This window comes from Miscanthus floridulus, chromosome 14 (genome assembly GCF_019320115.1).
Source record: "Miscanthus floridulus cultivar M001 chromosome 14, ASM1932011v1, whole genome shotgun sequence".
Taxonomy (NCBI): domain Eukaryota; kingdom Viridiplantae; phylum Streptophyta; class Magnoliopsida; order Poales; family Poaceae; genus Miscanthus; species Miscanthus floridulus.
In genome coordinates, this window is record NC_089593.1 from 66,206,997 (window position 1) to 66,270,250 (window position 63,254).

Sequence of the window (63,254 nt, forward strand, 5' to 3'; positions counted from 1 at the left end):
GCAGCAAGGGGACCCTGTTGATTGTCGATGCTCGAGCGGGCTCGGGATGAACCGAGGCCTCCCTGTCCTGCTAATGCGGTGCTGAGGGGAGGTCCGAGGCAGCTCCGTGCCGTCGGGAGGCGGAACTCTCGGCGTGCTACACCACGGCGGTCTCGAGGAGATCCCAGAGCTCGCCGTGAACCCGCCGCCCCTCCGTGGTAGAGGGCTCGGGCATCGCGCGTACTAGCATCGCCGCAACCACGACATTCTGGCTAGCACGATTGAAGATTAGGGGATGCCCGCCCCCTTTGTCGTCGTTGATGCGGTGGTGGACATCACGGGCCCACCGTCGGGCTCCTCCGTCATCACCGCGACCCTACTGCTCCTGCTCGAGAGTGTCTCAAAGCTGTTGCAGAAGGAGTCAATCTTGCTCGACCTTGGCCTAAAGCTCATGGAGCTGCTCCAGGTTCGGGCGTCGAAGTTGTCCGAGGGCAAGAGTCTCGTTCTGCGCTGCTGGTGGGACATTGCGTGAGGGCATGGCATCGCCCGTTCCCTGGCAAAGCGGGGTACGGTTGCCTACCCCCTCATCCTCATCGCCCATGCTTGGCATCCCGAGTCCGACGTGGAAGCACTCACGAGCAGGATCATAAGTGCCTTCGTCGTCAGAGTCGGAGTAGCCAAAGTAGTAGTCGCTCACGGCCAAGAAGCGGTGCATGGCTTCAGGGTCATGGATTCTAGAGAAATCTGCTTTGGCCCATGCCTCGTCCTCCTCCGAGGAGTCAGTGTGGGTGTGGGTCGAAGCTGTGGCGTCGAGGTCAAGGGCGAAACATTGGTGGCGCCCTGAGGGCTCCGCGTGAGTAGAAGTGTAGGCATGAGCATAGGAGGCGGCGACATTTCTCAACCCGAAGGGGTACCAAGATGGTGCCGTCGCCAGGCTCTGCTTCACCGGAGCTGGCTCCTTAGGTGGTGGCGGGGCAGAGCTTGATGATGGGGCATTACCACATGCCCCCGGCGTCTTTCCCTTATCTAGGCTCAGGCTAGACAGGTCCCCAACCAGGGACCTTGTGCCAACATGTGGGCGTGGGATACCGACAGAGTGCGGCTTATCGCCTTGGGTTCGCGTGGTGTCGGCGTGGCCCCGCTCACGTTGTGCCTGGCGAGCGTGATGAGAGCGGCCGCCCAGGCGCCGCCTATGCCTGGGTTGTGGGTGCATGACGTCGTCATCGGTCGACGGGGCTTGGGGTGTGAGAAGTACCATGTCGTACTCACATCCTAGAGACATGAACTCTAGGCTCCCGAACCAGATCACCGTGCCGAGACGTAGCGGTCGTATGGGGTTTGCCATCTAGAACTTGTTGGGACGACGAAGCTGACACGCAGAGGCCCCTATCTGGCGCGCCAACTATCGGTGTTTCAGACCGGTGGGCCCTCAACCAACTAGTAAATTTGTACTGCATGTTCCCAATCCCGGATGGTGATGCAAAGAGACATAAGGTTTATACTGGTTCGGGTAATGAGCACCCTACATCCAGTTTGAGAGATTGATCTTGTATTCCTTGCACCGAAGTGCTCGTAGTAGGGGGTTACAAGCAGGGCGAGAGAGGGAGCTAGTCCTAGGTCTCTACGTGGAGCGGTGTGGATTGCTTGAGATGTTGATCTCAGGCAATGGGGGAGCTCGAGTGTTCATTGATGCATGAGTTCATTGCATAGGCATAGGCCTAATCGTCTGCCTCTGATCCTAGAAATGGCCCTGGTCCCTCCCTTTTATAGTTTGAAGGGGGGACAAGGGTGATACATGCGCTAGCTACACGGCGTCGTGCGAATGGAGGTGGCATGCCCGAGCCCTGTAGCCTATTACTGTGGCGGCGTGGGCGATGGAGTGGTCTCATCCTTGAAGTACTGGGGCGACGCGCCGGTCACATCCGATCCTGTGCGTCGTGGGAGCTCCAGTGTTATCTAGAAGCGGGTGTGGTGGTCGGCATGCTGGTCACTGTGTGTTGACTGCGTAGGAAGCCAAGGCTTAGTTGGTGCCGAGGTCGAGCCATCGTGGGAGGCTCGGCAGACATGAATCCCGGGGTTGCCGAGACCCTAAAGTGGATTGCTGAGGCTTGGAGGGAGTAGTTGGTCTCATACGCTGATTCCGAGGCTATGGTAACCCGGACTTGACTCCCCATGTCGTGTTGTCTCTGGGGCGGGGGTTAGGTGGCACAATGTAGTGCAGGCGCTGATCATGGGCATAGCACCAGAGCACAGTGGCCGGTAATCCCCGCCGCGCCCTGTCTAGGATGGTATGGCGTTGACGTGACTTCCTGTCTCGTCGACCGCTCCACAGTGTCGAGCCATCGTCTAGCTAATATTGCGGGAGTGGTTGGCGCATTAATGGGATGTGACGCTCTGTCGGGGAGCCCGGTCGAGGCAGACGCGACGGATTATTGCCGAGCCGGCTTCGAGCGAGACGGGGAATCGACATCTCGTCCGAGGCTTTACGCACGGGGCCTCGGGCGAGACGGAAAATCGGTTCCCCGTCGAGGCCCTCTGTGCAAGGCCTCGCGCTAGGCGGAGATTTGGCAGGCCACCGAGGCCTCCCGTGCGAGGCCAGGAGCGAGGCGAAGAGCCGGTGGGCTCGGACGAGGCCGGGGTTTAATAAATGGCTTACCCTTTGGCTTTGTTTTTGATGGGGTTTAAGTGATTCTTTTTGATATACGCTCGGGGTACCCCATTTTACGGTACCCGACACAAATTTTTGATGATTTTTGTCTAGTTTAAATCCCTGTCAAAATTTGAACCAACGGGATAATTTTTTCAGAGAGTAGATGAGAAAAGTCAAATGCTTTTGAAAAACAGATAATGAATTTTTTGTCATGTTTTCGGTGCAATGTTAAAGTTTATTATCTTCTAATTAAATTCGAACCAACAGGAGAATTTAATTTGAAGACCAGTTATTTAGTCAGAAAATTATAATATTGTTATTTTTTTGACCAACGTTGATAATAACAATATTATAATGTTTATTCGTAAGTTTTTCCATGCATTAATTCCATTTCTGCTCAACGGTGATGTAGAATTAGTGTATAAGAAAGTTGTATGTTTTAATTTTGACCAACGTTAAATTAAAGCATGCAATTATTATGTCAATTTTCTCACTTTCTCTAACGGTGTTTTTCAGGACTCAACCCAATGGCATTTATCTCGCACATACCACCTCTTGAAGGGGACAACTGTAGGGTATGGCGAGAGAAGTATGAACTAGCACTTGAGCTGTTTGAAAATGACCTAGCGCTTACCTCCCCGTGTCCTACTAAGCCAGTTGTGGGGGTATGGCCCCTAAGAGATGGGCCACACCATCAGAGGTGGCCCAGCCCATAAGATCAAGGCGTGCACGATGTTGCTCGGCGTGCACCGCAAGATATTGTATAGTACCAAATATGATACTTTACTTGTAATCCTACCCCTCCTGAGTATATAAGGAGAGGCAGGGGTCCTCTACTCGACATCATGTATTCAATACAATACACCAAAGACACAGGACGTAGGGTATTACGTCGATCAGATGGCTCGAACCTGTCTAAATCGTTGTCTCTGTGCCTTGTGTCACCATTCGGTTCCTGATTACGCGCACCCCCACTGACAAATCTACCATCGTGGGATACCCCTCGGTGGACTGCCGACGATATTCTATCGACAGTTGTCGCGCTAGGTAGGGGTGTGCACTTGATCCATGGCGAGCCAGATAGACCTCAAACCAACAGCGTGTTCTCGTCATCAATCTCGTGGAGATCCATGCCGGTCCACGACGACGATTCATCACTGGCTACACCAGCCTCTGCAACAGCAGATCCGATCTCGGAACCACCTTTGAGGTCGTCTTCACCAACAACTCACCACCCGCCAGCTGCTCGCCATCAACGCCAACCAGATAACACCATACGTCGCCGACCAGACGCTTTTTTTCTAAAGCTAAGTCACGCTTTAATATTCTTCTAAATATTCCGATCTTTGTATATCACCATAATGTTTCTTCGAACTGTTTTCTCCATATTTGCTCTCCAAACAATTTTCTGAACCCTCGAACAGTCATGTTGATGCTCGGATGCCTCCAGAGATGGCCCTATCTCTGACTCCTCCCTACACGTGCTACGGGCTCCGCGCTCTGTGTTATGGGTGGTCGGCAGCGGCTCCTTGGTCACACCTGTTCCTCCTACACGTGCACGGGCTCCGCGCTCGATGTTATGGACTATGGGCTAGCTAGGGCTAGAGACTCAGCTACACACTAACTGTTCGGGCGGTTTATATTAAACATAAATATATTTTCACGCCAACTGATCGCTGAACTATTTATGTCGTTTCATCACCATTGCTGATTTTTCTCCGGAGTTCATATATTTTTACATCATGTACTCCTGTTCTATATATTTGTATTGCAGGATCATTGTCCAGGTGATCAGATCACCTGGCACTCAGGCTTCTCCACCGATCAACTGGTTGGACCGCTCGGTTCATGGACTCCATCGCCGACCAGTTGATCAGATTGTTCATCGGTCGCTTCTACTCAATGCTCACTTCACCGCCGACCAGTTGACCAGACTATTCATCGCTCGTGCTTCATCGTCAGCTACACCGGGGACTCCTCAGCGCTCGGTTTCTTCGTGCTCGAGGAGTAAGTGGGCAACTTCACCGCACGGACGTCAGACTCCTTGGTGCTCGGACCTCGCCAGCTTCCCCTAGGACTCCTCGGTGCTTGAACACCGCCGCCTACACCGGGGACTCCTCGGTGCTTGGTCATCGCCAGCGATGCCAGGGACTCCTCGCTCCTCGGTGCTCGGTCATCGCCAGTGACACCGGGGACTCCTCGCTCCTCGGTACTTGGACATCACTGCCTACGCCGGGGACTCCTTGATCCTCGATGCTCGGTAATCGCCAGCGACGCCAGGGACTCCTCGCTCCTCGGTGCTCAGTCATCGCCAGCGATGCTGGGGACTCCTCGCTCCTCGGTGCTTGGACATCGCCGCCTACGTCGGGGACTCCTCGCTCCTCGGTGCTCAGACATCGCCACCTACGTCGGGGACTCCTCGCTCCTCGGTGCTCGGACTTCATCGCCTACATCGGGGACTCCTCGCTCCTCTGTGCTCGGTCATCGCCAGCGACGCCGGGGACTCCTCGCTCCTCGGTGCTCGGTCATCGCCAGTGATGTCGGGGACTCCTCGCTCCTCGGTGCTGAGACATCGCCAGTGACGCCGGGGACTCCTCGCTCCTCGGTGCTCGGACATCGCCAGCGACGCCGAGGACTCCTCGCTCCTCGGTGCTCGGACATCACCAGCGACGCTGGGGACTCCTCGCTCGTCGGTGCTTAGTCATCGCCAGCGACATCAGGGACTCCTCGGTGCTCGGTGCTCGATCATCGCCAGCGATGCCGGGGACACCTCACTCCTTGGTGCTCGATCATCGCCAGCGACGCCAAGGACTCCTTGCTCCTTGGTGCTCGGTCATCGCCAGCGACGCCAGGGACTCCTCGCTCCTCGGTGCTTGGTCATCGCCAGCGACGTCGGGGACTCCTCGCTCCTCGGTGCTCGGTCATCGCCAGCGACGTCGAGGACTCCCTTGCTGCTCAGATCTTGCTATGTCTCATCGGTGTGCTATCAAGCTGCTCCATGTTGTTCAAATTAGGGTGCTGATCTTGGGCAGCACGTCTAGGGTCTTGATATGCGCATGTGAGACGACGTCGGCAAGCTTTTAGACTTCTTTGACCCTGCTACAAGATTCATTCTTCATCTTCCAGCAGGCTCGGGGACTAAGTGGGCACACTTCACCTTGCGGTGAATATGCTTGTTCTCATCTCGAGGCTACGCCTGGGGACTGGCTACCTGCTTGGCTGGTCTTCTAATTTATGACCCTGGCACCACGTGACTATGTCACCTACTGTCAGGCTCGAGGACTAGCTGTGGGGGTATGGCCCTTAAGACATGGGCCGCACCATCAGAGGTGGCCTAGCCCACAAGATCAAGGCGTACACCGCAAGATATTGTATAGTACCAAATATGATACTTTACTTGTAATCCTACCCCTCTAGAGTATATAAGAAGAGGCAGGGGTCCTCTACTCGACATCATGTATTCAATACAATACACCAAAAACACAGGACGTAGGGTATTATGTCGATCAGACGGCTCAAACCTGTCTAAATCGATGTCTCTAGGCCGTGTGTGACCATCCGGTTCCTAATTACGCGCACCCCCACCGACAAATCTACCATCGTGGGATACCCCTCGGTGGACTACCGATGATATTCTGTCAACACCAGTGGACCCGGTGAGGGAAGAAAATGAGTCTGATGCTGATTTCACTGCTCGGCAGCGAGATCATGCAGAAGTGCGGATGAAATATGATCTCGAACGCAAGAAATGGGACATTTCAAACCTCAAGTGCTTGATGGTGGCTAAGTCCACTATTTCAGATGCGATTAGAGGGTCTATCTTAGACTGTGATACCGCCATAGAGTATCTTAAGAAAGTGGAGAGTCAGTTTACTAGCTCTTTAAAGGCTTATGCCAGTATTTTGATCAAGAAATTGTTCAATGAGAAATACACTGGTGGCGGTATCAGAGAACACATACTGAAGATGAGCAACACGGCTTCGAAACTAAAGCCAGTGGATTTGGGGCTTAAGGATGAGTTCCTTATTCATTTAGTTTTTGCTTCCTTGCCTAAGGAATATGAAACTTTTGTTGTAAATTACAACATGCAGCCCAATAAGTGGGATATAGAGAAGCTCATCGCAATGTATGTTCAAGAAGAGGAGAGGCTAAAAAGCTCACAGGGTGACTCTGCTAACCTTGTGAAGGACAACAAAAAGAAGAATTTCAATAAGAATGCCAAACCTCAAGAGAAAGCCCCTCAGAATGACCACCATCAGAAGAAGAACAATGCTCAAGTTAAGAAGGATCAATGTAAATGGTGCAAGAAGTATGGACATTACCAAAGGGACTGTCCAGACTTCCTGAAGAGCCTTCTGAAGAGAGGTGAGGATATCATTACATTCATAGATGAATCCTTGTTTTTAAGTTATGCAAAATCTACTTGGTGGATTGATTTAGGAGCAACTGTTCATGTTGCAAATTCATTACAGGAATTCCATACGAGGAGGACCCTGCAAAGAAGAGAAAGAAGAATTAAAGTTGCAAATAGAGTTGAAGCTGAAGTTGAGGCCATTGGAGATCTCTCTCTAGAATTAAATGATGGTTTTAGACTTTAGCTTTCAGACATTCTTTATGTACCTTCTTTGCGTAGAAACTTGATAAGTGTCTCACGACTAGACGATGATGGTTATGATTGCCATTTTGGTAATGGCAAATGTCGGATTGTGTATAATAATAAGTGTGTTGGTCTTGCCTTCTGACAAGACAAGCTTTATTTATTATCACTTTCTGAGAATGTGAATGCTGTGAGCACTGAGAATGAGAATACTTCCTCGTCTATGAGTGCAACAAATAAGCGGAAGAGAGTGCATGATGTATCTTCAAAATTATGGCACTGTCATTTAGGTCATATTTCGAGGGGGAGAATAGAGCGATTGATTAAAAAATCAATTCTTCCGCCTTTAAAATTTTCAGATTTAGAGCAATGGATTGATTGCATAAAAGGAAAGTACGTTAAGAAAATAAAGAAAGATGCCAAACAATGCGCATGAATTTTAGAAATAATTCACATAGACATCTGTGGTCCTTTTTCTGTGAAAAGTGTGGATGGTTATGATTCATTTATAATATTCACAGATGATTATTCTTGTTTTGTCTATATTTATCCAATTAAGGAAATATCGGAAGCATTGGATAAATTTAAGATATTTAAGGCTAAAGTAGAAAATCAACACAACTTAAAGATTAAGGTAGTAAGATTCGACCGTGGGGGAGAGTACTACGGTCGACACACCCCATATGGCCAAGTTTCTGGACTTTTTGCAAGGTTCTTACAGGAAAATGGCATAGTTGTTCAGTATTCTACACCGGGCGAGCCTCAGTAGAATGGAGTAGCTGAAAGACGCAACCATACCTTAATGGATATGGTGAGAAGCATGATAAGTTACTCTTCTTTACCAATAAGTTTATGGATGGAGGTGTTAAAAACCGCCATTCATATTCTTAATCGAGTGCCAAGTAAGTCGGTGCCCAAAACACCGTATGAGTTGTGGACAGGAAAGGAACCCTCATGAAACTATTTTCGTGTGTGGGGGTTGTCCAGCTGAGGCTAAAGTCTTTAACCCAAACATAGGGAAGCTAGACTCTAAGACAGTCAGTTGCCATTTCATTGGGTATCCAAAAAAAATTAAAAGGTTACCGCTTCTATTGTCCTGACAGACAAACGAAGTTTATAGAAACAAGATATGTTGTGTTCTTGGAGGATGATATGATCAGGGGGAGCATGGTAGCGCGAGAAATTAATTTTGAAGAGAAGCAGGTATACGTGCCCACTCTGATGGTTCAGAAACCATTCTTCTCACTACCTGTTGTTATTGTACCAATAGTGTAAGACACTGTAGTAACAACACATGTTGTTAGTTCTCCTGTGACAATAATGAATGAACATGAGGAACCTGTTGTTCAGGATCCCATAGAACCTATTATCACACATGAGGAAGAGCAACAATAACCTCATATAGAACAAGCGTCATCTAACAAGGCCCCTAGAAGGTCTCAAAGAGTCAGGAGATCAGCCATTCCTAATGACTACGAAGTTTATGATTATGAGGAATTTTAAATGGAGGGTGATCCCACCTCATTTGAAGAAGCCATGAGAAGCGCTCACTCATCAAAATGGCTTGAAGCCATGGAAGATGAAATGAAATCAATGAAAACCAACGATGTTTGGGACTTAGAAATAATTCCTAAAGGAGCCAAGACAGTAGGTTGTAAATGGGTCTACAAAACCAAACATGACTCCAAAGGGAATATAGAAAGATTCAAAGCGCGACGTGTGGCGAAAGGCTTCACACAAAGAGAAGGTATAGATTATAATGAGATATTTTCTCTAGTCTCATGTAAGAATTCTTTTAGAATCATAATGGCGCTTGTAGCACATTACGATTTAGAATTACATCAGATGGATATAAAGATGGCGTTCCTAAATGGGGATCTGGAGGAAAATGTTTACATGGCACAACCGAAAAGTTTTGTTATGGAAGGAAAAGAACGTATGGGATGCCGCCTGAAGAAATTCATTTACAGATTAAAACAAGCTTCAAGACAGTGGTATTTAAAGTTTGATAGTACAATAAGAAAGTTTGGATTTCAAGAAAATGTAGAGGACAATTACGTTTATGCAAAGTTCAAGAATGGGAAATACATTTTCCTAGTCCTGTATGTGGATGACATCTTGCTCGCTAGCAGTGATGTTAATCTACTACTAGAAACAAAGAAGTTCTTGTCCTCGAAGTTAGATATGAAGGATCTCGGTGAAGCTTCGTTCGTCCTAGGAATAGAGATTCACCGAGATAGAGAAAATTGGGTTTTAGGATTATCACGAAAGGCATACTTAGAAAAAATTCTAAAGAAATATAGTATGCAAAATTATAAGTCTTCACCTGCTCTCATAGTCAAGGGTGATAGATATGGGGAATTTCAATGTCCCAGGAACCAATATAAGATCGATCAAATGAAAGTGGTTCTATATAGTTTAGTTGTTGGAAGTTTACAGTATGCTCAAGTGTGTACTCGCCCTGACTTAGCATTTGTTACCGGGTTACTTGGCAGATATAAGAGTAATACAGGAATAGAATACTAGAAATTAGTAAAGAAAGTTTTGTGTTACCTGCAAGGTACGAAGGGTCTCATGCTAACGTATAGAAGATCTTATTCTCTACACATAGAGGGATATACAGATTCTGATTATGCGGGAGATAACAGAAAGTCCACGTCAGGATACATATTCACTCTCGTAGGAGGAGCTATATCGTGGAAAAGTTTAAAGCAAACCATCACTACATCGTCCACAATGTATGCCGAGTTTGTAGCATATTATGAGGCCATAGGACAGGTGAATTGGCTGAAGAAATTTATGTCCGGGTTGAAAGTGGTAGACAACATACATAAACCACTCAAGTTATACTGCAATAATAATCCAACAGTATATTATGCTCACAACAATAAGTCAAGTGGTGCTGGCAAACACATTGACATAAAGTATTATGTTGTGAAAGATAAAGTCTGGGATCATATAATTAGTCTTGAGCATATAAGAACAGAAAATATGCTCGCGGATCCGCTTACAAAAGGCTTACCACCCAACGTGTTTAGAGAACACTTAGCCGGCATGGGTTTAAGGGAAAGCCTATGATTCCTGGATAATAAGGGCCTGGTTGAGAAACTATTTCAAAATAGAGAGGTGCATTGTAGTTGTTTAATCTAATGGCAATAGATCGTGACGATGAGGCACGCTCTATGCACTGATCTGTGATGGAATGGGAACAAGATAAAGCAAGTAAGTTAAGTTTATGTCATAAGGTGAGATCAAGGGGGAGAATGTTAGATTGATCTCCACCAATTGGCCCGGGCCTTTGGATCCGCGTCCTGATCGGGGACGCCCAACCGCTCCATGCTTGGTGGGCTTCCGTCGTACAGTGCCATAAAAAGAGAGGTGAGGCCGGGGCACAAGGCACGAGATTCACCTGAGCTGCCAGACGCCCCACCTACAGTCCCTAAACCCTAAGCCGATCTAGTGAGGGAGCGTTGCCAGCGACGAGAAAACCATCACCGGCCACCGCCGCCTCTGCACCGCCGCCACCGCGTCCACGACTTCACCGTCGGACCTCACCGCGCCACCGATAAGCACCTCATGGCAAGCTCGTCTTATACGAAGGCGGCCGATGGTTTGCACCTCCGTAACCTCTCTTTCTCTCTATTTCTCGCACTAACATGTTTTAGAATTTGCTATTCAATCAGATGTTAGTATATATGCTATTGATCCAGTTATCCATTATTCCACTATCGTCTTTTACCTTTCTACTGCCTACTAATCAGATGCTAATGACACGCGTGTGCTCCCAGATTCGTGCTGTCACCCGTCAGGGCAGCTGGTAAAAAAGGCCGGAATGGTAGTAGGATCCTAAAAACACATCATATTTAGCATTAAAAAAACACATTATATTTAGAGCCTGTTCGGTGGTTGGTTTCTGGGCTGATAAGTCCGGCTAGTGCTGATTTGTCGTGAGAGAAAAACACTGTTGGCTGGCTGATAAGCCCTAGCTGAAACCAACAAGCGAATAAGCTGTTAGTGTGAACGAATATGAGTTACCTTTTTCTTCTTTATTCTTTTTCATTTGGAGGTACTTATATTGTTCCCAATGGAATCGTGGACATACTTGTTAGGTAATTCCCTCACCAAGGCACACCAATGCAGAGAAAGGGGCAAAAAATTCAGCTTTCAGTTGCAACACTTTACTGGCTTTGCAGACAAATCTAAAAGAGTTTGGTTAAGCACTAAACACTAAGCAGTGGCATCCAACGTCGGTGACCACCGATTTAAACTAGGACTGGCTACAGCGCCGTTGCCCGTTGGGCTTGTCTCGGTAAACTAGTGCTAGGGCCCAGCAAGAATCCACCGTCCAAGCATGGAGTAGCACGGTGACCGAGGTACACGTTCATGTCGGTGACACTGGCTCCATTGCCGACAACGCACGGCCAGCGCTTTTGTTCAGCTCAGTAGCAACTGCCAGGAAATGCGGTGAGGGATCGGGACCAAGTCAGCAGTCTCAGATCCAGATATCCAATAATCCAATGGACGGACACTGACCTTATCCGTTGTGACCGACACCGTCACACGAACGCAGTCTCGCCCTTTCTCAGCATCTCTCTGGCTTCTGTGGTTGTACTGAATCTGAACGGGGGTTTACCATTTGGGACTGCAATGAGCCAGTTGAATTTGGGAAGAAGTTCCCAGTTCCCTGTTCGGCTGTTCCCAAACCCAGATTAATTTTGCGTACAGCATCTGAACGAGATTAGAAGGGAAGGACAGGCCTAGTACAAGCGGTAGAGTCTTACCGTCTGTGATCGAAAGGTCCTAGGTTCGAGTCACGATCTCCTCGCATTGCATACACGAGGGTAAAGCTTGCCATTGACACCCTTCCCAAACCCCGCACAAAGCGAAAGCTCTCTACACTGGGTACGCTCGTCTGAACGAGATTAGTCTTGGTCTATCTATAGAAATTATACATAAGTTTCACAGAAATTAGCTCATTTTTCATAGGAAAAACAAATGCAGGAAACATGACAATTTCCCACATTCCAAAAGGGGCCTCAAACTAAGTTTGTATCATGTGCCTGTTCAAACTTCAAACCCAGAGCACAGCCACAGGCTCCTCGAATTTGTTGCCATGTATTCCCCAATTTCAAAGTTTGAAATGTGGCATGCTGGCCAGTATAGTCAACAATCCATCTGTTACACATAATTACAAGCTTCAAGCTCATATTTTTACAACCCATGGCCCCCCCAAAAAAGCTTGAGTGGTCTACACATCCATCTGATAGACCCTCACAACCTATACACACAAAATTGGTAACGTGAGGCCACAACAACCCGCCTGCGCTACCTTTTCTTCACTCAGATTCATGTAATTACATCAGAAACCCTCAGCATGGGGTCCAAAAAAAAATGTACACAAGAAGCATATTTACGTCAGGATAGAATACACACCATGACCAATAGTAAGTACATGTATATATATATATATACTCTATGTACACATAGGAGCCTCGCGGGTCAGTACAGAATCTGATTGTTGATCCAGCCCATTGCAGTTAAATAACCTGCTGGCTGATGTTATAACACTTCATCTGTTCGCCGGAGCCTGTCCTCTCGACTGAAGGCACTGGTGGCATGGCTCGTAGCCTGTCGGTGACCTCAGTGAATGAGGGGCGGGCATCAGGATTGGCCGACCAACATTGCTCCATCAGCTTTCGCCAATCGGGGTCACACTTTTCAGGTATTGGAGGCCGCAGAGTGTTATTGACAATGCCGCCTTCGCGCAACAAATAATGGTAGTTAAATGGAGGATTCAACAAGACTAAAGAGATTTCAGATGCTGAGAGTGTGAACTAATGACAAATTGTATTTTGATTGCTTCCTTTTTCCTTATAAGTATCAATGCTGACATTCTTGGGGAAAAAAGAACATTTGAGAAATATATCAATGCTGAAAGGCAAACAAAAGGTTGGATGGGAATTGCGGATACATACCTATGATTGCGCCACAATGCATATTTGCATACGGTTCCTCACCAGTCAAGATCTCCCATAAAACTATCCCAAAGGAGAATACATCCACCTGCGTGTATCACATACTCATTACATATCAAGCAGCCATGGTTGCATATGCAAGGAATGATCAGGAGTGTGGTGGAAAAAACTTGCCTTCTCAGAGACTTTGCTGCTGCTACCATTCAGTAACTCTGGTGCCATCCATGGAAGAGTGCCGCGTACACCACCAGAAACCAAAGTGTTGCGCTTGATTCTTGACAACCCAAAGTCCCCAACCTAAGAATTAGCAACAAATTATTAATGTATCAGTTCAAACGACATGAGAGCTGGAAGGCCAAACCAAGGTGAACTTTGCTGTTCACTGGGAATGAACACAAACTCCCAATAATTCACCCCAGCTCTTGATGAACCAAACCTACCTTGCAAATTGGCCTCTGAGGATCTCTCAAATTAACAAGTAAGTTGTCGCATTTCAAATCAAAGTGCACTATGCTTTTGGAGTGCAAGTATTCCATCCCAAATGCCGCATCCATAGCAATGGTAAGTTTTCTCCGACGATCAAGCATTCTACACAGATCTAGTAAGCAGTCACATCATTGTGCAGAGTGGAAAGCATCCAACAGAAAGATACAAGACCCACCTGTCTTTCCTTAAAAGAACATTCCTCAGTGAGCCATTCACCATGAATTCAGTCACAGTTGCCAGTGTTCCTCCAGTTCCATCAGGGACCACACCATAGAAAGCAACAACATTTGGATGATGTAACTTTGAAAGAATCTTTGCTTCCCTCCAAAAGTCACTGGTCTGTGGAAAAAAGAAGTTTTAACATTAAAATCGGAAAAATAAAATAATAATGCATGTTATAATATATAAAAAGGTATCCATTGCAACAATCACATCAACCTTATTGTCAGTGTTTTCCTGTTTGGTGTACCTTTTTTGCATGGATGATGAAGCGATCAAATGGTTAAAAAGATTAAAGGAAACAATACTTACAAGTTTCTCTTGTTCAGATGATCTTCCAGCAAAACAGCTTTTTTTAATGCGCTTGATAGCAACATCAGTTCCTCGCCACTTTCCATAATATACAGTTCCAAATGTCCCAGATCCCAGTTCACGTAGCTCCTCGAGGTCACCATTTTTTATGATCTGTTCATCAAATCACAACGATCACATGTTTCTATCATTTGCATGTCATTGATAAAAAGCATGACAATGTTGTTTTGTAAATTAGATAGCAATCTTGCTTAAGAACAAATTTAGAGCATGGGATAGCTGCACCTGTAATCCATACATGCTGGCTTCAAGTTCAGCAACTACAGCATCACTAATGGACCCATCGGCAACTCCATCATCATGATCCTGAGATTTGGAACAATGAATGCGAGATGCTCAAACATCAATGTGGATGAATAATAATATATAAATATAGGGTATACCTCATTAGCTAACTCTGCCCCGTCACTCCTAGTATCATCATCCTTCTGTGATGAAAGAATCACCTCTTGCTGTTCTTCAGCTGCCATTACAACCTGAGGAACAACTGGTCTGGATGATGGAATGCCTGAAGGTACATTATCAGTCACGTCCTCAACTATGACAGGTACATTCATTTGAACATTATCGTGCAGCCTGTGTGCTAGCTTTATGTGTTCATTATTGGTGGTGGTATGGTCAAATCCAATGATTCCTTCACTGCAGGCGATATTGCCCCAATCACAAAGGGGGTCCTCTCTCCTAGAAACACCATCCACAACTGGATTTTGAGACGAAGACAAAGAGAGGCCACCATTGCCGTGCAAGTTCATACTCGGATTAGTATCAATCAGCCCAGTATGTAGAGAGGTAGCCAAGCCAGGGCTATGCACTGATGACTTGTGCAAATTATCATTCTGATATACACCAGATTCTCCATTGCCCATTGATCTTTGCGTGACAAAAGCTTCAGAAGACTTTATAGGCAACAGAACATGAGGCTCTGGAGCAACTTTATCAGTTCCATGCACATAGCCAGTAGTTCCATAATCTTTAGTAACAGACCCTGAATTCAGTTTCTCTACATGTGATCCACTTTCTGAATTGCCTCCTTGGGATACATTAAGGAGATATGAAAGGGAATGATCAGTAGCATGCATCGGCTTTGGAACTGAACTTTCTAGAGCATCCAAATCATCTGAGGACAACTTTGCACCATGTGCGTTGTAAATTAACCCTGTATCAACAAAATTGTTCCAGGGAGCAACATTTGGACCTGCGCTTTTATCCTGATGAAAAAACGTATCCTGCCGTTGAACTACATGATCACCATCATGAAATTTTTGTGTCACATTACTAGACAAACTTTCATCTTGGTAATATACTGGTGGCTGTGAACTGGCTGGACCAATAATTCCTTGATTGTACCGTTGGTCAATATGATTAGAAACAAGGTAATTTGATTCATCTGTACAGGCAATGTCAGGGGGTTTAACACATTCAAAAGCTGGCCCAGTCCTACTTATTGTTCTCTCCAACTCATTAGTTTGACATATTTTCTGGGAAAATGATTGGGTCATGTAGGAACCAGCAGGTAATGACAAATTCGATGCAGGTAATTCATTGAGATTGTTTAGCAAAGGATCGGAGAAGGCATGAGGCATGCCTAGAATTTGGCCAGTGTGTTCCTGCAGACCAGATGCCCATCCTGCATTTTCTGGATGCATGGTGACCTTTTCAGAATAAAAGGATGCTTCCGCTGGAGTAGAAACATCATAGTTGGTACGTGGAATCAAGTCAATACCATTTCCAGCCAAACCTTTTACCTGCCTTTGAATGTGGAGATGTTGCATGGGAGATCCAGTTCCAATACCCATGTCTGTATCATTTTGCTTCTTATCTACATGGTCCGGAAGCATGGTTTTCAAATTTGGGCCATTGCAAATTTCACTTCTATTCACATGTTCTTGGTTTGTTGTCAATTCATCTGCAGGGGGTTGCATCCTAGACTGTTTCATGGTCCTCTGCTGACCTAAACTTGGGGACGAAGTTGTTGACAACTCGACCACCAGTTGTTGTGTGTATGGAGCAAGGAAAAACTGAGAGGAAGACTCATTAAGAGTTGCTCCAATAGAATCTTTGGCTCCAACTTCTGTATTGATTTGACAGACAGGTGAGTCTCTAAAGGGGTGTGGAGAAGGATCCAGTTGATGGTTCGATTGGCTCATTAAATTGTTGCCACTTATGCTCCTGCTCAAATGTGCAAGATTGTTCACAGCAACAACAAAATGATACTCTGGTTCACTCTCCAAGCTCTTTGTGTGATTGTGTCCAATGACAAATCTTCACATTCATTGAGGGAGACAAGAAATATCCTTAGCCTAACGGAGCCTTTGGCCTTTTCAAGACTGCAGTATTCTTCCATCATATTCTGGAAATCCTCGTCACACGAAAGAGAAATGAGTGCGTCCAGATCCTCATCAGGAAGTTGATACTTGATGATATGAGGCTGACTGTAGATCGTGAGAGTTTTCTGCACTAGTTCATTCCTCGAGAAGTTCCTGGTTATCGAGATGAGACGTGTCTCCCCACCGACATACCTGAGCTTCCCATCACTTGGCCTAGGCAATATTTTCCCACCAAAGCTGCACATGAACTTGACTTTTCCAGCAAGGGGGCTCTCACAAGCCATATCCTGTAGATTGTCGCTTGAATTTTCAACCGGTTTGAGTCCATTCTCAGATGGGTCAGTCTTCAGATACAACGAATTTGTAGGATCCATAGCATCACCTTTCAGTGGCAAAACTGTAGTTGAGACATCCGAAAGGTTCTCAGAGCCAAACCTACTCAGACCTAGAATATTGGTCAGATCTTGGTAGACAACCTGGTTATTCATTCATTACAGAACAAAAAGGAAGGATTGCTGTGACAGAAGCTCTTCGCTGAGCAGCAGCAAAGGCTTGAAGGCAAAACACGGTCAATGCGCATCCCCTTGGCTCTGTAATGCCAATTTTACCAAATTGTGGATGTGTCCCAGTGCTGAATCATTCGTCTCCTGAGAGACAACCAGCGACCGAGTTGCTGTCTAATGTAGACCCCAGCGTCTGCTTTTGCTAATAACCGAGTAAAGGGGATTGCTGTGACAAATCATCAAGAGCACACATTGTATACCCTTCCCTGGTCCCTGAAGCAAAAGGGCAGATTGGATTGAGCTACAAAATTTCCCCATTTATATGCGAGATGGATTGATCAAGTTGCGCAGTGACAAATAAGGACCTAATGGAACCAGAAATGGGCGAGCAATTCGCATTGTTAGGGTACCACCGGGTACGCAGCAAATGAGTACGGGGATTAAAAAGGTGGAATTTTGATTTGATCCCTCGGGGGGAAGACAGATCCCGAAGAACAGAATATCCCATCCAATCAAAAAGCAAGGGTTCCTCACCAGGGAAACGGGAAAGATCGACCCGAGCCGGCCACACCGGCGTGATCCGCCCAAGGCGGCGGCCACCAACGCCGGTGAGCTCCGGCGGCTACGCGCCGGGGACGGGCGCGCGCGTCCTACGCCGGAAGGCGCTGGCGGCACCTCGCCCTCACCTCGCCCTCTCAAACCGCGGCGACGATGCCGCGCTCCCCGTCAAATTTCCTCCTTTTCTGCGTTTTTTTTTTTTTTTTGCCTCCCTTTTCTTCCGGTGGCGGTGGCGGTGGCGGGGGAGCGCGGGCGGACGCGGCGATGGCGACGACGGGACGAAGCGGGTGGGCGGTGCAGTGATCGAAGCCACCAAACAACGCAGCGTCGGGTGGTCTCCTCGGCTAAAAGGCACTCATGGCCTCCGACCAGGGGATTTGATTGCAGCCACAGAAAAAAGGCAGGAACCCCCGTTTGACAATTACGTTATGATTTGCCAAATTAAGGGCGGTGGCGAACGGCGTGCCAGGTCGCTGTTCGCTGCTGCCGCCCCTCTTGCTTGCTTCTTGCCGCCGCATTTTGCCCTTGCCTCTTATTTTTGTTTTTTTTTTTTTTTTTTTGCTGCTGCTGCAAATGATTTTAGTGAGAAATGTGTGGTATCCTAGTTCTTGGTCGGTGAAGACATTCTTCATTCAGGTGCTTTGCTGCTAAGGATGCACTTTGTTGGAACTGTTCTCTAGAGATTCTCCTCACAAATTTTTGGCTGATGGTTTCTGCGGCTAATAAGCCGGTTGATACTGTTTTATTATGAGAGAAAAATATTATACCATAATTGATAAGTTAAAACGAACAGCCGGGATCAAGAAGACAAAACCGACTTTTTTTCAACCGAGTGTTTATACTATGTGAGGTTGTGACCCCACCTTAAATTATACCCCTTCATTCTAGAAATGATGTAAATCTAGCATATTGCTAAGTCAAATTATTATGAGTTTAATTAAATTTATACTCCCTCTATTTTAAAATATAAGATGTTTTGACTTTTTTTTTTAAATATATACAGATTTTGATATGCACTATGTCTAAATACCTAATAAAAATAATGTATCTAGAAAACCAAGATATCTTACATCTTGGAATGGATTGATTATAAAGTTATAATGATACTAATATATATCATACTAACTAAATAACATTAGATTCGCCATATATAATATTTTCACAATATATCTATTCAATTCATAAATACCAATAGTACTTTCTGTAGATTAGTTGAATCTATGATAGTATGTTTAGGATCAACCATAGATTACATCATTTCTGGGGTGAAGGCAGTATGCATTATCTCCATCTTTAACATTTGGAATTTTAAACTAACTAGATTCAAACAATAAAGAGGGAAGTAGCATCAGGTTTTCTTTGTCATTGTTGGATTATAATTAACAGATAAATTTACAGAGAAAACGATCACTAAGAAATGATTCAGGGCGCAAAGTGCTTCTTACGTAAACTGAAAAAGGACTGCACTACAGCCTGCACGCGCATGCGGAGTCTGTAAAGGTATTAACCTCTATACCCTTACGGTTAGGCTTGGGCCGGCCCCGGACCAGGGGGTCTGGCCCACAAGAGGACGACGCGCGGCCCGGTCGATCTGTTCGGAGTCCCGCGCAAGGAAGGCAGACTTGGAGATTAATCGAGGAATCATTATCTGGCCACCTATGACAATTGTAACCGGTTAGGATTAGTTTCCAGATCTGTAACCCAGCCCCCAGACTATATAAGGCGGGCAGGGGACCCCTCTAAAAAACATCTCTCATTGACATACAGCAATACAATCAGACGCATGACGTAGGTATTACGCCTTCACGGCGGCCGAACCTGGATAAAACCTCGTGTCTGTCTTGCGTCACCATCTTGTTTGTAGCTTGCGCATCTATCTGCCGGCAATCTACTACCTTGGGCATACCCCTAGGTAGACTGCCGACCATATTTTGTCGACAGTGGCGCGTCAGGTAGGGGGTGTGCGTACTGCTCTCCAAGCGAACAAGATGGTCATCATCCCCGGTTCCATGGCTACGCCGAACGGCCTCATGTTCACCATCGGCCAGATCACCTGGACCACCGGCTCCGACGACTTCATCGCCATGACCATGGAGGAGGCGCGGATTCAATCTACGTCGACCACTGCTTCACCTGCATCGGCTATGACTCCGACCACGGTGGATCTGGCTTCGGCCACGCCTGCATCGTCTTCAGCCACGTCGATAACCCGCCGTCCGCTTCCTCGCTACAAAGGGAGGCAGATCAACAACACCGACCTGCTCGACTCCATCGATCGGGTCGGCACCAAACTTGCTGAAACCCTAGCTCTGGTAAGTTTGATTCAAAGTCAACCTAATGAGCAGGTAACCACTACCCACAACAGATCTACCCGACCAGCTCAGGTCGGTCGTCCTGCACGATTCGGTACGGATCTCGTGGTCACATCTACTCTTGAAGGGCGCTCCGTTCGTCGCTAGCCAGCCTCCGCGATGGGTCTCCGGCTCTCTGAGTATGAAGCCCCGATGAAGAACTACCAGGCCTAGCCCTACGGCCTGTGCAACTTCGTCAACATGGTCCGGATTGAGGATTATCAAGAAGGATCCGTCCACACAGTTCAAGAGGGTGGCTCAAGCTCCTCGTCTGACATCGCATCTAATGCCTCCGTCCACACCGAGCTCAAGCATCATGATGATGAAGGCATTGAATACGATATGGATATCCCAGACCACGCCCCGGGGTTCCCACGATTCCCATCTTTCCCACCAAGGCGAGGGGACTTGATCAATGTTGTCAGTAATAACGAACCACCGGCAGTTGGCGAAACAGAACAAGAAAGGCTAGCACACAAAGCACGCAATATTGACCGGTTTAATCACCGACAAATCAAAGCCGAGGCAGAAGAGGAGGCACGACGCATAAGGGTCCAGCCATGCGACCTTAACAATGCCTTCGATAGGGTGGGGGACAAACAGGTCTTTAGGACTCCAAGCGCCAACGTAGCTGTTGCTATGGCGACAATGCAACGACTACCCAATACCCTAGAAACCCAGGCAGTTTGTGATGATATACAAGCTTACCTGACGGCTGCTATGGCCCAGACCGCAGAAATTATAAATCAAGCCCGGGCTCCATCCATCTCAGTCGAGTCAAGCCACAGCCGCCGGTACTCAAGTCGCTCACAACCACCCAACCAACGTGGCTCGCGCAACAATGACCCATCAGACAACCGTTAAGGCAGAAATGGTGGCCATGATGGTGGTCAGGACGACAACCACCGCAACTACCGGGACGACAACCGCCGAGACAACCGCGACAATCGCCGTGATAACCACGGTCGCAGGGTTAACTAGGGTGGCAACCGGAATCGCCGTGATGGCAATAACAATCTCCGCCATTACCTCAGAGAACGCGATCTACACGATCGCATTAACCAAAGAGCCAATGATCGTGCATCCCACAAAAGCTATCACCGTATGGAATACGATACTACCCACGGCCCTCCGGGTTTGAAGCAGTTTACTTCTCACCTTCGCCAAGTCATATGGCCCAAAAACTTCAAGCTCAAGAAACTTCAGAAGTACGATGGTAAGGAGAACCCCGAATTATGGGTTATGCTCTATAAAACCGCGTGTAGATCAGCCATGGCTGACGAGGACGTCATGTCTAATTACTTCCCAGTCGTCATCGGCCATGTAGGCCACCAATGGCTGGTCAGCTTGCCGGCGAACTACTTTGATTCTTGGCAAGAGCTCAAGCAAGCATTCATCGACAACTTCATTGCTACTTGCGAGCAACCCGGCAACAAATATGATCTACAGCGGATTCGAGATCGCAAAGATGAGCCACTGCGTGAGTACGTCCGACGCTTCTCGGAGATACGCATCAATGTCCCATCAATCTCCGACAACAAGGCAATCGAGGCTTTCATCACTGGTCTCTGCTTCCACGATGCCCTAAGGGACAAGCTCCTCCGCAAGAGACCTGAATCAGTCACGGTGCTCCTAGCCACTGCTAAAATATATGCGGATGCCGATGATGCTAAAAAGATAATTATCGAAGAAGCGGCAAGGGTTCCACGCTCTGAACACCCCCCACACCGCGATGACTACCGTGGCAACCGTGGTCGGAACAACAATTTTGACCGCCGCAACCAGCGCAACGACTCCCGCGACCACCACGACCAGCGTAATCAGCGGCATAATCGCCGTGATGATTACAGGGGCAAGCATGCTCGGGAAGACGACGGCGAGGTCAACACCGTTAAAAAGGGTGGCAGGCGTCGTAACTATGAAGAAGACTATGCCAAAGCATTGAAAGGGCCCTGCTAGCTCCATCCCAAGTCAAACCATACCATGGAGAATTGTCGTGTTCTCAAGTCTATCTACACACGTCAACAGGCTCCGGATACATCCGACAAGCCTAACAACGCAGAGGAACAGCGCAACGAGGACAACGATGATGAAGACGTAGATCCCCATCACAAGTACGTCAAGCCAACCGATCGCGTCCACACCATCATTGGGGGCAAAGTGTCCATCGAGACCAAACGAGAATGCAAGCTGCTCGCCCGCGCTTGTTTGAACATGGCCAATGCCGACAACCTCATCGCCGATCCACAGCTTCCTCCTTGGTCTCACCGCGAGATCTCCTTTAGCAGAAAGGACCAATGGGCTGCTATACCTGAGCCAGGGCATTTTCCCCTAGTTCTCGATCCTTGTATCAACAAGATTCAGTTCGACAGAGTGCTTGTTGACGGCGGCAGTTCCATCGATATACTGTTCAAGAACAGTTTGCCAGCCCTGAAGATAACCTAGGCTGATCTCAAGGCATACGAGGCACAGTTCTGGGGTGTTCTCCCTAGACAGAGCTCTACACCTCTTGGGCAGATCACGCTACCTGTGCAATTTGGTACCCCAGACCACTTCCGCACCGACTATGTCAACTTCGTGGTCGCCGACTTCAAAGGCACCTACCATGCTATCCTTGGTCGACCAGCGCTCACCAAGTTCATGGCCATACCTCACTACAGGTATTTGGTGCTCAAGATGCCTACTGAGAAGGGGGTCCTAACTCTCAGGGGCAATGTGTACACAGCTTACACCTGCGAGGATGACAGCTTCAAAATAGCAAAGGCTCATGACCTCTCTATTCACATGGCCGAGACCATGTTCGAAGCCAAGAAGACCCTAGCTGATCGCCTGGAGATCCTAGAGCTCGAGGCCCCATGCAAGAACATCAAGTCCAAAGGGCACAAAGCGATCCAGCTAGTCGACGGTGATCCCAGCAAAACGGCCCTTATTGGGGCCAACCTAGATCCTAAATAGGAAGATGCGCTCGTCAGGTTCTTGAGGAGCAACATGAGTGTGTTCGCATGGAAACCCGCTGACATGCCCGGTGTACCTCAGAACTTGATCGAGCACTCCTTAAATGTCGACGGCAAGGCCAAACCTATCAAGCAGAAGCTACGACGGTTCGCTCGCGACAAAAAGGAGGCTATTAGGGTAGAAGTTACATGGCTTTTGATAGCCGGATTTATCAAAGAAGTGTATCATCCGGAGTGGTTAGCCAACCCGGTTCTTGTACGCAAAAAGAATAATGAATAGAGAATGTGCGTTGATTACACTGATCTCAATAAACACTGCCCTAAAGACCCCTTCGGCTTACCTCGCATAGACAAGGTTGTAGATTCAACTACCGGTTGCGAGCTACTTTCCTTTCTCGATTACTACTCTGGTTATCACCAGATCGCTCTAAAAAAGGACGACCAGATCAAGACATCCTTCATCACGCCTTTCGGCGCCTACTGCTACACGACCATGTCGTTCGGGCTCAAGAACGCTGGGGCTACCTACCAATGCGCCATACAGGCCTGCTTCAAAGACGAGATAAAAGACGACCTCGTCGAGGCTTATGTTGATGATGTAGTTGTCAAAACCAAGGAAGCATATACCTTTGTTGACGACCTAGAATGCACCTTTGCAGCCCTTAACACATTCCAATGGAAATTAAACCCAAAGAAGTGCATCTTTGGTGTTCCTTCTGGTATACTGCTTGGCAACGTCGTCAGTCATGACGACATACGCCCTAACCCAGAGAAAGTCAAAGTTGTCTTGGACATGAAGCCGCCCAAAAAGGTGAAGGATGTTTAGAAGCTTACCAGATGCATGGCTGCCCTCAGTCATTTTATATCAAGATTAGGCAAAAAAGGACTACCATTTTTCAAGCTGCTCAAAGCATCTGAGAAGTTTGAGTGGTCGGAGGAAGCAGATGCTGCCTTCACACAGCTGAAATAATTCCTTACATCACCTCTGATCCTCACTGCTCCCAGAGAAGACGAAACCCTCCTGCTTTACATTGCGACAACTAATCGAGTGGTCTCCACTGCCATGGTGGTCGAGCGTGATGAGCCTGGCCGCGTCTACAAGGTACAGCGATCAATCTATTTCATCAGTGAGGTACTCAATGAATCCAAGACCAGGTACCCACAGATTCAGAAATTGATCTACACCATACTGATAACATCCTGAAAGTTGAAATATTACTTCGATGGATATCGTGTGGTGGTCATGACCGAGTACCCTCTGGGAGACATCATTCGCAACAAGGATGCGAACAGGCACATCGTCAAATGGGCAATGGAGCTATGTCCTTTCTCCTTGGAATTCGCAAGCCGTACTACAATCAAGTCTTAGGCACTTATTGATTTTATCATCGAGTGGACAGACTTAAGCACACCTGCCTCTTAGGGGCCCAATGAGTATTGGAAGATGTACTTCAACAGCTCTCTCAACATTGATGGCGCAGGAGCAGGAGTCCTTTTCGTGTCACCATCCAAGGAGCAGCTCTGATACGTCCTCAGGATTTATTTCCCGGTGTCTAATAATGCCGCCGAGTACGAAGCATGCCTACATGGTCTGCGCATTGCGGTCGAGCTCGATGTCAAACATCTCTATGTCTATGGAGACTCGGCTCTGGTCATCAACCAACTCAACAAGGACTGGGATACGACCAGCGAAAAGATGGATGCATACTGCAAATCGATCAGAAAGCTAGAAGGCAAGTTCTATGGCATCGAGTACACACATGTGGTTTGGGACAAAAATCAAGTAGCAGATGCGCTATCAAAGTTAGGATCATCCCGAGCCAAAGTCCCACATGGCATATTTGTTCAAGACCTGCTCATGCCTTCCATCGAAGAGAAAGATCCCACGGTCGACAAGCCTCCAAACCAGCTATTGGTGGCTACGGTTCCGACGTCAAACACCACTGAACCACCTCCAACCACTAAGGAGCCTGACTGGAGAGTACCTTTCATCAAGTACCTAACAGATGGTAGCGGTTACACCGATCGGACAGAAAACGAATGCCTAATGCATCGCAGTAAGCAGTATCTGCTCGTCGATGGCAAATTATGGCGCAAGAACGCAAAGGAGGAAATCTTGATGAAGTGCATAACCCAGGAGCATGGCAAACATCTCCTGGACCAAATCCACTCTGCCTCCTGCGGCAACCACGTGGCCTCGAGAACGCTAGTTGGCAAGGCTTTCCGGGTAGGGTTCTATTGGCCGTCAGCCGTAGCCGATGCAGAGAAGCTAGTCCACCACTATGAAGGTTGTCAGTTCTTCGCCAAGAGAATCCATATACCAGCACATGAGATTCAGACAATACCAGCCTCTTGGCCCTTCGCATGTTGGGGACTAGATATGATCGGGCCTTTCAAACCGGCCCCTGGGAAATTTACATGTGTCTTCATGCTGATCGATAAATTTTCCAAGTGGATAGAGTACATGCCCCTGGTCAAGGCATCTTTAGAAAAGGCTGTTGCGTTCATCGACCAGGTCATCCACCGCTTCGGTATACCCAACAGCATCATCACTGATCTAGGTACTCAGTTCACCGAGAACGTTTTTTGGGACTTCTGCGATGAAAGGAGCATAGTAGTAAAATACATCTCGGTGGCGCACCCTAGAGCTAATGGACAGGTCGAGCGAGCCAATGGTATGATCTTGGACGCACTTAAGAAGAGGATGTATACAGAAAATGACAAAGCTCCCGGAAGATGGCTTAAAGAGTTACTAGCCGTGGTCTGGGGCCTCAAAACCCAGCCCAGTCGCAATACCGGTGTATCACCATACTTTATGGTTTATGGAGTCAAGGCAGTGCTCCCAGCAGATATAGCCTTCAGATTAGCACAGGTAGAGAACTTCGACGAAGACAAGGCCAATGAAGTACGGGAGCTAGAAGTGAATAGTGCAGAAGAGAAGCGGCTCGATTCTTGCGTACGTACAGCCAAATACCTTGCTATTTTGCACAGGTACTACAATAAGAACTTCAAAGAGCGATTCTTCATGGTTGGAGACCTGGTCCTAAAGTGGAAGATGAGTTAGGCTGGCATTCACAAACTCGCAACCCCATGGGAAGGGCCCTTCATGATCAAGGAGGTTACATGACCAACATCTTACAGGTTAGCTCACCTGGACGGTATAGACGTACCCAATTCATGGCACATCGATAAGCTTAGGCGTTTCTATGCTTAACTACTGACATATGTACCCCTCTTGTACTTTTGGTTTAATTTAATAAAGCTCTAATGATTTCTTCGACCACTCTAATGTGTCACTTTGAAGTCTATTGTTATTTTAACTCAACCAGTCAAAACCGACCACCATTCCTTCTCGGGTTTTCAGAGCATGCCCTGTCTCCGGTTCCTCCCAACGCGTGCATGGGATCTGCTCTCTATGCTACGGGTGATCAGCAGGTCCCCTCTGGTTTGACTTGTGTGTGTCTACGTGTGCACAAGCTACGCACCTCACACTCCGACCATAAGACAAACCAGGGCCATACAAACCTTTTAGGATGACGTGTCCACTGAACTAGGACAACTAAACAGAACGTCAACACGTTCTAACTTAGTTACATCGGTATGATGTCCGGGCTTAAAAACGTTTTCTACAAAACAAACAAGCTCATGTTGTCATACAATTACGTTATTACAAGCTTGCCTGAAAAGGTCTAAGTTTACAATAACACAACTACATCTTCTTCTACAACTATAGCCTACACTAATGGCTGGTTGGGGCACGTGGCACCTACTGCTCGCTGGGCCTGACATCATGCTCGAGTGTCGGGGACTCTTGCACTGGTCGAGCTGAAGAAGATGGCCCTACCGACGCTTGGCTGGTCGAGACCGCAGGCTTCGCCGGTTGGCTTAAAAATGTCGGCGCTTCCAGCTGACTTGTTGATGGCGTTCCCTGTATAGGTGCTATCCCACCTCCACACAGGTTAATGTCGCCAATTATTTTCACCGACAAGTCCAGCTGGGTCATCCGTAGCTCCTCAGCCTTGTCTGGATCTACCTCCTTTGGGTATCCAGCCTCCAGGCGCTTGAGATCGATCAAGGGGTAGTGAGCACATACCATGCTTAGCACGTGTGCGCCTGTGTACTCACCGCCTCCTTCACAAACTCCTAGAACCATCCCCATGCCTTTCGGCATCTATCGATCAATCCTAGCTACGACGTCCTTGGCACGTCCTCTGTTAGCACTAGATCGATGAGGTTAAGGACCAGCAAAATGCCCATTGCCACCTCCTAGCACCGGTTTTTCTAGGTGTCCCGATCCTTGGTGATCTCTTGGCACTACGCCTTCTAGCCGTTACGATCTTTTATCACGGCTTCCAGATGCTTTTTTGCATTGATTTTTAAAACCGCAAACCATACATGCTGTTCAGATGCTATATTACGCCAAACTACGGTAGGCAACAAAAATGAGCAAAGGGGTTTGGAAAACTTACTTTTTAGCTCCTTTGTCATCTTGGTCGTGTGGTCCCGGAGCTGCGACTGGTCGTGCGCCAGTTTTCTGTTGTCCTCTTTCAGGCGATCACACTCCACGACCGCACGACTATTCTCCTCTCGGAGACGAACCACTTCGGCTTCTAAGCCTGCACTACAGCTGCTACTACCAACAACGCAACAACACCTGTGAGTATTCGTTGTGATAAAGTGGCTACTTACTTGTTCTTTCATGCTCTTTATTACTGAGCTGGACGACCAGGTTCTGGTTCTGGGACTCTTGCTCTATCTTCTCATGGTTGGCGACTTCAAGTCACTAGCGCAAGCATTCCACCTCCACCGTCAACTCCTTGTTGCTTGCAGTGATCCCATTAATTTGGTCAAAGCATTTCTTGCGGTACCTTGTGGTCTTCATTAAGTCCTATGTGCAGATCAGGTGGTGAGGCAAAGCTTACCTGGACCTCCGTCACCAACCGTTTTGCCACCCGTTCAACTTTCTTGGTCTCTTCGACCTCCAGGATTTCCTTATGAACAACCCATTGGTCGTTCCACCAACGCGACACATACACCTGTTGTCGCTTGTCCTGTGGATGGCCCAGGACTTCCTCCACTTCATCCTCTTCGGGCTCATCTTCGGGTGTCGGTGCTGGTCCGGCATCAGTAGCTTCTGTGATCACCAAAGCCTTCCCACGGTCTTCAGCGTCGGTGAATGTGGGTTGTGCTCTCACCTCCAATTGTTGCTCCTCGATCTGCTCCATCACCCTCGACGCTGAAGTGTTGCCCTTAGCAGGTCGAGTGCTCGGAGCACTCATGCTCGGCTCAATTGGTACCTCGACCACCTGCTCAGGGACTGTTGTCTGACTGCTCCCTTGCTGAGGTAACGACGGATCTTCTGCTATGGCTTCCTTAGTGACCGGCTGCTGGGCAGTCTGTTCTAAACTTATTGGTGGAGCCACGAAACTTCCAGCCAGTTGGTCCAAACTTTCGATAGACGTCGAACTAGTACATCCGAGATAAGTTCAGAAGCCAACCATATTCAATACAAATTGCTAGCTTACATCAAGGTTACAAATACTTACATGTTGGAAGCGCGGAATGATGTGGCGAAGGCACGTCTCTTCGGCCGTGCTTGCTCCACCTGCTATGCGGGTGACACCTGGTCTCCCTCTACATCCAGCACCATCGCTGGGCCTTGGTGCTCACCCCTCCACCGCTTGTCTTTCACGCTGCAGTGGTCGGCGATGTGGGTCCCACCGGCATGGAGGAGCCACCTTGCTCCATCGACTCTAGTTGCCTCCTCCTCTTTCGAGGGACGAGTCAAAAGGTGTCTGCATCCTCTCCCTCCTCTGCGTCATCGTCTGACAAAGTAAAAATCACCTGACGACGCTTGCTGGCCGTCGGCCGCTTACCAGCAGCTTTGGCCACTGCCTCCTCTCTAGCTCCGAGCACGGCCCAGTCGACGTCCTCGACCCCGACGCTAGTCTGGGTGGTTGGGTCAGCTCCTTGCGGCCAATCTACTCCAGGGGGTGGCTACACAAACACTGTCGCTCTATCCCGACCATTAATCTAGGAAACAAATGAGAGTGAACACAGTAAGTTTCTACCACAATATAAGACTATGGGTACAAGGCAAGATGAGTTACCTTTGGGGGAGGTCGGGCGAGCTTGAAAGCGTGCTCGATGTCGCTTAATCTAACATAATTTGGATCAGCTAAGTTGAATAGCTCTCCAATTCTGGCTCTAACTTCATTTTTGTCAAGCGCCCCCTGCCTCGTCCTCGTCGGGTCCGCGCTACCTTGGTACTCATAGCCAGGATGTACCTTCCTCTGGCAGGGTTGTATCCGTCGGCTGATGAAGCTCTCGACCATGCTCGGACCGTCCAGTTTTTTCCACGGGATCATCCCAAATATTCCTGGAATCTGTTCCAGGTGCTCGGGCTTCTCTAACCAGCTTGTCCTCTTCTCCGGAATGAACCCCACGTCGCATAGTGTGATCGTGTTCGGCTCTTTGTGGATGTAGAACCATTTCTTGTACCAGTCGTTAAGCGACGTGTTCCATGGGCAGTGCAGGTACTGGGCTTTCATCCCGTCATGGAGGTTGAGGTACACACCTTCGGCTATCTTCGAACCGCCGCTTCCTTTCTTCCGCAGACAGAAAAGATGGCGAAAAATCGAAATGGGGCTGGAAGCCGCCATATGCTTCGCAAAGATGGATAAAAGTGGCGACAAGGAGGATCGAGTTGGGATGCAGATTGCAAATCCCAATCTCGTAGTAAAGGCAGAGCCCCTGAAGAAAAGGATGTACCGGAACCCTAAATCCCCGCTTAAAAAAGTCTTCGAATACCATGATCTCACCTGGTTGTGGATCGGGGTACCCCTCGCCCTCCGGCGCATGCCATCCTGCGAGCTCCTTGTTGTGGAGTACTCCCATGGTGACAAGGTCTTCAATGGTCTGCTTGTTTCTTCTCGATTTCCACCACTCCTTCGCCATGACTCCTGCTTTCTTCTACGCGTCACTTTTTGCCATGAATCTGGCCTTGTTGATGAATGAGGAAATGGCGGAGGATTGATTGGTGGTGATTTCAGAGGTCTTAGGGTTGGCGAGAGGAAAAAGATGGCTGTGGCTGCGAATGGCAACGGGGTCCAGTAAAAAGTAACTTACCTATCCTATACTGTATTTAACCCAAGAGTTCCACTGTTTCGTCTGCCCGAGATTCTTGGGAGACGTGCGCATGCGCCGTAGACGGTTGTTTTCACAGCCTCGAGATCTATGCCAATATATGCGCCTCTTCATTGCCAATGTATGTGCCTCTTCGTTGCCAGTGTGGGAGGGCCCACGCTGACGCACCTACTTACAGGTGCCACGCAACTGTTTGTTTGAAAAGACAAAAAGGCAGTATAACGTGCTATACCCGTCTACTTTTTTGACCAGACATGTCAGACTGGATTTGACAGAGCAAGTAAATAAATAAATGCAAAAAATAATGACATATGGTTTTTCGCCGCACTTCTCGTTCTTGGGGACTGTCCAGACCACCATTGTGCTCGGGGACTGTCTAGACCACTATCGTGCTCGGGGACTGTCCAGACCACCATCGTATACAGGGACTGTCCAGACCACTATCATTCTCGGGGACTGGCCCGACCACTCTCTGAATATTGCTCGGAGACCACTCTCCTTGGCTACATATGATTTGTACTCACATACAGTTGAGAGGTATTTATTTAGACCTTGCTACAAGGCTGATACCTCGCCTTCCAGCAAGCTCGGGGACTACATCGGTACGATGCACCTGCCGGTGCATCTCGTATTGCTTGTACGACGATTGGATTCTCAACTTCAGTGCAAATTCTTTTTAGACACTGGCACCATGTGCCTACGTCACCTACTACCAGGCTCGGGGACTAAGTGGGCACACTTCACCTTGCGGTGAATGTGCTTATTTTATCGACCCCTACGCTCTGACTTTTGGCCATAACTACTATTGTCCAAGGGTCACTTACATTTCTTTTCAGAAATACAAGTGGGCACACTTGGTCAGGAAAAAAAATCTTTTTCTTTCTTCTTTAAAGCACCATGCATTCTTTGGACAACCGGAATCTTCGGCTATAATCGTGGACTACTGCTCTCTATGCTGACCAGAATACTGGCACATTTGCTTGATCAATGTTTCAGCCAGTAGGAGATGACATGAAGACAGATCGCATTAGTTGAAGAAGATCGAACGGCGTGTCGCAACATAATACATGGTGCTCGGGGACTAGCTGTGGGGGTATTAACCCCTATACCCTTACGGCTAGGCTTGGGCCAGCCCCGGACCAGGGGGTCTGGCCCACAAGAGGACGACGCGCGGCCCGGCCGATCTGCTCGGAGTCCCACGCAAGGAATCAAGGCAGACTTGGAGATTAATCAAGATCCTGGTTGGTTAGAATATGAATCCTTATCTGGCCACCTATGGCAATTGTAACCAGTTAGGATTAGTTTTCAGATCTGTAACCCAACCCCCAGACTATATAAGGTGGGCAGGGGACCCCTCTAAAAAACATCTCTCATTGACATACAACAATACAATCAGACACAGGACGTAGGTATTACGCCTTCACGGCGGCTGAACCTGGATAAAACCTCGTGTCTGTCTTGCGTCACCATCTTGTTTGTAGCTTGCGGATCTGTCTGCCGACAATCTACTACCTTGGGCATACCCCTAGGTAGACTGTCGACCATATTTCGTCGATAGAGTCCAAAACGCCCGCACGCCTGCCTCCTCTCCCCCCAACCCGCATCTTCCCCCACACACCTTCTTCTCCCCGCCCCCCGCATCTTCTTTTTCTTCTTCCCCCGCTCTAGTCTTCTTCTCCCACGTCGGCGATCTGCCTCCCACACCACCCCCACCCACGCGAGTGCCCCAGCCTCCAGATCCGGCAAGCCCCGCCTCCAGCACCTCCCGCCACCCAGCTACCCACCGCCGGCGGTAGGGTCTCCCCGGAGCTCCAGCGAGACCCTACCGCCAGCGGCGACCTCCTCCTTCCCCTCCCCCTCCCTCCCGCCCCTCCCTCATGCTGTTGTGGTGAACTCCGGCCATGGCGCCCCCGCCCCGACCGCTGCCAGCTCCCCTAAACCGTTCGTCGACCTTCCCCATCGTCTGGCCTACATGCCTCCCCCTGGACGTCCCTTCTATATCCCGTCGGAGTTGGAGAAGAAGGGTGGGGCGCGGTCGCCAGAACCTTAGACGCCAGATTTGGGGAAGAAGGGCGGCGGTGCGGGCGCATTGAGGAAGAAGACGCGGGCGCGAATCAGACGGCCGTAGGGGTGTGTGCACTGGAGCTCGATCGCGTGCGCGCTCGTAAGTTAGCTTTTCCGGAAAAAAAAAAGCCTCGTTGACTTGCTGGGATAGCGTGCTCCAATATTTTCTTCGGCCGCGGACAATTAGACAAAAAGGGAATAGGGAGAAGATAGGCATTGCTCAAACTTTTCTTAACTTCCTGCCGACCAGCTTTTGCTCGACTGATGGCGTCCTTCCTTTGCTTCATTTCGTCCAAGAAATTTTGAAAACGCAGGAAAAATTCTTTGGAACGCTGAAGAAATGGTGAAAATAAACTGCTACGTCCGCTCCGTGTGGATGGAGGACAATGGACAGCTATCATGACAGGCTGGACTGTCTCAGTGCTTCCCGGCGGAAAACACATGTGCTCGCGCCGTGGATACAGTACAACAGCATCTTGTGGGCTAGGCCTAAAAAAGCACGAAACTTTTCAGGCCGTCTAGCAACGTTCGCTGGCAGGGTAAGGCTGGTTTTGGATCGGACCATATGTGCCAGTTGAAAAGTACTATAACTTCGAAAAACTATTTTGGGCTGGTGTGAATTTGCTCAGATTCGTGTTCCTACGTCCAAGTCCAGCCCTACAAGAACCATGGGCCGGGCCTGCCTTTCCCCGGTATATTTGGACAAAACTTAAAAATACCGCGCGACTCTATCCAAAACGGAAATACTGCATCCGGACGAGTTGGCCCCAGACAAAAAAAAAAAAAAAAAAAACAAACAAATCTTCATTTTCTTGTGCTCATCCATCCACCCCTTCTCCCGCGCGCGCTTTGTCGGGCTGCCGCCCCGTTTCCTTTCCCCATCGTCGGCCGCGCCGCACCGCTTCCTTTCCCGTCGCCGGCCGCGCCGCACGCCTCGCTCCCCACACCGCTCACCTACATAGTAGCCACCTGCGTCGCTCAGCATGGCTGCTCATCGGACTGCCGCACCGTGCCCTTTCTCCCATCACCCGCCGCGTCGCGCCCTCGCTCCCTACGCCGCTCACCTGCGTCACTCGCTCCCTCGCCGTTCGTCCGTCGCCCATCGCCGTTGGCCGCGCCGTTGACTCCGCCATGGCCGCTGGGGCACACGTGCTGTGGCGCCTCAGGTCTTTCTGGCCGAGCCAAGGGCACCCACGAGCGTGGCTGGTGCCGGTGGTGCTCGCGCCTCACGGCTCGCCGCCGACTCCCAACCCGACGGTCGGAATCGACAGGCCCGACTTTCGCTCCCCTATGTTGCATATGTATGTTTTAAATGCTTCAGACGTTTCAGATGTATGTTGCAATTATTCTTGATGTTGCAAAAGTAGATCGAGGGATGTTGCACATGTGCAAGTATTTGAGAGGCATGTTGCAAGTGTCTGTTCAAAATGTTTCATCTATTTCTAAACGTCTATTGAAATCTTTTTTTATCTGGATGTTGCATATGTTTCACACATATGTTGCAACAGTATATTCCAAATGTTTCAGCTGTTTCAGTCTTATGTTGCAGCAAATTATTTTCATGTTGCAAGTTGCAAATCTGGATGTTTCGTTTGTTTCACACACATGTTGCAAGTGCATGTTCTAAATATTTCATCTACTTTTAGACGTATGTTGCATTCAAATGTTTTTCATGTTGCAAGTGTTTTATGCTGTACAGTCGGAGGCGAGCAAGGGGCGAGCGGACTGGGCGTGCGGCACGCCGGGGGGCCAAGGGACGGAGCTGCTGGGGGCAGGCGGACGGTGGTGCTGCAGTCGGGGCGTGCTGGGGGCATGCTCGTCCTCAGTTGCTCATCCCCGGCTCCTGAGTGCTGCCCGCGCGAAGAGAGAGGAGGGGGTCAGGGGTGACCGACGGGTGCAGAGACAGGGTGAAGTGTGCGCGTGGGGCGGGACAAAGGCGGGCAGGAGCGGGCTATCCAAAAGTAGTAAATATGACATGCGCAGTGCGCTTTTGCTTCCTCAAATGCAAAGAAACTAGACGTTGTTGGCTTGACATACACATGGCTAGTTACTAGATAGACTAGAAATTAGTCCAAATAAACTATAGTTGGCTAACAACTAGTTGAAAAATTGTTTAAAAATTAGCTCCTATTAACCTTCCCATTTGGATACACTAGAGCTAATTTGGGCTAATTTTGAGCTAGCTAGCAATTAGCCCTTAAATCAAATAGACCCATACAACTGGAGCATGTCCGACAACATCTGCTATCAACTATCAGCAACATCAGTCCAGGAAGTGGTCTGAACTGAAGAAAGAAGTCTGCATCAAGACAGTGACCTTGTTACGTAAGTGGCGGGATGTGAGAAATAAAGTCAATGCAGGGGAGAAATTGCAGACGAGTGCGGACGTTGCCATATCGAACTGTATATACACTCCTTGGTGATCAGAGTGAAGGAGTGATCATGCAGATTTCAAGAGAGTGCACGAAGGAGAAGACATGGAGACCGCCCCCGCAAGGCAAGCTCAAAAATCCATACTTGCTGCATATCTGCATGATACAAGCAAGGCCAGGTGCCTGGGGGCTGGGGCTTTATCATCAGGGACCATGAGGGTGAAGGGGTGCTAGCTGGAGCTGGCAGATTGGAGTCAGTGATGGCCGAGACATTGGGATGCAGAATGTCCCTCACAGCGGCAACGGTGAAACACTTGTGCATCTCTATATGTTTGTTAAAGAAAACTCACACAAAAAAATCACCATAACACATTTTGACAAATTAAACTCAGTTACGATATCTTCATCATATCTGCAGAATACATCATCAGAACCTACATAAGACGTAGTACAAGTCAATTACAATGTCTGCAATGCGGCAATAAATATCGATGCATGGATGCTTTTTTTTATTTCATCTTGCAAACTCTATGCTCATTGAGGCTTTCTTCTGAAGATTGTAGTAGGTTGTGATTTCTTCACTAGTACTGTAATCCGATGTATTGTTCGATGACTGTCCCCGCAACATGTGCATGCTAATAACACCGTGAAATGCTCGAGAGTTGTGTGGGATTGGACCGGCCAATTGGTGGAGCTCCTCCGCAATCTGGCTCATCGTTGGCCTGTGTTCACCAATAATGACCAAGCATTGACCTGCCACCGCAGCCACCTGAAGTACTATATCCATGCTTTCTTGGTTGGCTATCTCCCTATCTATGAGATCCCAAAGCTTGTCCTCCTTCACAGCTTCCTTGAAGATACATACAAGGCTCTCCTTTGTTTTGGACAGTGCCGTCCTACGTGTTAGGAGCTCTAGAAGAACAACACCGAAGCTGTAAACATCGCTCTTATCAGTAAGCTCAAAATTCATCAGATACTCTGGATCTAAGTAGCCCATTGTGCCCTTCACTACTTGGGCGGTTTCATTTCCTGACCTAATCATTGAGCATCCAAAATCAGAAACTTTTGCTGAGAGGTCATGGCTTAGTAGAATGTTGACAGACTTAACATCTCCATGGAAGACCGGGTGATTAAGTGAATGTAGGTATGCAAGTGCAGACGCAATCTCACTGGCAATTTTTAGACGGACCTTGAGAGTTCTGATGGACGCATCATCTTGGCTGTGAATTAGATAGTGCAATGTTTGATTCGGTACATATTCATACACCAGAACCGGGGCTTCAAACTGCAAGCTGCAACCTAGAAGCTGGACAATGTTTTCATGTTTTACTCGAGAGAGTATAAGCAGCTCCTTACCAAATTCCATTCTCCTACTCTCATCATATCCCTTGCAGATCTTGATTGCAACAGGATTATTTTTTTCATCAAGATTTTGCCCTATATAAACAGTTCCCTGACCACCTTCTCCGATGACTGAGCTGCTGTGAAAGTTGTTGGTGGCCAACTCAATTTCTCCTCGGTCATACAACTGAAATGAAATGTTGCTCTCTACTTTCATCATATCCATTAGCAGTTGGCCTCCATTCTGCTGAAAACATTCATTCATTTTGCTTAAGTATTCTTGCCTTACTATTCGTCGTTTGTGCTTGATCCATTCTTTACCAAGGAAAAGTAGTAGGCCAACCAAAACTAAAGCAAAAATTCCTGCAAATCAGACATGCATGTGACTTGTAAGTCGGCAGTAAGCTACAAAAATTGTTTTGAAAATACTCCATGGTTGGAACAATTGACTGAGACAACAATTGGTATGCACTTTGACTAAATTATATGCGGCTCTGTCATTCAGTTGCTGCTCGAAGTGGACACCATGAGTATAGATTTTTTTTTCAATCATGCTCTCAAAACTATAAATGAATTGAAAAAGATATGGGTAGTACCTATTGGTATTGTGACTTTAGGGGGAATCGTTTGGTCTTTCTCACATGTGCCATTGTAAGCATTGCCTTTGGGGTAATGTGGAGGGCAAATGCACTCATATCCACCTGGAGTATTCTTGCAAGTTCCCTTCACAGAGCAAGGGTACTTTGCCGGATCGTCATTACATTCGTCAACATCTGCAATGTTAGAAGTGGCATATAAAGTGTTGAGTAAAAAATTGCATTATGGTGGAACTATATTATTTCTAGGACATAAAAACATTTCATGAATTCAGCAACTCCAGTTTCAGGTCACTTGCAACAGACTTAGTTTTGATAATTTTTTCTGGTAAAATCCTACTACTACTAGTTTAATTAACATGCACCCCATAATTGGGTATCAGCTTGTAATAGGAATCTCTTCCATCTCACTGATCACTAACTAATCCCTTCAATCTTGCAAATTAATATAAACCCATTTGGACTTATTCAGTAATAATTAAAGCGTGTTGTATAATGACTATATTGCCCATCAATCATTGCTATAGTTAGGACTCGTGACAAGTCTATGTATTGATTAGTGTGCATCTGGAGTCTCCACGAAGACCAGATATATTCTCTCAGTTACAAATTATAAGTTGTTCTTATATATTTGGGATCGGAGGAGTAATTAATCATGTGAAAATGATAACTGTAACAGGTAGATGTATACACAGATTTGTTACCTTTGCATCCGTCGACAAGGTACGGATTCCCCTGGAACCCTTTGGAGCAGTTGCAGATGTAGCCTGGCCCGTTGGCCGAGTTGAAGCACTCGCTCCGGTTGTCGACACAGGCGTACGACCCAGGATTTTGCTTGGCTGCGTCGCATGTTTCGTTGCCGATAGCCCAGTCCACCAGCAACGGTGGCTGCCCGCCGTAAGCATCAAAGAACGCCGACGACGTAGCATAGCTCGTCAAGAACGTGAAGCTGGATGCCTCAACCAGCGCAGCATAGCTGCAGCGGCTGGTGTTGTAGATCTCCAATGTGTTGAAGCCTTTATCAAACCACACCTGGTAGTACTGCAGGCCCTTGGGGATGGCTGTTGTGCAGCAGCCGATCCCGGAGCAGGAGCCATTGGAGAGGGAGCTCACGTCGCCTCGCCGGCACATGGACACGCAGCCGCTCGTGTACTTGCCAACGTTGTCCTCATCTCCAATGTATGCCAGCGTTCTGCACCCAACGACTGTGAACAGGTTGCCGGTGTCGGAGAATCTGTAGGGTGTACCTGTCAGGTTCAGAGTCCATATATGGTGGTGCATGTGCTTAGTGGACGTGTTGTAGCAGTAAGTCGACATGTCCATCCTCATCCTGGCCTGACCTTGCTGCAGCGAGATGTTCAGAATCTCCACATCTTTATGAAATGGCCTGAGGACTCCATAGACGTTGTCCTTGCAGCTCAGGTTGAAGCGGGGCAAGGAGCAGTGGTCGGGCGAGTCGTCTGGCCCGATGCCAAACGGGTAAGGGATGTCGACTCCGCCGCATGTTCTCTGGCAACTGCTGCTAGGCCTAGGCGGTGGCAGTGCTCCTATGGCTACGATAGAGAGTGTTACTACAACCACTATGCCAAACCATAGCTGATGCACAGCTAATCTATGCAGCGGCATGATTTGGAAGAGCTGTCTGAACTGAACTCAGTCGAGCACTTGCCTTCTATGCCTCAGAGTTTGAGGAAGGACAAAGGATTTATGTATGCGAACTCCATGCGGAGCATCAAGATGGCTGGGCAATTGTATGGTCCAGAGACTCCAGACCAGGTCCTATCCTTGTGTGTGCATTGACTTGGAGGTCCAGAGACTCCAGACCAGGTCCTATCCTTGTGTGTGCATTGACTTGGACATACTGCAAGTCTTTGCATCCTGTCGTTGTTGGGATTTCTGTTGGGTCAAGTCCAGGAATCATCGTAGCAATTAACTGTCTAGAATATGTTCCATTACATCCTTTCGCTTTCGCTTCCTACCTACTCCCTCCATTTCAAACAATAAATAGTTTTGACTTTTCTAAATACATATATTTTTAGGATGCACCTCAATATACGCTATATCTAGATACATAGTATAACAAAGGGTCTATACTTTTTTGATATGGAGAGTATTAATTTAGGGAAAAACTAAATGCCCTTCGGTTGTCTCTCTATGTGTCAGCACATAGTTTTTTTTCCCGCCTGATAGCAAGCTGCCTCTGTTTTTGACCGTGCAATTTGTTTTAGGAGTATGAATGTATGATACATGCTGCTGCTTTTTTAATTATGTTTTCCGTCGCTGACAGAAGTAGTTTGTGTCTCATTGGCAGTGGTTTTTTGTGCTAAGTCTGATCCGATGTGGACTTTTGTGTTGTGTTCTTTTGTATTTCCCTGAATGGCAAGGGGTTGAGACTGCAAGGGTGTTGATTATAGTATCCCCATCTAGTTCTTAAAGGGAAAATTGGCTGGTGGACACTCTTCAAAGGTGACTTTTGCCATAGGTCATTAAATTTTTTTGCCATTGCTAAAAGACACTATAAATCAGTACTAATTTATAGGAATGTTACATGCATCGCAGTACTCACGATTGCCATCATCAGTAAACTTTATGTAAGCACCTACATGAACAGCAAGCCTGTAGCAAGAGAAATGGGATCCACATCCATCCTACACAGACAAGGCCATGAATAGGAGCAGAATCAACAAATAGTGCTATTTGTTTTGCAAACCCGAGCCTAGAAGTTGCAATAACCAAGGGGAAAAGCAATGGCAGAAGACTTACCCATCGGGAACCCAGGAAAGGTCGCTTTGTTCATACGGAAAAATCTCGTTGAAGAATCTTGGACTCTCCATCTGTGGGACTCCGTCGCCGGGAGGGGGCGCCGCCGCACTGCTGGGAGGGGCCGCCGCCGGGAGCAGCCTCCGGCGCCACCGGGAGGGGTATCCATTGCCGCCGCCACTGCGGGAGCGAACGTCGTTGTCGCCGGCGGAAAGGCCCACTGCCGTCTGGATCGGCCACCGCAGCGGATAAACCATTAAACCCAGCGCACTAAAACTGAATCTCTGTCTCTGTAGCCTATACTAATCCCTCTGTCTCGAGAATACCGTTGTTTTAAAAATAAATTTGGACAAGCACTTGCCTAATTTCATTCTAAAACAACGAATTTGGACAAGCACTTGCTCAGATTCATTTTTAAAATAATGGTTCTTTTAGAACGGAAGGAGTGCTTCTTGGAAGCTACGAGACTTTACCTTTGGCATCATCAAAAAGCTAAAAAAGGCTCTCACAGGTCAAAATTCCAAAAGTTCACTTTAACGAGTTTTTTTTTTCGACTGGTATTAAAGTCGGCTGATAAGTCGACTAAAGCTGTTTTGTTGTGAAAAAAATATTATAGATTATAAACCGGCTGATAAGTTTAAGCGAAGGACTTTTGGCTTTATGAAGTTTTTTTTAGCTTTTAGAATGTTCTAGGTTCTTAGAAATCCACATATCCGAACCGTTCGTACGTAGAGTTAATCAGCCGGTTCGCTTGCTCGTAAATGATCGTAAATTTTCAGTCGGAAATAGTATTTTTCTCTCACACCAAACCAGCCAATAGTAAATAATCCACGATCGTTTACGGTCTCCCGAAAAGGGCGAATACCCCCTTGGTCTCGGTGAAAATTGCGTATGCCCGTAAATCTTACCAGGAGGACTTTGTGAATTTGAGTGTTGGTGTTGCCCTTATTCCGTCCAGCGATACTAACGGTGCGTGCTAGAGGCTGCAAACACACCGTGTTGCCTGCTTACGTAGACCGTCCCGCCCTAGCTCGCGCGTAGACTGTCGGTTGCCTGCCAGACTGCGCCGCGTCGGTCGCCAGCCCGCCCGCGAAGACTGTCATGCTGGTCGCCCGCCTGACCCCACAGCTCGCCGCGTCCGACGACGCCCGCTTGCCTGCAGTGGAAGCGTCCACGTGCTGTCTCTTCTCCCGGCGAATAGAGTGCTTTAAAGTCTGCAACGACTTTAGCATGCATCATGACCATTGACTGCAAGTCTGCAACGCCAACGACTTCAACAAGTCGCCGTGGCAGACGTCGTTGGCGCCAAGGAGTGCGGCAATGGCTGAAAATCTTAATCCGTATATGCCAAACTACTCAGATTTAGCTAAATCTGAAATATAGATATCTAAAAAGAGGTTGAATCGGCTAAATCTGAAATTTCAAAACTTTATAGCGGATTAACATGTAGTGCTGAAAATTCTGGACCTACCCAGAAATTCTTTTAGTAACCGGAATTTCTACGGGCCCGCGAGGAAATATCTACTCGATCTATGAATTTAACCAATGAAACTTTTTTTTATTAAGGAATAACATATAGATAAGTGTGTTGACGTGGAAACTTAGATCTATGTTTACCACATATGTAGATAAGTGTATTGACATGTTCCACGAGATAGTTTCGGTCTAGAACTTCACAACAAGTAGATTGGGTTCAAATAATAAAGGGCAAAGGGTCACAAGCATAAGAACATTTCGTAAAAAAAAAAGCAAGCATAAGAACACAAAGACACAAGGATTTTTCATGAGATTCGGCCACCCTACTAAGGTGTGTATGTGTTCTCATTGTTGAGGATATAACAAAGGTCTTGAGTCTTTACTAAGTCGTTCCTCTTATCAAACGACCAAAAAGATAGAACCCGCCATTTCCACTAGAATCAATAGGGTAATACAAATCTTCACGCAACACAGCACAGTCAATTGGGGCCTTCACACCACTACAATAAACTTAACGGAGGTGGGCAAAGGCAACCCCTGCGCTGCCACCGGATTTGCACCGCCGCTAGAGGGAGGAGGGAGGTGGCTCCCCCGCGCCGCCACCGAATCTGGCCGGGGAGGAGGCCCCGTCCCCCGCGCCGCCGCTGTCGGGACCGGATCTGGGGTGCCGCCGAGCCGGGTGAGGAGCCCTGTCCGCCGTGCCCCTCACTCGCTCGCCTAGGAGGGGCCCCACGCAGTCAGAGGGAGAGGATAGAGAGAGGGGCGCTGCACTGTGAGGGAGAGGAGATGGAGGCGGGGGCGCTGTTTGGGAGAGGGGTGCCGCGCTCGAGTCGGGAGGGGAGGGGCGCTGCCTTCTATCGGGTCGTGAGGGGATGAGGGGCGCTGGGAGGGGAGGGGCAATGTGAGGCTAGGGTTAACCAAGTCCTGCTTATATATGAGCTCGGTAGAAAGGTAGAGATGGGCTTTTTCTGGGCTGTGAGCTGGGCCACTATTTTTAAGGCGGGCCTTATAGTGTGCCCGTCTCCAAAAATATATTTACCGAGGAGGTTGATTTAAGGCGACCGCCTCGGTTAATATATTAACGGAGGCAGTTGCGTTATGTCAACCACCTTGGTTAATCGATATTAACCGAGACAGGCGCCTAAGGTTGTCCGCCTCCGTTAATAATTAACCGAGGCGGTTGCTGGGCTGGCTGCCCTGACACAGAATAACGGAGGTGGGCAACCAGCCCGCTCGCCTCCGAGCTGAAAAGGTAAACACCTTGTGAAAGTTTCTGTGTAGTAGTGTCAATGGATGGTGCCTAACTAACCATCTAAGATTCAAAGAGAATCAAAGAGTAATAAATCGAAATCCATCCACCTAACGGCCCTCTAGTGCTCAAGAATTAAAGTTAGCTCTCTAGGAGACTATCTCTATTTTCCCAACTCCAATCACTCAAAGAAATCTCAAATGCAGAGGGAGAGCAGAAAGTGAAATACCCCTATCTCAAGGACAGACGTTTCTTGGAAATTGCAGTCCGCATTAGAATTTTTGAGATATGGAAGTTAGAACTAAATCTACAAAGTTAACACATGAAGAAACAGACAGATCTTAAAAACTCCAGTCAAGCTTATAATTTCTAGCCAGCTAGGAAAAATAAATCCAAACCTAATGCTCCTGTTTGGAAATTCTCTTGGAATTTTCAGCCCTCAAACGCCAGGGCTCGGAATTTTTTACTCTAGCTAGAATTTTCTGCCATTGGACAGTAAGCACACTTAAGGTTAGGTGACAGCCAATGATGTCTATGGTTTTGTTAGACATTTCTAGCACATAAACTCTTGCAAGTCACTTAACATCGATCTCCTATAATAGTACGACGTTCCTAATAAACTAAAAAAAGAGATAAAATGCCCTTAATTGTCCCAGTGTTTCTGGACAAAAAAAAATGTGCTCACGTCGCGGCCAAAACTCAACCGATCTCTGGACATAGTTCGTCACAAATTCGTAATGTTACTCTAAACAGCTGAGTTGCATAATTTGATAAATTCCACTTGGAACAAAAGGGAATAGTGCGATGGGTATATTCTTGGGAGAAAAGGTGTCACTACTCACTAACATGGTTTTCAATTTTTCGGTATTAGAATACTTTCGACCACCCCCGACATTACCAAAATTCACAAAATTTGGCCAAAATTTTGTCAAATTTTTTAGAGACTTAAATATGCAGTATGTTTTTTTTTTACAAAATTTAGATATATAGAAAATATTAGCATGATTTATGACTACACATTTATAGAGTAGAAGAATATACAACATAAATAAACAATAGAAAACTCAAAATGGGTTGCGACCATCTCCAAAGTTTTTGAATTTTCTTTTGATCACCTCCAAAATTTTGGATTTTTCTTTCGGCCGCACCTTTGGAATTACCAAAATTAGTGAAATTTCATCGAAATTTTGCTGAAAATTTGAACCCTGCTCACTTCAAGCCGTCATCCCAATCATGACAGGAAGTTCACTGTCCGAGTGTTTCTGAACACATAAAGTTGTGAAACGTTGCGACCAATACTCAAAACTTATATAAAGTGCATGCATGTAGGCTATGTCTTGCCCGCATCTTCCTCTTTCGTGGGGACAGGAACCAGAAAACAAAGGTTACCCTGTGACAAATTGTGAAGATTTATTTTACCCAGTGACAAATTGCGAAGACTGATGTTACCCAGGTAGCTCTCCGCACCGAACAAGCCTAATTGGCCTGAGTTTGGTATGCACCCTGTCAAGTTGTTGTAGGCCACAGAAAACACCCCCAATGACCAAAGCTGAGTCAATTGCCAGGGTATTTGTCCACTCAACTCATTGTGGGACAAATCAAGGCTTTCTATGGCGCTCATATTTGCCATGGCAGCAGGAATTGGACCAGTGAAGGAGTTGTGTGATAAATTGAGCGACTTGACATGACTCAAATTCCCTATCTCCCAAGGGATTTCTCCTGATAGCATGTTCATGGATAAGTCAATGCTGAACATCAAATTGAAAAAACTGCGGCCATATGTGTAAAGGATCCCTTTAGTGGAGATGGTGAAGCCTTGAAGGTCATAAGTATTATCAGGTGTAAAAGCTAGATCACTTAGTAAAACACTATCCATTTCCATCAAAAGAAGATCTATATCAAAGTCATTGTTGATTTGTGAGGACCAAAAATGGAGATTGTTTTCATAATGTCCGAATGAGATGCCACCAATGCAAGGTGGTAATGATCCCCAAAGTTTGTTGTGTGACAAGTCAATTATATTCAAGTATTGGAGATGGCATAGGTTATGGGAGATCTGCCCCTCAAACGTATTCCCGCCTAACAAAAGTATCTTTATTTGAGAAAGACATTTTATCCAATCAAGACTACCATTGAACTGGTTATATCTTAGATCAAGAGCTACAACATTGGAGCTATTGAGAAAAACAACCGGGTAGCCAGACAAGGTATTGCTCGACATGTTCAAAAACTTTAGTGTCAACTTGCTGTCGCAGTTAGGTATAGACCCTGTAAAGTTGTTGTCCGACACATCCAAAAACTGGAGACCAGTGAATTTGCAAGTCGCTGGATAAATTTTACCAGTTAAGCTATTGCTACCAACACTCAAAACTTCCAATAAAGGAAGATTCCAAAATGACACATCAAGTTTTCCGGACAACTTATTGTCACGTAAATCTATGACTAACAGTTCAGGACCTGATAGATTCTTAGGAAGTTCTTCAAAGTTGTTGCTAGCAAAGTGTATTGCTGATATTCTGGACAAATCACTAGACCTGCCAAAGATCAAACCCCCAAGGTTGTTGTTTGAGAGCTTCAACGTTCTCGGAATTTGGGTAGTGAACAAGCAAGTTGGCACCTCTCCTATAAGTCCATTGTATGATACGTCAATAACTAATAAGTTCCCTATATTGCACAGTGATGGTGGCAAGACTCCAGAAATATTGTTGTAAGAAGCATCTAGAACTTGTAGATTTGCACTACTACAGAATAAGCCATCACTGCCGGCCCTATTACTATCGGAATTTTAAAACCGACAATGATAAACACATCACTACCGGTTGATAAGGAAAAAGCCTATCACTGTCGGATTATCTTAAGAACCGACAGTGATATATATTATCATTATCGGTTGGTGATATATTCCGGCAGTGATTGTCTATCAGTGTCGGGCCTATACTACCAACCGGCACTGATCCGTATCTCCCGGACCCAAAATTTTTATACAGCCCAGTTAACCCATCACTCACGTCCATCCACCCATACCTCTCTCCGCTCTCTCTCTCTCTTTGTCGGTAGACTTCACAAATTCCTCCGCCCGGCCGGCGACCGGCGCGCGCACGAGGAAGCGGCACGACCAGCGCAGGCACGAGGAAGCGGCGCGACCGGTGTGGCCCCACGGCTCGGGCAACCCGCGACCAGCGCGAGCCCGGCTCGGGCGTGGACCGGCGCAAGCGCGGGTGGGCGAGCGACCGCGGTCGGCTCGAGCGGATCCACCTCGGCGGCGGGCGGGCGAGAAGCGTCGGCGGCTTCTTCTTCCTCACGGCTCACGGTACTTTCTCCCCCGGCAATCTTCCCTTCCCGGTGCTCTTTCTCCTCTCTCACACACTCTGTCACCTCAGATCTATCATGGTGGCGACGACCGGGGGCGCGGCCTCAGATCTTGCGTTGGAGCGGCGAGGGACGGCCTCCGGCGTGAGACCAAGCTCACCCTTCCCGGCGGAATCTCGCTCTCTCCCCTCCTGGCCCCCCCTCCCCTCCCTCTATGTTGTATGAATCAATTTGTGGATGAGTTGATTTGTGATGTGTTGAACCCTTCTGTGTGATGTATGAATCGATTCGATTTGTGGATGAGTTGATTTGTGATGTGTTGAATCCCTCCTCCTTTGTATGTGATGTGTGAATTGTTTCTTGGATGAACTGCTTGACGGCGAGATGGCGGTGGCGGCGGTAGCCCGCGAGCATGCTTGTTGTATTTTTTTTTTGTTTTTTTAAAGCTTATCACTGCCGGGTGAAGTGCTGGCACTGATAGCCAAGTGACATCACTGCCGACATGTCACTGTCGGTTCAAAATCCAGCAGTGAATGGGGTTTTTGAACCGACAGTGATGAGAAGAACTGGGATAGTGTTGGGTACACCGTGCTCATGTTTGTTGGCACCTGCCCAAAAAAATGGTTCATAGATATGTTGATCAATCCGTGATTAGATTGTTGTTGCCACATCAGATCCAGTGACCCCACTAACGAGTTATTTGCAAGATCTAGATGGACAAGAGTCACTAGGTTTTCAAGGATCCAAGTGGGCATACTTCCTTTCAAGTTGTTATTGGAAAGATCAATGACTTCTAGATGATGTTGTGTGCCAAGGAAATTTGGTTCTGCAACGATGCCATTATCAAGGTTACACCCAGAGAGCATAAGTGCTGCAAGCTGGAATGGAGGCTCACTTCTATGAAATTTCATATCAACAGCCAAATTAGCATTCCCTGATAGCTCTACGGTATTTATCTTGGCGCAATCCCGTAGCCAAAAGAAATAAAATGTCCCATTTAGATTATTTTTTGATAATCTGATAATTTCAAGCGATGGTGAAAGATTCAAAGTTGGGTTTGTCGGTAGCCCCTGAAGGAGATTTCCTTGAAGATCCAAATATTCAAGGCGTCTAAGCTCAAATAAGGAAGCTGGGATGCTTCCGTTCAGCTGATTGGATCCTAAATCCAAGTCCTTGAAGGTTGTAGAGAGGTTTGTATCCTTTAGCATGGTCGAATTTCATAGGAAAAAAAAACAATTGTCATGTTTAGATTGTTTGGTGATAATCTGAGAGTTTTAAGCAACAAAAGAAGATTCGAAGATTAGCTCACAGGTATATGTCCTTGAAGCAGATTTCCTGAGAGATCCAAACGTTCAAGACATGGAAGCTCAAATAAGGAAACCGGGATGCTTCCACTTAATTGATTGGATCCTAAATGCAGTTCTCGCAAGTCCTTGATGGTTGTTGAGCGGTCTATATCCTTTTCCATGGTCCAATTTCATACAAAAAAGTCCTGTTTAGATTATACGCTGATAATTTGAGAGTTTGAAACAAAAAAAATAAAGATTATAAGATGAGCTTACAGGTATATTTCCTTGAAGGTTCTTTCCTGAAAGATCCAAATATTCAAGGCATGGCAGTTCAAATAAGGAAACCGGCCGGGGATGCTTCCATCCAGTTTATTGTTTGCCAGATGCACTTCACTACGGGATACAGTAGCTTTGCCGAGGCTCAAAAACACTCGGTAAAGGCTTTGCCGAGTATAACACTCGGCATAGAGAACACGACATCTACAGTATCGGCAAACAACTATTTGCCGAGTGTTTTTTATCGCGCACTCGGCAAATAGTTTGCCGAGTGTCAATAAACACTCGGCAAAAATAAACTCTCGACAAAAAAAAGTTAACGGGATGCCACGGTGACGGCGCTTTTGCCGAGTGCACGACGGAAAAGCACTCGGCAAAGTTTCTCAACTTTGCCGAGTGTCAAGCCCAAAACACTCGGCAAAGTTTCTAAAGTTTGCCGAGTGTCCAAGCCAAAACACTCGGGAAAGTTTAGACACTTTGCCGAGTTTCACGCCCAAAACACTCGGCAAACACTTGCTCAACGACCAGATTTTATGGTCACTTTGTCGAGTGTCCATTTGAATACACTCGGCAAAACCAAAACACTTGACAAAGAAGGTTCCCAGAATAACAGAAAATAGCCTCTTCGTCGAGTGTTTTGCCTTGACACTCGGCAACTCCGCTCTTTACCGAGTGTTACACTCGGCAAAGCGACCAAGACCCCCCCTTTTTACTAATCTGTCACATATAACGGACCCTCTCAATTCACAATAAACCATCACAATTCACAACAAACCATCATCACAGGCATAATTATATGTCACAGGCATAATAAACCATCTTCACAATTCACAATTGAAAGGTTCTAATGGCTAGAGGGGGGTGAATAGCCTAATAAAAATTTCTACAACAACACTTAGCAAACCAGTTAGACAATTATGAGGCAAAGCAAGTGTTACGCTAGCCTACTAAAATTGCAAGCCACCTACCATAATTCTAGTTTATATAGTTTCTATCCACACAATAGCTATGCCACTACACTAAGTTAGTGTGCTCTCAAAGACTAACTAAAGAGCCACACTAACCAAACTAATAAGCTCTCACAACTAGCTATACTAAAGAGCTTGACAACTAGTTTGTGGTAATGTAAAGAGAGTAAGCAAGATGGTTATACCGCTGAGTCGAGGAGTGAACCAATCAATCACAAGAATCAATATCAATAAAGACTAATCACCTCGGAATCAAATGATGACATAATGATTTTTTACCGAGGTTCACTTGCTTGCCGACAAGCTAGTCCTCGTTATGGCGATTCACTCACTTGGAGGTTCACGCGCTAATTGGCATCACACGCCAAACCCCCAATAGGGTGCCGCACAACCAACACAAGATGAGGATCACATAAGCCACGAGCAATTCACTAGAGTACCTTTTGGCTCTTCGCCGGGGAAAGGTCAAGAACCCCTCACAATCACCACGATCGGAGCTGGAGACCATCACCAACCTCCGCTCGACGATCCTCGCTACTCCAAGCTATCTAGGTGGCGGCAACCACCAAGAGTAACAAGCGAATCTCGCAGCGAAACATGAACACCAAGTGCCTCTAGATGCAAACACTCAAGCAATGCACTTGAATTCTATCCCAATCTCACAAAGATGTTGAATCTATGATGGAGATGAGTGGGAGGGCTCTGGCTAAGCTCACAAGGTTGCTATGTCAATGCAAATGGCCAAGAGAGTGAGTTTGAGCCAGCCATAAGGCTTAAATAGAAGCCCCCACGAAATACAGCCATTGTACCCCTTCATTGGGCACAACATGGGGTGACCGGACGCTCCGGTTAGATCGACCGGATGCACCCTTCCAGCGTTCGGTCAACGGATGGCTGCCACGTCATCCCTCTCTTCAAATACTGAGCGCCCGATCCCAACGGTCAAGTGATGACCGGACGCAGCACAGTGCCACGACCGGACGCATGACCCGAGCGTCCGTTCACTTTCAGTAAGGTTCCAGCTGCGATCGGACGCGTCAGTTAGATCATGACCGGACACAGGACCCCAGCGTCCGGTCATTTCCAGTAAGCCTCCACTCAAGACCGGACACGTTCGATTAAGCCCGACCGGACTCACCCAGCGTCCGGTCACTCATTGTCTCCTCTGTGTGCTGCCACATCAGTAGGACCGGATGCACTCAGCCAGCGTCCAGTCACAAAGTGACCCAACGTCCGATCACTCCGTGAAATCCTGTCATTTCTGTATAGAGCGTCGGTGGCACCGTCGGACTGTCCTCACTCTACGGGCGGACACTCCGCCGGTGAAGTTTCTTACCCTTGCTCAAATGTGCCAACCACCAAGTGTATCACCTTGTGCACATGTGTGTTAGCATATTTTCACAAACATTTTCAAGGGTGTTAGCACTCCACTAGATCCTAAATGCATATGCAATGAGTTAGAGCATCTAGTGACACTTTGATAACCATATTTCGATACGAGTTTCACCCCTTTTAGTAGTATGGCTATCGATTCTAAATGTGATCACAGTATCTAAGTGTCTCGATTACTAGAACAAAATGGCTCCTACCACTTATACCTTTGCCTTGAGCTTTTTGTTTTTCTCTTTCTTCTTTTCAAGTCCAAGCACTTGATCATCACCATGGCATCACCATTATCGTGACATGATCTTCATTTGCTTTGCCACTTGGAATGTGCTACCTATCTCATGAACACTTTGATAAACTAGGTTAGCACTTAGAGTTTCATCAATTCACCAAAACCAAACTAGAGCTTTCAACAATAAACCATCATCACAAGTCACAACTAAGTCACAATAAGCCACAAATACAAATGCAATCACTGCGGAGGCCCTTGGAACAACTGCGACAAATCTGGGTCTTGAGACTGATTATTTGATGCCGTCGATTGATTCTGCACAAAAGAGAAGTATTCAAAACAGTGTTAGCTTCCTTTTTTAAGTTGCAGTAAAATGATATGTAGGTTAGTACTAACAACAACCTGTTCGTTTGGCTGTGGCTTGTCGTAAACGATCGTAAATTTCCAGTCGGAACAGTATTTTTCTCTCACACAAATCAGCCAGCAGTACTTCTTCACGAACCAGCAACGATACGAACCAGCCAACCGAACAGGCTGTCTAGCAATGTTTACTGACAATAAAACATATATATTTTTTTGTTAAATTCAACATGATAATAGATTCAATTTGACCCATACTTTAGCTTCATCTAGTGTCCAGGTCAACTATAAATATAAAAGCTATAAACAGAATGTGAAACATGTTTTAACTTGGCAGCTTTGTTTCACTGTCAAACAAAGACAACTAGCTGCTGGCCAATTATTTTTGCTAACTGTGTATTCAAAACCAGTTTTGTCCATTTGTCCACTAGACTGACAAAGGACAGTCGTCCACGCGTAGGTGGTCAATGACAACAGTATTTAGACTATTTCTGATGTTCTTGTTGATAATAATCTTTTAACAGCCTGTTCGGTTGGCTGGTTCGTATCGTTGCTGGTTCGTGAAGAAGTACTTTGTGTGAGAGAAAAATACTGTTCAGGCTGAAAATTTACGATCGTTTACGACAAACCACAGCCAAACGAACAGGCTGTAAATTACTTGACAGAATGGAGCAAGAAATTCGCAAGTTATGTTCAAAAACAAAATAAAAGTTTCAGGAGGTAGCCATGGCTTGCTATCTTCATTCTGTAAGTAGCTCTAACGTTGCTTTCAACCAAAATAGGCTGCTATGACATTGATTCACTGCACTATCTCTGAAAGCGATTTGCTGTCACGTACATAGTCATGGACCATCAGCTACCCTTAGCTGCCAGTGACAGAACCGTATATATTTGTAATAAGGTTTGGTATGACTGCAGGGAATTTCATTAATTAGCTTAATTTCTAACCGCAGATCCAAAAAGTCAAAATCTAGAAAGTCAGCTTCTAAGCGAAAAGCAAAAAACTGCAGATAAAAACCAAATAGGCTCTCAGATGTGTCGCATCAACAGGGAGCACTAAATTAACACGCTACACAGTTAATTAATTATGGACCTACGTGTTTAATTTACATTTTTTCAGTCTGCCAATAACATTAGTAGCAGCAGAAGGCTTCATCTAGTGTCTCTCCTCCTGCTGAATCATTTTCCCCTAACATCTAAAGTTCTCTAAGTCAAAGTATTCAATCTGCAGAATAAGGTGTCAAGTGACTCACATGAGTAGTTGTGGGTGGCTGAGGTGGAGAGAATAGCATCGGTGGCGGTGGCAAAAGTTGACCCATACTCGATGCAAAATTCTGCATGTATTAGAATATTTGGTCCATCTTCAACCGATTTTCTTCCTCCATCTTCTGCCGCTCGGCCTCTATCCTCTGCTGAATCGTCTCCTCCATCCTCGCTTCCATCTTCTCCCGTTGCTTTATTTCTGCTTCCACCCAGGTCACGTAAGAAGTTCCAGAAATACCATTGACTGGAACTGTTAGATGAGGAAGAAGCTGAAATATCCAGCTTCACGTGGCTCTCTCTCCGCTCTCGTGCCCCCAACACACAACCATGCATGGTCCAGATTGCCCCAGGAGGGATGCCGACACCGTAGTGCGGGACAGAGTTGGATGATGGCATGTGGAGGGGCGGACACTAGCGCCGGGTGGAAGCGGGGTGGGGCCAGGTAGACACCGGCGCGTGGATCCGAAGGGGTGGCGCGGAGATGGGCGCACGCCTATGTGGGGCAGAGGAGGTCAGTAGTGCGGGGAGGGCGGGTGGATATTGGTGTATGGGTTGTGCATAGAAAACACTAAATAAAGTAAATGATTTTGATGTTGATATAAAATTTTGAGAGATTACTAGTTTAAGTTTATGCAAACTTAGATTAAAAAATGGCTTTCCAATTTTTTCTAAATTAATTCAGCGAGCTTCTGCTTGACGCATGACTTTGTGTTATGGGTGAGTAAAGTTTTAAAAAAATGCGTTTAGTAAGTCGATCTTCCTTCTCTACTATGTCTTAATCTTTTTCTATGATCAAATTCCTTATTTTTCAACTTAATCTTTTTCCTATGGTTCATCCCAAAATCCTTTTCATCCAAATCACTCCTTCCTGCTCACCGTTCGTCAACCTATCTCTAAGGACCTTTTGAGAAATTTTTCTAGCTTTTTCCGGATCCTGTTCCCACTTTTCTACTAGCATAATCTAATTTATAGATGCTCCAAAATATCTTTTTATGAGCTTAAAATACTTTATTTGGGTTCCTCATGTTCCAAAAAGTCTGAGAATTTCCCCCGAATTTTCGGAGCTTTCTGATTATTTTTCGTAGCTTAAAAAGCAATTCTAGGCTTTTATAGAATTATTTTATTCATGAAATTAATTAATTCTGAAAATAAAAAAATCGTTATTCTTCCACCAACCTCAAAGCTCATGCGCAAGATTAATAAATCCTAAAGGCCCGTCTTTATTTACCAATGTGCTTTAATGTTTGTTTGGACCCATTAATACAGGTGGATGGTGCAACATAAATTAGTATCATATCGCTAGTTGATATGGATGTGGGGAGTTTTTCTCCATATATATATATATATATATATATATATATATATATATACACAACACCCTTTGGGCAAAGCACACAAAAACTACCGTAGGGGGAGCCCCTAGTTTGGGAAATCCACTACCATAAGGGGAGTCCCTAGTTTAGAAAATTCCTCGTATAATAAATTAGAATTTTCTCTCCACCTATAGTGTCACCGTCGGTCAACTCCGACGACTCCCGCGGCAGCTGTTCCGGCCATCTCGTCTGTCTCCGGCAAAAAACCACCGCCTGACAGTCGGTCGGCTACAGGCTGACCGAGCGGGCTTGCCGATGCCCCTAGAGGATTCAACCTGGACCATGACCTTCGCGATGACTTTGTGTCCACGGTCCTGAGGATCCCATGCCGAACTCCTCGTCCCAACGTTCGCTGGCTTTGTCTTTAATTCCTCCTCAACTTCAGCGTGAGATTTTCCTTACCTTTCTTTTCTTTCTGTTTATTCCATGTTTCCCTATGGAGGCCGACCTCTATCTTGATCTGCACTTCTGCAGCAGGACTTAGCGCTACCTTGTTGATGCCTGCGCCCATGAGGACGAACCCGTCACCACCATAGTCAGGCAATGTTGTCGTTTGCCTCGTTGTCGTTCATCATTGGCTGAAGGTAAAGAAAACATCTGTGTGCCTCACGTCCATGTACATTACAAGTTGGCCTTTCCTTTTCTTTCACCCGTGGCACACGTCTCTCTGCTTGAAGAAGTCCGGGATTGCTGCTACGCCGAACCGTGCGGCCTGCAAAGGGACGAGCAGATTCGATGGCCGTGAGGGGAGATAATGTGCGGAGAGAAAAAAGAATGGAGAGAAATAAGGGAAATAAAAAGAAAAAAGTAGAAGCATATTATAGACATTTCACAGTTTTCCACCACCAGGACAAACCGAAACTAAAGAGCTACTTGACTATAGAATCCACAACTCAAAGTGTTTTGGCTAAAGTTATTGCATTCTTATACGTGCTACTTGTACATTGCCCTCGTAGCACCAAGGGTATCATATGATGGAGATATACTTGTGTAAAGGTGACAGTGCAATACCTACACAACACAAACCTTTCTTTATTTGAGAATTTCAAAATATAAGAAAGCAGAACAAATACTATCAGGCGTATGTGACTTCACCATTACACATAACTTGAAAATGAAAATCAGCTGGTTACACTCGGCCCATAGCTTTCGATGAACCAACTACAGTTGGAGTACCACACGCTGTCCCAATGAATGCAAAAACAGGAATGCAACAGTGGCCCAGAATGCCAATACAAATGAGGCAGCACTGATAACATAAAGGACTAAATGATCAGATGCCTCATCAACATCTCCCACTTCCATAGGGCCAGTAATAAGAGAGCACTTGTTCCCCTCCGACAAATTGTGAAGGTTAGCGTTGCTCAAGTAGCTGTCCCCGCTGAACGAGCTGAACTGGCCAAGGTTTGGTATGCAGCCTGACGAGTTGCTGTAGGCAACAGAGAACATCTCCAAAGAAGACACGAGTCATTTGCCAAGGTAAGGTATCCAAATGAGATGCCACCAAAGCAAGGTGGTAATGAACCCGAAAGATTATTGTGGGATAAGTCAAGTATATTCAAGTATTCGAGATGGCATAGGTTCGGGGGAATTTGCCCATCAAACCTATTCCCGCCTAACAGAAGCTTCTTTATTTGAGAGAGATCTTGTATCCAATCAAGACTACCCTTGAACTGATTATATCTTAGATCCAGAGCTATGGTATTGGAGCTATTGAGAAAAAAAAACTGGGAAGCATGATGTCACACCCAATTTTAAGGATAAAATGGGATGCAAAATCTTATGTGCGCCCAGAGAGCAGTCACACACATAAGCTAACAAATTATAAATAGTACCATCACAAGTGTTTATTACATCACGAATAAGATAGAGTCTTCACATAGATATAGTGGAAGTAAGAAAAGATCTCTCGCGGAAGCTTCATTTCACATGGACGTCGACTGGTTGACCACAAGTCTAGAAGCCCTCAGAAAAATCATCATACCCATAGCCATCTGTTACCCATCCAAGATTTTTATCCAAATAATGAAAATAAACAAGCATAAGTACATGTCGTACTCAACAAGTGTAACATGGGGTTCATGAGTCTCAAAAGGCTTATACAGATTTAACAGCAATCAGCTTTTAGTTGTCACAATTTTTAGCTTAAGAGTAGCAACAATGTGTTTCAATTCCCAATGCAAAACACATGATCAAATGTAAACATGAGTAATAAATAGCATAAACAGATAATTCTTAGTGTTCATCTATTCCGTAAATGTTCCAAGGCCGCTCGTGACTGTGAGCACGGCTGATATACCAGTTTTACACCCTGCAGAGGTTGTACACTTTCACTGTGAGTCGTGATACCCATATACTCGGGTTAATTACTCCCAAAACACTTCCAAGGTGAGCAGACAAGGGTCACTATGAAGCCTTTCAAAGGTTCGTCTAACAAGTTAGGGCCGTTAGGTTTCTATGGCCTGCGAATGTAGGGCTCCCCTTCCAACAGGCACAATGACGCACAGTCTATACACTGACGGACAGAGGCCGCACTATATCCAACCCAAAACACACCCCTCTTGCGCCATAAAGGTAACCTCTAACAAGCTAGAAAAGGTCCTCATACTGAGCTAAAGTCAGAGCCATATAGCCCTCACAGCTGTACTGTAAGTCCCGGATGATCACTTACAGATAAGTCCTTAGGGAGAGGAATCTGAAGCATTTAAAAAGTAGCTAAATACTCCAGCCCCCTGTTTCCAAGTTGCTTAAAAAGTCATATTTTAATGTTTATTGCATATACCATTAGTCAAGTTACAAGATCATGGTTTAATTAAGCACTAGTGTCGGTGTTTCGGACCGGGGGGGTCCTCAACCGACTAGTGAATTTGTTCTGCGTGCTCCCGATTCTGGATGGTGATGCAAAGAGACACAAGATTTATACTGGTTCGGGCAATCGGTGCCCTACGTCCAGTCTGAGAGATCGAACTTGTATTCCTTGCACCGAAGTGCTCGTAGTAGGGGGTTACAAGCTAAGGGAGAGAAGGAACTAGCCCCAGGTCTCAGCAGGGTGTCGTGTGGGCCGTCTGAGACGTTGCTCTCAAGCGGCTGGAATGTGTGCGTGTGTGTTACCCAGTGTTCTCCCCCCCTAAGTGGCCCAAGTCCTCTCCTTTTATAGTTGAAGGGAGGACAATGACAGTACATGTATTACTATGCGACGTCATGCCAATAGGGGTGGCACGTCCGAGCCCTGTGGCCTGTTCCTGTAGCGGCGTGGTCGTAGGAGTGGTCCGTCCTTGAAGTACTGGGGCGGCATGGTTGTCCCATCAGATCCTGTGCATCGTGGGAGCCTCGAGAATGCCTCGGAGCGGACGTGGCGGCGAACGTGCAAGCCACTGTGGACAGACTGTGCGCGAGGCCGAGACTTGGTCGGTGCCGAGGCTTGCACTGCAGTGGGGGGGTCTCGGCAGGCATGAACCCCAAGATCGCCGAGGCCCTGGTGTACAGTGCTGAGGCCTTGAGCGGGTGGCTGATCGTGGGTACAACGTTAGGACACAGTGGTCGGTAATCCTCGTCGTACCCTATCCCAGCCGGTATGGCGCTGATCATGGACACAGTGTTAGGACACAGTGGCCGGTAATCCCCGCCGTGCCCTGTCCCGGCTGGTATGGCGCTGATGCGACCTCGAGCCGCGTCGGCCATTCTGTGGCGTTGAGCCACTGTCCGGCTGAGATTGTGGGAGTGGTTGAAAGTATTAATGAGACGTGACGTGCTGTCGGGGGGTCGACCGAGGTGGGGGGCGACGGGCTGCGGATGAGCCGGCCTCAAGCGGCACGGAGAATGAGGCCTCGCGCGAGACGGAGATCAGGCTCCTTGCCAAGGCCTCGCGTGATATGGAGAATGCACCTCCTACCGAGGCCTTCTGTGGAGAGACTCGAGCGAGGCGGAGACGACGTTCCCTGCCGAGGCCTTCTCTGGAGAGCCTCGGGCGAAGCAGAGTTTGCGTCAGGATGCCGAGACCTTCTGCTCAAGGCTCGAGGCGAGGAGGAGGAGGACCCAGTGGGCTCGGTCGTGGCGGGTGAGGGGCCCACGACTTACCTTCTAGTTTTTATTTATTAGATGGTGAAAGGATCAAGATGCCCAAGAGGGGGGGGGGTGAATTGGGCTAATTCTAAATTTTCTTGCAATAATCAAATCCTACGGATAGCCCAATTAACCCCTTGTGCCTAGAAAAGTGTTTATATCAAACTAATGCACAACAACCTCTCAACCTAAGTTCCAAACTTACTCTAGCAAGCAATTCTTATGGAAGTAAAAACAAGTATTGAATTGCTCAAAGTAAATGCTCAAAGTAAGTGCTCAAAGTAAATAGAGAGAGAAAGGAACGCGGCGATGTTTTGTCGAGGTATCAGAGAGTCGCCACTCCCCACTAGTCCTCGTTGGAGCACCCGCGCAAGGGTGTAGCTCCCCCTTGATCCGCGCAAGGATCAAGTGCTCTCTAAGGGTTGATTCTTCGACACTCCGTCGCGGCGAATCACCCAAAGCCGCTCACAACTTGAGTTGGGTCACCCACAAGCTCCGCCGGGTGAACACCAAACTTCCAATCACCACCAAGCCGTCTAGGTGATGGCGATCACCAAGAGTAACAAGCACGAACTCTCACTTGACCACGCGAAGCCTAATGAGAAGATGGATGCACACTTTGCTACTCTTGATTTGCTAGTGAGGCTACTCTCTTGGATTCTCAAATCACAAACACCTCACTAGGACCTTGCTCTTCTTGGCACTCACAAACGTGTTTCTCAGCTGTTGGAATGAGCAAAAGATACTCCACTCACGAGTGGAGCTTCTATTTATAAGCCAGCCTGAAAAACGAACCGTTATGAGCCTCTGCGGGATGACCGGACGCTCCGGTCGTGATGACCGGACGCTCCGGTCAGTTCAACCCGCGAACCAGTTTTCAAGTGATGACCGGACGCTGTCAGGGTCCGGTCAGTGCCGACTGGACGCGTCCGGTCGCTCTTGGATGCTTACTGTAAACGACCGGATGCTGGATACTCAGGGTCCGGTCATACTGACCGAACGCGTCCGGTCACTCTTTCCCAAGTCTGGACCCTTACTGGAGTCGACCGAACGCTGGCCCTCAGCGTCCGGTCACATGACCTCCCAGCGTCCGGTCACACCAGACTTGATCTTCATGGTCAAATGAACTGACCGGACCCTGCGGCCAGCGTCCGGTCGCACCGGAGCCAGCGTTCGGTCAGTGTTTGACCCTCCATTCACTTCCAACTTCCGAACATATGTGAATAAAGTTTGCTCCAAAAGATCTTAGGCATTCATAGGAGCTACCTAGAGCTAGTTTTAACAAGTGTGCACCACACCTAACTCACTAGACTTAACTAGGTCAAGCTACCCGTTCATACCCCCCTTCATAGTACGGCCAAAGGAAAAAACAAAGTCCTAAACTACTCTAAGTGTCTCTCCAACTCCAATTGACACTTAGAACTAGTTATCCTTAACCTTGTCGTCCAACCTTTGAAAACCGAAACGATTTCCATCGTAGGGGCATGACAACCTCGATTGCCCAATTGATCTCCATTACCATGTGTTAACACTGGATTTTGGTCGATTCTGGAAGATGACAGGTAGACCCACATGCGGGAAGAAGGGTGTTCGGCAAATAACGCAAGCGGTCGGCTAAATGCTTGTGCGGTCGGTTATTCTGGAAGGCGGTAACTCCATTCGGGAAAACAGAAGATGGCAGGCAAGACCGATCGGAAAGATGAGAGTTGTATTAATAAAGGAATCTATAAGTTTAGGGTAAGGAATCGTAAGTTTCCAAGTTTGTTTAGAAGTTCCTTTGTAAATCGTAGTCCTTTAGGACTCACATTTTGTCTAGGGTATAAATATTGACCCTCGACCATTGTAATAAGGGTTCACAACCAAATCAATACAACCGGCCCCGTGCCAACTTTCAAGTCCTCTTGTCGTGTCGTCGAGTTCTTCGAGAGGAATCATCGATCCGTCGACCTCCGTAAGTTCCGACAACCTTGTTATCATGTTTAGTATCATGCGGTGGATTTAGACATGGTGCAAGTAGTCTTGTTTGTTTTCAATGGTCGTGCGGCGGATCTTTGCTTGACAATCAAGAAGTCTTTGCTTATGCTTCGTTTATGAGTAGATACCGTGCGGCAGGCGTTTACTCATATGCTTAGTGAAAGCGAGATAGTTATCGGCACTATATTAGATATGACAAATCTAAATAGATTCATTAAGTTATCCAGTGTTGCATGTTTTAAACCTCTTATATATTTGTAACACACTTCTGCCCAATCTAGATTGATATTGTTCGGCCTTCTTTCTCTTGTGGTTTTATTCGTGCTTCAACGATCATTGTTTATTTTTATATTACCCTTGCAAAATAGATAACATGCTCATAGTGGCTGAATTGTCTTAATCTAGATTGTCACATGTTGCGGGTTCATGCATGTTAATCACGTTTAAGCTTTAACGAAACTAGGTGTCGTGCGGCAGATGCAGGTTTTAGTTTAGTTTAATCGCTTTTATTTGTACGTTCCTTCTTCATGGATCCCAATTCGGCTGGATTGCCGAGCTTGGTTATGCATTAACTCATAATTAATTTCACTTGTTCAAACATGTCTTCCCATGCACATGCATTTGGCAATTAGGTCTTTACGTGCATTTACCCTACGATTAGCTGAATGGTTTATGAACTTGTTGGCAGACAGCTCTCTATAGCCGTATGTCGTTGTAAGTGGCTTCAGGGCCGTATATGTGGAACTGTCCGGTATTACCCGACATGTTCCGGTTTGACATTTAATTGTTTTATCCCTTGTTAGTTTTTTCAGGTCAAACTGACTGGCACGTTTCCGGATCACGAAACACCCAGGAACCCGATTTAAGCCACGCTTTTTGGCTTGCTGTGTGTGAGGCACAGTACGTCACATTTTGTGTCAACACCATGACCTAACTTAATTGTCTCTGCAAAACACACGTTAGTCATAGTAATCTTGTATTGACATTAATCACCGAAATCCAAATAGGGGCCTAGATGCTTTCAATCTCCCCCTTTTTGGTGATTGATGACAATACCACCTCGAGTATGTTATGGAGTGAGGTTTTTGACGGGCTTGGTTCATATAAGCTTTTGTCAATAAGAACAAAAGAGTTAGTCACGCTTATATGACCCAAGCCAACACAATGTACTCAAAGAATATGAATTAAGCATGAGTACAAATAACAAAGCTCATTTGCTTCGAAGTGTAAACGCGAAAGCAAAAACAAATGAGCATTACACAGGTGATATGACATATAGATAAAGCAAAGTAGAAGTCACACATGTCAAATATCACAACCACGTAGATAGCACTATCACATATAAATAAAAGTATGCATGAAAGTAAACACACGAATGCATAAGTAATAGTGTATCACACAAATAAAACTCCAAATGTATATAATAAGCTAATACTAGATAACTAGCTCCCCCTAAAACTCGCTCCCCCTAAGTCTACATACTCAAACCCTCTCCCCCTTTGGCGTCAAACACCAAAACCTAGGGGTCGGACGGCGGGGCTACAGCGGACGAGTCGGGCGCTGAAGTACGTGGAGCAAGATGGAACTGGGCGCCATCATCATCTGACCTTGAGCTCTGAACTGACTGACCCTCTGAAGCAGGAAGTGTCGCTGAAGCGGTCTGGGTCTGAGCTGGTGCTGCCTGTGAAGCTGCAAGTATGTCTGTCGTAGGATCTGACGAGGCGACAGATGAGGGGAGCCTCTGAGTAGTCATGATAGCTGGAGCAGCTATAGATGGACCGGCAATATGCATGTGAGGCGGAGTAGGCATGCCGGTCAACTCACTGAATGATGCTCTAAGACTCCTGGAGACTGACGACTCAGGCACGAATAGTGAGGATGTCTGCTCTGGTGAGAAACCCGTGTGATAAGGAGTGAACTGCGGGGCTACACCAGGTGAGGCTAACCACTGGGACACCTGTACAGGAGGTGAAGGAAACTGAGCTGGAGGCTGTCCCTGACTCTGAAGCCCGATGGGCTGTACTACTGGAGTCGTCGAAGTGGTAGGAGGCTGTGCAAGCTGGGGCGAAGTCTGTGGCAGTGGGATTCCAATGGCTGTCACTACATGCTGCATGAATCCCATGAGCTGCTGCTGCATAAGTAACTGCTGGTGCTGAAGGAGCTGCTGCTGCCGTTGAAACTCGTCCTGACGAGCCTGAAACTGTGCGAAGCTTGTAGCTGTCTCCTGTGCCTGTCGTGTCTGATCCTGCTGCATCCGCTCAAGAATAGCAATGAGAGCGGGGTCTATCTGTGGAGCAGGTGGAGCAAAACTGGAGCTACCTGCCTCTGCATCGTGTCTGCATGGAGGCATCTGAGGTATAGGCTGGTAGTCGTCGTTGGAGCTGTCACTGTACTCACTCACCTCCTGCTGTGCCTCTAGCTCCTCCTCCTCAGTGGCTGCAATCCCTCTGATGATCTCATCCTACTGAGCTGCGGACTCTGGCACGTCAGGACGACGGCTAGGCTGTCTGGGTGCCGGAGGAGTGGCGTGTCTGATCCTCTGTGACAGGTTGTAAGCTGGGAACTCTGTAGTGGCACCTGTATACTCATCCATCATGCCAGGTGGCTTATCAATCACAACTCTGCGAATGAGGAATGTGATCCAGTGAGCATAGGGAAGCTGCCTGCGACCCTTGAATCCCTCAGCTATAGTATCCTCCATCTCTGAAAGAAGGAGGTCCCAGATGTCAAACACTGTCATCTGCATGATGGCATTAAGAAGCCAGAGCTGTAAGCGAGTCAGGCCCTTCCTGTATCCCAACCTGGGAAGCAGTGTCCTCCTGATGATGGCCTCTAGTATCCTCGCTGTAGGAGTCAAGTCACTGGGGTTCCTGCTCGACCCCTCACCAAAAGGCTCCTTGAAGCAATGCCGCACTAAATCTATAGGGGGCACCTACCCTCCATGAGGACGCCTGGGAGGCCCTTGCTGTCCATAGCAAACCTCATGCATCTTTACAGGCTGCTCCTGTAGTCTCAGTATCTCCCTGGCTCTGCCGCTAGTCACTCTGTAGTCTTTGCCGTTGAAGGCAAAGTGAATGAATCTGTGATGAGGATCGATGTAGAGCGAGGCATAAAACTGACGGACCCAAGAAGGTACATATATCCCTGTCCGTCCAATCAGATCTGACAGTCCTGGCAAATATGACAAGTATTGCCGAATGCCCTCTCCGGCTGCTGCCACAATGGACTCTATTTGATAGACCCTCTGTGATCTGAACACTGCCTCACTGTTAAGATATGCATTGTAGAAATCCTCCTGCAGTGGCATGTAGAACCCCTCAGCTGCTCTCTCATCCCTCCTCGGGGGAAACCAGACCTCAAACTCAACAAACCGCAGCTGCTGAACCTGCCTGGCTATAGCGGCCCTCAGGTCGAGGTGAACTACTGGAGGTGGACCCTGTGGTCTGGGCGGAGGGCGTGAACCCCTGCGCTGTGTAGCTGGCTGCGGTGGAACTGCAGCACTGGTACGACTCGAGCGGCGTAGCTGAGGTGCCGGCTCGGTCTCCTGACTCTCCTGAGTCTCCTGGGCTGGCTGAGGCTCTGCTGATGGGGGCTGCTGCTGTGCTGACGGACCCTCCTCAATGGTAACCCGTCGTCCTGCAAGCGTGGCAGTCCCAGCTGGACTACCGTGACGACGCTCAACCTCCTCAATCGCAGCTCTGACTGCGGGTGAAACTGGCTGATCTACAATGACAACTCCGCTGCAGGTGCCACCTCTCTCGGCACGCTCTGCGGCCTCTGCAACAGCTGCTGCTCTCGCTGTCTCTGCGTTGGGGTACTTCCGCTTCTTGGATGTTACCCTGCTTGGTTGACTTGCCTTTAGATCCGGCTAGCTAGCGAGGCGGGGGCCTCCGATCATCATCACCTAGGCCACCACCAACATTCTTGGTTCGAGCCATCTGAACTGACAAGATGGTGAACTGTCGCTGATGAAGATCAACTGTCAAACTGCCGCTTTCGAGGCTTGGCCTCGATCCTTACTCGCGAGCTTGGCTCCGAGTTAACTGCCAACTGCCAGACGAAACACAACGGAACCGACTCGCTGCACGAAAGAATAGATGGATATACAAATAAATACCATATATCTAATAGATGCGAAATCCTAATAGAGAAAGCAATGTAGATGCGAAATTGAATCGAGTGGCTTTCTACCTGACGATCAGCGAACCGAGAAGAGATAAGATATCACGCGGGGGATCCTCGGAACCGGGCTAGGGTTAGGTCAAACGCCCTGAATGCAATTGGGAATCAGTGCGTTTAGAATTTGATCTAGGTCACAATTGGAGATCAGATTGAAACGCAAAAACTCGCCTTACCAAACAATGGGAGGATAGGGCAAGAGCACTTGGCGAAGATTTGCCAGCCTTGGCAACGGTGGAACGACGAGCTTGGGCGTGAGGAGGCCGGCGAGGAGCGGAGCAGGCGTGGTGGCGCGTGGGACGGCGGTGCTCCGAGATGACTGGCGCGGGGCTCGGTGGCGCGCTAGGCCAGGGCACGAGGCTCGGCTGCGGGCTCAGGGAGGCTGCGGCGGCGTGGGCTAGGCAGGGCAACGAAGGCGCGGGCGCGAGGTGAGGCGCGAGAAGGCGGCGTCGCAACCGTGCGGCGGCCTACTTGGGCTAGGGCACGGCGGCGGCTTGGGTTTAGGTCAAGGAAGAAGAAAGGTTTGGATAAATAACCCCCTAAATGCGACAGAAAAGGAAAACGGGAAAAGAGTCCTTAAGACGCGCGAGATCCACTGACCGGACGCT

The 63,254-nt window shown here is 47.3% G+C and overlaps 1 protein-coding gene and 2 pseudogenes across 1 annotated transcript; all 3 read right to left on the reverse strand.

Moving 5' to 3' along the window:
• Positions 1–12,283: 12,283 nt before the first annotated feature.
• Positions 12,284–18,090, reverse strand: LOC136502819 (uncharacterized; annotated as a pseudogene).
• A 16,843-nt stretch (positions 18,091–34,933) lies between these two features.
• Positions 34,934–39,679, reverse strand: LOC136504352 (wall-associated receptor kinase 2-like). The gene is made up of 4 exons (XM_066499248.1): positions 39,254–39,679; positions 37,195–39,138; positions 36,491–36,667; positions 34,934–36,257 (listed from the first exon to the last, which is right to left on the reverse strand). Exons 2-4 carry the CDS (start codon positions 38,114–38,116, stop codon positions 35,068–35,070), a joined length of 2,289 nt encoding a protein of 762 aa, XP_066355345.1. The 5' UTR covers positions 38,117–39,138; positions 39,254–39,679; the 3' UTR covers positions 34,934–35,067.
• A 3,626-nt stretch (positions 39,680–43,305) lies between these two features.
• Positions 43,306–46,752, reverse strand: LOC136503615 (receptor like protein 21-like; annotated as a pseudogene).
• Between the last annotated feature and the right edge of the window lie 16,502 nt (positions 46,753–63,254).

Bases quoted from the DNA above. Each gene is read 5' to 3' on its own strand.
- LOC136504352 (XM_066499248.1), bottom strand. From the start codon at position 38,116: ATGCCGCTGCATAGATTAGCTGTGCATCAGCTATGGTTTGGCATAGTG. The intron at 36,668-37,194 runs GTAACAAATCTG...CTAACATTGCAG, and splicing joins CCTTGTCGACGGATGCAAAG to ATGTTGACGAATGTAATGAC. The intron at 36,258-36,490 runs GTACTACCCATA...TCTGATTTGCAG, and splicing joins TAAAGTCACAATACCAATAG to GAATTTTTGCTTTAGTTTTG.